We start from the raw sequence: 72,089 nt of genomic DNA, 5'->3' as shown, positions 1-72,089 counted from the left end.
AACCTGCAACCATTCAAAATCTATTGAGTAGTCAGTACTGTTAATAAATGGAAAGCACAATGTTCAGGGCCATACAATTTGTCCATTGTACAGTATACAGCCTACAATGCACTGTACTACAGCATACGATACTAAAAGGGACAAAAATCTAAGGAGTAAACGTGATCAATTTGCTTCTTCTTGTCTTTGGGCTGGGTCAGGCCAGAGCACTTCGTCGACATCACAAGCAATATTGTCCCTCCTGAGGCAACGGGGGGAAGAAGCCTCTTGTGTGCCGTATCCAGCCCTGACATGATTCCTCACCTATATCACCACAGGCTAAATCCATGGTTTGCAGCAGATTTACTCTGGTGTAGGGTTGTCTATCATACACTTTCCATCTCCAAGAGGAGAAAAACTCCTCAATCGGATTCAGGAAAGACGAGTGTGGAGGGAGGTACAAGTTCATAAACTGCCCATTGATGTTAAACCATTCCCTTACCTGAGAAGCTCGGTGGAAACTGACATTGTCCCACACTATCACATAGGTGGGAATGGGATTCTCATGTAGCTTTTGACCCTGCTGCTCTTGAACTTGCTGCTCAAATAAAATATCTCTTAGATTGGCAATAAATCTTAGAAGGTGCTGGGTGTTATGTGGCCTCGTTGACCAGGTACTTCAACAATGGCCCGTTGTCCAATCTTGTTTCGCCTCTCCTTCTCCTCTTTGTTAGATTGAAGCCTGCTTCAACGACAAATATTAACTCATGGGGTCTGTCCAAGGATTCCAAGTCAAATATTGTCTGTGTAGAAATACAATATACTGTATGTAGGATTTTGTAAGTCGTACAGAGACAGTGCTATACTGTAGAGTACAATTAGGCTTCTGATTCACATACATAGTGAATGACACATTCACATAGTATGTGTTAGTACTGTCGACAATCTGGATTACAGTAAATGTTTCTGAATGTACACTTACTTGCACATACTGAGCTCGCAGTTCTTTCACCCTTGGTGAGTTGCACTCAAAAGATACTCTGTATACTTGTTTCATTCGCATCCTGTTACGATGGAGGACACGGGCAATTGTGGAAATGCTCACACTGTCGATTCCCTGGAAGTGTGTGTTGTCTTGTATCACTCGTTCCTGGATTTCTCTGAGTCTTATTGCATTATCTTGAAGGACCATGCCAACTATAACGGCCTCTTGCTCCCGAGTGAATATAGCTGTCCTTCCACCTGCATGTGGCAGCCTTGCAATTCTACAAAAAGTAGTTGTGCAGTTACAAAACATATTCATGCAGTAAAATACATACAGTGATTAACTTTACAAATGTCTATTGAAACAGCTGCATATAGTGTAGTACAGTAAATTTGCAATTACAAAAATACAGTAGTATACTGTACCTGTTCACTTCTCTGAATGTCCTTACTATGGTGGACACAGAAAATCGGCTCAAATTGGGTTGCACTCTAAGTCCTGCTTCCCTCATTGTCAGTCCATGAACAAGAACATGGTCTATAACTGTTGCTCAAATTTCATCAGATATTTCCACTCTTTGTCTTCCTCTTCCTCTTCGTCCTCCTCTTCCTCTTTCTTGCCCTCCTCCTCCTCTTCATCACCCACCTCGCATACGCACTCGTCCTCATCCTCTCACATTGTTTCTTCTATCCATTCTCAGACTGTCTCCTTCCCACCTTCAACAACCTGTTCGCTCTCTGAACTGACTTATATTGGTTGTGTCGCATCATTTGAAACAGGTTAAATCAATTTTGAGTGGTTGTGTTCAATCAACGACATATGTTCTCTATTTGTATTTGATTGTTGCCACTTGTGTTTACCAGTATGGATGACATGTGCATTAGAGTGCAGAATGTGTTTTGAGGATGAGAATGTGTTTAGAGTTTTGCTGAAAAGTCTATGTGAGATCTGCAAATTGTGTTTTACCATTTGAAATGGTTTAAGATATTGACAACAGACTGCATAATTAGCTAAATGTTCAGCCAATGTGTTATAGTGTTTTAGCAATTGAGAAAAACTGTAATAAAACAATGATATATGTTGCCTAAATAAGTATTCAACCCCCCATGTTAGACTCACCTCTGGCAGAGATTACAGCTGTAAATCTTCCTGGGTAAGTCTCTAAGAGATTTGCACACCAGGATTGTACAATATTTGCACATTATTCTTGTAAAAATTATTCAAGCTGTGTAAAGTTGGCTGTTGATGATTGCTAGACAGCCATATTCAAGGCTTGGCATAGACTTTCAAGCCAGTTTAAGTCTAAACTGTAACTAGGCCACTCAAGAACATTCCATGTTGTCTTGGTAAACAACTCCAGTGTATATTTGGCCTTGTGTTTTAGGTTATTGTCCTGCTGAAAGGTGAATGTCTCCCAGTGTCTGTTGGAAAGCAGATTAAAACAGGTTTTCCTCTAAGATTATGCCTGTACTTAGCTCTATTCCGTTTCTTTTTATGATAAAAAAACTCCCTCGTCCTTCCCGATGAGAGGCATACCCATTACATGAGGCAGTCACCACTATGCTTGAAAATATGAAGAGCGATGTGTTTTTTTGTGTTGGACTTGCCCGAAACATAATTCAGGACATAAAGTGTATTTCTTTGCCAATTCTTTGGCAGTTTTTACTTTAGTGCCTTATTGCAAACCATATTGTCATTTGTATTCTGTACAGCCTTCCTTATTTTCACTCCATCAATTAGGTTAGTATTGGTGCCAGAGGGAATGGCTGCCGTCTTATCGGCTCTTAACCAACCAAGCAAATTTTTTGTTGTTGCGTTGTTTGTACATGATCTTGCTGCTTCTGTCGCTTATGACCGAAAAGAGCTTCTGGATATTAGAACTGTGATTACTCACTTCAAATTAGAGTTTTCTTCAATGAGTCGGAGGGGAAGGATATACTACAGCCACCCGACCAGGCCCAGATCCCTGTCATTCGCTGGAGAAGTGTCATGTTTGTCATTTATTGTCATGTCTTGTCCCTGTGCTCCCCATGCTATTCGTTTCCCTCTGCTGGTCTTGTTTGGTTCTATCCCTCTCTCTCCCCCTCCCCCTTTCACTCTCTCGCTCTCTCTTCTCTCTGTCGTTCCGTTCCTGCTCCCAGCTGTTCCTATTCCCCTAATCATCATTTAGTCTTCCCACACCTGTTCCCGATCCTTTCCCCTGATTAGACTCCCTATTTATTCCTTTGTGATCCGTTCCTGTTCCATCGGTTCCTTGTTTTGTATTCCATGCTGTAATTGCGTTTCGCCCTGTCCTGTCGTGTTTTTTGCCGTGATTGTGTATCACCCTGTCCTGTCGTGTTTTGTGCCTTCTTCAGACGCTGCGTGTGAGCAGGTGTCTCAGTTGACTACGGCCTGCGCCTACCCGAAGCGACCTGCAGTCTGTGGCCGCTTCTCCAGTCGTTTTCCCCTCTACTATCTAGAGGATTTCAGTTATTCGGTTTTGAGCATTAATAAACTCTGTTTCTGTTAAGTCGCGTTTGGGTCCTCCTTCACCTGCATAACAGAAGGAACCGATCAAAGAATGGACCCAGCGACTTCAGACGCTCGTTACACTGCCGTCGAGATCCAAGGAGCCATGCTCGGCAGACACGAGCAGGAATTGTCTGCTGCTCGCCATGCCGTGGAGAACCTGGCCGCTCAGGTTTCCGACCTCTCTGGACAGTTCCAGAGTCTACGTCTCGTGCCACCTGTTACTCCCTGGCCTGCCGAGCCTCCTGAACCCAGGGTTAATAACCCACCTTGCTACTCCGGGCAGCCCACTGAGTGCCGCTCCTTTCTCACGCAGTGTGAGATTGTGTTCTCTCTCCAACCCCACACATACTCTAGAGAGAGAGCTCGGGTTGCTTTCGTCATTTCACTCCTTACTGGCCGGGCTCGAGAATGGGGCACAGCTATCTGGGAGGCAAGGGCTGATTGCTCTAACAGATTCCAGAACTTTAAAGAAGAGATGATTCGGGTTTTTGACCGTTCAGTTTTTGGTGAGGAGGCTTCTAGGGCCCTGGCTTCCTTATGCCAAGGTGAACGGTCCATAACGGATTATTCCATTGAGTTTCGCACTCTTGCTGCCTCTAGTGAGTGGAACGAGCCGGCGCTGCTCGCTCGTTTTCTGGAGGGACTCCACGCAGTGGTTAAGGATGAGATTCTCTCCCGGGAGGTTCCTTCAGATGTGGACTCCTTGATTGCTCTCGCCATCCGCATAGAACGACGGGTAGATCTTCGTCACCGGGCTCGTGGAAGAGAGCTCGCATCAACGGTGTTTCCCTGCTCCGCATCGCAACCATCTCCCTCTGGCTTTGAGACTGAGCCCATGCAGCTGGGAGGGATTCGCATCTCGAATAAGGAGAGGGAACAGAGGATCACCAACCGCCTGTGCCTCTATTGCGGAGTTGCTGGACATTTTGTTATTTCATGTCCAGTAAGAGGCCAGAGCCCATCAGTAAGCGGAGGGCTACTGGTGAGCGCTACTACTCAGGTCCCTTCATCTAGATCTTGTACTACTATGTCGGTCCATCTACGCTGGACCGGTTCGGGTGCTACATGCAGTGCTTTGATTGACTCTGGGGCTGAGGGTTGTTTCATGGACGAAGCATGGGCTCGGAAACATAACATTCCTTTCAGACCGTTAGACAGGCCTACGCCCATGTTTGCCTTAGATGGTAGTCATCTTCCCAGTATCAAATTTGAGACACTACCTTTAACTCTCACAGTATCTGGTAACCACAGTGAGACTATATCTTTTTTGATTTTCCGTTCACCGTTTACACCTGTTGTTTTGGGTCACCCCTGGCTTGTATGTCATAATCCTTCTATTAATTGGTCTAGTAATTCTATCCTATCCTGGAACGTTTCTTGTCATGTGAAGTGTTTAATGTCTGCCATCCCTCCCATTTCTTCTGTCCCTACTTCTCAGGAGGAACCTGGCGATTTGACAGGAGTGCCGGAGGAATATCATGATCTGCGCACGGTCTTCAGTCGGTCCCGAGCCGGCTCCCTTCCTCCTCACCGGTCGTATGATTGTAGTATTGATCTCCTTCCGGGGACCACTCCTCCTCGAGGTAGACTATACTCTCTGTCGGCTCCCGAACGTAAGGCACTCGAGGATTATTTGTCTGTGTCTCTTGACGCCGGTACCATAGTGCCTTCTTCCTCTCCGGCCGGGGCGGGGTTCTTTTTTGTTAAGAAGAAGGAGGGTACTCTGCGCCCCTGCGTGGATTATCGAGGGCTGAATGACATAACGGTTAAGAATCGTTATCCGCTTCCCCTTATGTCATCAGCCTTCGAGATTCTGCAGGGAGCCAGGTGCTTTACTAAGTTGGACCTTCGTAACGCTTACCATCTCGTGCGCATCAGAGAGGGGGACGAGTGGAAAACGGCGTTTAATACTCCGTTAGGGCATTTTGAGTACCGGGTTCTGCCGTTCGGTCTCGCCAATGCGCCAGCTGTTTTTCAGGCATTAGTTAATGATGTTCTGAGAGACATGCTGAACATTTTTGTTTTTGTCTATCTTGACGATATCCTGATTTTTTCTCCGTCACTCGAGATTCATGTTCAGCACGTTCGACGTGTTCTACAGCGCCTTTTAGAGAATTGTCTCTACGTAAAGGCTGAGAAGTGCTCTTTTCATGTCTCCTCCGTTACTTTTCTCGGTTCCGTTATTTCCGCTGAAGGCATTCAGATGGATTCCGCTAAGGTCCAAGCTGTCAGTGATTGGCCCGTTCCAAGGTCACGTGTCGAGTTGCAGCGCTTCTTAGGTTTCGCTAATTTCTATCGGCGTTTCATTCGTAATTTCGGTCAAGTTGCTGCCCCTCTCACAGCTCTTACTTCTGTCAAGACGTGTTTTAAGTGGTCCGGTTCCGCCCAGGGAGCTTTTGATCTTCTAAAAGAACGTTTTACGTCCGCTCCTATCCTCGTTACTCCTGACGTCACCAGACAATTCATTGTCGAGGTTGACGCTTCAGAGGTAGGCGTGGGAGCCATTCTATCCCAGCGCTCCCAGTCTGACGATAAGGTTCATCCTTGCGCTTATTTTTCTCATCGCCTGTCGCCATCTGAGCGCAACTATGATGTGGGTAACCGTGAACTGCTCGCCATCCGCTTAGCCCTAGGCGAATGGCGACAGTGGTTGGAGGGGGCGACCGTTCCTTTTGTCGTTTGGACAGACCATAAGAACCTTGAGTACATCCGTTCTGCCAAACGACTTAATGCCCGTCAAGCTCGTTGGGCGTTGTTTTTCGCTCGTTTCGAGTTTGTGATTTCTTACCGTCCGGGTAGCAAGAACACCAAGCCTGATGCCTTATCCCGTCTGTTTAGTTCTTCTGTGGCTTCTACTGATCCCGAGGGGATTCTTCCTTATGGGCGTGTTGTCGGGTTAACAGTCTGGGGAATTGAAAGACAGGTTAAGCAAGCACTCACGCACACTGCGTCGCCGCGCGCTTGTCCTAGTAACCTCCTTTTCGTCCCTGTTTCCACTCGTCTGGCTGTTCTTCAGTGGGCTCACTCTGCCAAGTTAGCGGGTCATCCCGGTGTTCGAGGCACTCTTGCGTCTATTCGCCAGCGCTTTTGGTGGCCGACTCAGGAGCGTGACACGCGCCGTTTCGTGGCTGCCTGTTCGGACTGCGCGCAGACTAAGTCGGGTAACTCTCCTCCTGCCGGTCGTCTCAGACCGCTCCCCATTCCTTCTCGACCATGGTCTCACATTGCCTTAGACTTCATTACCGGTCTGCCTTTGTCTGCGGGGAAGACTGTGATTCTGACGGTTGTCGATAGGTTCTCTAAGGCGGCACATTTCATTCCCCTCGCTAAACTTCCTTCCGCTAAGGAGACGGCACAAATCATTATTGAGAATGTATTCAGAATTCATGGCCTCCCGTTAGACGCCGTTTCAGACAGAGGTCCGCAATTCACGTCACAGTTTTGGAGGGAGTTCTGTCGTTTGATTGGTGCGTCCGTCAGTCTCTCTTCCGGGTTTCATCCCCAGTCTAACGGTCAAGCAGAGAGGGCCAATCAGACGATTGGTCGCATACTACGCAGCCTTTCTTTCAGGAACCCTGCGTCTTGGGCAGAACAGCTCCCCTGGGCAGAATACGCTCACAATTCGCTTCCTTCGTCTGCTACCGGGTTATCTCCGTTTCAGAGTAGTCTGGGTTACCAGCCTCCTCTGTTCTCATCCCAGCTTGCCGAGTCCAGCGTTCCCTCCGCTCAAGCGTTTGTCCAACGTTGTGAGCGCACCTGGAGGAGGGTGAGGTCTGCACTTTGCCGTTACAGGGCACAGACGGTGAGAGCCGCCAATAAACGCAGGATTAAGAGTCCAAGGTATTGTTGCGGCCAGAGAGTGTGGCTTTCCACTCGCAACCTTCCTCTTACGACAGCTTCTCGTAAGTTGACTCCGCGGTTCATTGGTCCGTTCCGTGTCTCCCAGGTCGTCAATCCTGTCGCTGTGCGACTGCTTCTTCCGCGACATCTTCGTCGCGTCCATCCTGTCTTCCATGTCTCCTGTGTTAAGCCTTTTCTTCGCACCCCCGTTCGTCTTCCCTCCCCCCCTCCCGTCCTTGTCGAGAGCGCACCTATTTACAAGGTACATAAAATTATGGACATGCGTTCTCGGGGACGGGGTCACCAATACCTAGTGGATTGGGAGGGTTACGGTCCTGAGGAGAGGAGTTGGGTTCCGTCTCGGGACGTGCTGGACCGTTCGCTCATCGATGATTTCCTCCGTTGCCGCCAGGATTCCTCCTCGAGTGCGCCAGGAGGCGCTCGGTGAGTGGGGGGTACTGTCATGTTTGTCATTTATTGTCATGTCTTGTCCCTGTGCTCCCCATGCTATTCGTTTCCCTCTGCTGGTCTTGTTTGGTTCTATCCCTCTCTCTCCCCCTCCCCTTTCACTCTCTCGCTCTCTCTTCTCTCTGTCGTTCCGTTCCTGCTCCCAGCTGTTCCTATTCCCCTAATCATCATTTAGTCTTCCCACACCTGTTCCCGATCCTTTCCCCTGATTAGACTCCCTATTTATTCCTTTGTGATCCGTTCCTGTTCCATCGGTTCCTTGTTTTGTATTCCATGCTGTAATTGCGTTTCGCCCTGTCCTGTCGTGTTTTTTGCCGTGATTGTGTATCACCCTGTCCTGTCGTGTTTTGTGCCTTCTTCAGACGCTGCGTGTGAGCAGGTGTCTCAGTTGACTACGGCCTGCGCCTACCCGAAGCGACCTGCAGTCTGTGGCCGCTTCTCCAGTCGTTTTCCCCTCTACTATCTAGAGGATTTCAGTTATTCGGTTTTGAGCATTAATAAACTCTGTTTCTGTTAAGTCGCGTTTGGGTCCTCCTTCACCTGCATAACAAGAAGGAAATAGAGATTTCGCGGAAAAAGATCAGGGTGCCTTGTGAGGATCAGCTGGCGAGTGGCCTTTGCCTTCCATCCTGCTTGCTAACATTCAATTGCTGGAAAATAAATGGGACGAACTGAAAGCATGTATATCCTACCAACGCGACATTAAAAACTGTAGTATCTTATGTTTCACCGAGTCGTGGCTGAACGACGACATTAAGAACATACATCTGGCGGGTTATACACTATCGGCAAGATAGAACAGCAGCTTCTGATAAGACATGGGGCGGGGGCCTATGCATATACGTAAACAACAGCTGGTGCACAATATCTACCTCGTCGGATGTAGAGTATCTCATGATAATCTGTAGACCACACAATCTGGAGAATTTTCATCTGTTTTTCGTAGCTGTCTACGTACCACCACAGACTGATGCTGGCACTTAAACCGCACTCAATGATCTGTATACCGCCATAAGCAAACAGGAATCACTCATCCAGAGGCGGCGCTCCTAGTGGCCGGTGACGTTAATGCAGGGAAACCTAAATCAGTTTGAACTAATATCTATCAGCATGTTAAAATGTGCAACCAGAGGGAAAAAACCCTGGACCATCTTTACTCCATACACAGAGACGCATACAAATCTCTCCCTCACCCTCCATTTGGAAAATCTGACCCAAAATCTTAACCTCTTGATTCTAGCCATCCCGGATCCGGGATCGTGAATACAGCCTCAAGCTCATTATCATAACGCAACGTTAACTATTCATGAAAATTGCAAATGAAATTAAATAAATATATTTGTTCTCAAGCTTTGTTTTTGCTATTGTTAACAACACTGTCGTCTTAGATTTTCAAAATATGCTTTTGAACCATAGCTAAACAAGCATTTGTGTAAGAGTATTGATAGCCTAGCATAGCATTTAGCCTAGCATTCAGCATGCAACATTTTCACAAAAACAAGAAAAGCATTCAAATAAAATAATTTACCTTTGAAGAACTTCAGATGTTTTCAATGAGGAGACTCTCAGTTAGATAGCAAATGTTCAGTTTTTACAAAAATATTATTTGTGTAGGACAAATCGCTCCTTTTTGTTTGGCTATGAAAAAAACCTGTATCCAGGAGTGTAATTCTCTCCGTAAGCTCATTAGCATAACACAATGTTAACTATTCATGAAAATCGCAAATGAAATTAAATAAATATATTAGCTCTCAAGCTTAGCCTTTTGTTAACAACACTGTCATCTCAGATTTTCAAAATATGCTTTTGAACCATAGATGTTTTCAATGAGGAGACTCTCAGTTAGATAGCAAATGTTCAGTTTAAAAAAAAAGAAGATTATTTGTGTAGACAAATCGCTCCGTTTTCTTCATCACGTTTGGGTAAGAAAAACCCCGAAAATTAAGTCATTAAAACGCGAACTTTTTTCTAAATTAACTCCATAATATCGACAGAAACATGGCAAACGTTGTTTAGAATCAATCCTCAAGGTGTTTTTCACATATCTATCGATGATAAATCATTCGTGGCAGTTGACTTTCTCCTCTGAAGAAATGGAACGCGCATGGACCTAGAGATTACGCAATAATTGTGACGCAGGACACCGGGCGGACACCTGGTAAATGTAGTCTCTTATGGTCAATCTTCCAATGATATGCCTACAAATACGTCACAATGCTGCAGACACCTTGGAGAAACGACAGAAAGGGCAGGCTCATTCCTGGCGCATTCACAGCCATATAAGGAGACATTGGAACACAGCGCCTTCAGAATCTGGGGCATTTCCTGTATGAAATTTCATCTTGGTTTCGCCTGTAGCATTAGTTCTGGGGCACTCACAGATAATATCTTTGCAGTTTTGGAAACGTCAGAGTTTTGTCTTTCCAAAGCTGTCAATTACATGAATAGTCGAGCATCTTTTCATGACAAAATATCTTGTTTAATACGGGAACGTTTTTTATCCAAAAATTAAAAGAGCGCCCCCTATCTCGAAGAAGTAAATCCACCTGGCGTGTCAGATTTCAAAAAGTCTTTACAGTGAAAGCAAACCATGTGATTATGTGAGGACAGCTCTGAGCAGACAAAACATTACAAACAGCTAGCAGCAAAGTAGATCGCTTTTCTGACTTTCGTGATCAATCAAATTAATTGCTTACCTTTGATGATCTTTGTATGTTTGCACTCACGAGACTCCCAGTTACACAATAAATGTTTGTTTTGTTCGATAAACATTCTCTTTATATCCAAAAACCTCCAGTTGGTTGTCGCGTTTTGTTTAGTAATCCACATGCTCGTGCGGTCATGACCGAAAATTCCAAATAGTATCCGTAAAGTTCGTAGAAACATGTCAAACGTTTTTATAATCAATCCTCAGGTTGTTTTTACAATAAATAATAATTCAATCGGACGGTAGCCTTTTCAATAGAAGAGAGAAAGAAAAGGTCTCTCTCCAGTGGCGCGCGCATGCACAAATCTGAGGACACCTAGCTATCCACTGACACGATGTGATCATTCTCGCTAATTTTTCAGAATAAAAGCCTGAAACTATGTCTAAAGATGGTTCACACCTTGTGGAAGCCATAGAGAAACGAATCTGGTTGATAACCCTTTAAATGGAGGATAGGCTTGCAATGGAAAAGAGAAGTTTCAGAAAGGTTTTCGCCTGCAATATCAGTTATGTTATACCCACAGACAATATTTTGTGGGTATAGTGTTTTCTATCCTAATATGCCAATTATATGCATATTCTAGCTTCTGGGCCTGAGAAATAGGCAGTTTAATTTGGGCATGTTTTTCATCCAAACATCAAAATACTGCCCCATAGCCACAGGCTTGTAAGTAAGCATTTCACTTTAAGGTCTACACCTGTTGTATTCGGCGCATGTGACAAATAACATTTGATTTTATTTGATTTGAGTGTTGTTGATCCATCCTCAGTTTTTCACAGCCATTAACCTCTGTTATAGTCACCATTGGTCTCTTTGTGAAATACCTGAGCAGTTTCCTACTTCTCCGGCAACTGAGTTAGGAAGGACGCCTGTATTTTTGTAGTGACTGGGCGTATTGATACACCATCCAAAGTGTACATAATAACATCATGCTCAAAGGAAAATTCAATGTCTGCTTTTTTATTTTTATCCATCTACCAATAGGTGCCCTTTGCGAGGCATTGGAAAACCTCCCTGGTTTTTGTGGTTGAAATTCACTGCTCGACTGAGGGACCTTACAGATAATTGTATGTGTGGGGTATAGAGATAAGGTAGTTATTCAGAAATCATGTTAAATACTATTATTGCACACAATGTGTTTGCACATGCAACATGTTATGTGACTTGTTATACACATTTTTACTCCTGAACTTACTTAGGTTTGCCACAACAAAGTGGTTCAATACTTATTGACTCAAGACATTTCAGCTTTTAATTCCACTGACATTATGGGGTATTGTGTGTAAGTCAGTGTAAAATAATTTCAATTTAATTCATTATAAATTCAAGGGCTGTGAATACTTTCTGAAGATACTGTAGGCCTACCTGTAGTGCATAATCCATTTGGCTTATATCCATCCCTATTTGCAAAGAGCTTTTCTTGTCCTGTTACCAAAGACGCACTCCTGCAAACATAGGCTATTCAAAAATGCTAGTCCTATAACACCATATCAATGTTAGGCCTTGTTTATTGAGACTGTGAGCCGAGAGGTGCGATGTGTGAAGGCCTATCCCACTGGACAAGAACTGGTTGAATCAACGTTGTTCCGACATCATTTTAAACCAATTTCTTTTTACAAGATGACGTTAAATCAATGTAAGGGAATTTAGTACCTTTCCATCCAACTTTGAACCTAAATCCAATAACAAGGTGACATTTTTGGTTGAATTCAAATTAGTTGAACTGACCTCTACGCCCAGTGGGAAACTCGTTGAAGCCAATTAAAACATTGTTTACTGTCAACAATCCAAACATATTGAGCAAAGACTGGATGTTTTTTTTTTACTGTTGCTATCACTTGCGACTGTAGCCTACTCTATTTAATAAACTGTAGTATCAATCCACAATGGAATAGGACAAGAACAGTCCGTGCCCCCAGACGAATTAGAGTTGAAGACCTACAGAACTTGAGACACATTTTAAGCCATGGGATGCCTTAAGAGGTCTACACGTTGTGTAGCTAATAGTCTTGTCAGTATACGGTGGTAATTTCAATACATTTTTATATCTGTAGCTACTTTTTCATTAAATATCTGCAGTCAACTTGTGCGATACGTTAGACGAAAAAGCAGATCACGTTCTTCATTTTACCTGACACATTATTTTACATTATGAAGCTTTCCTTACTTCCCCAGAACAGTCAAGTCAAGTGTTTGTTTGCAAACAGCACAATAGCACAGGTGAATCCAGCTGTGTATTGACATGGGTTGCGTTTTATATTGAAAGTAAAGTTGTTTTTGCTTCAATAGAGTGATCAGGGACGTGCAACAATAGTTTTCCTTCACAGAAAATACATAAGTGCAACACATTTGGCAGTAAATAACTTCATTTTCATCCGATGACAACAGAAGTGCCACTCTATTTGACTGGCAGCCACACAAGTAAATCCACTTACAATGAAAAAGCAGTAGAGGTTTATGGGTAAAATCACCGGGGAAGCCAATCCAGAAAAAGAGATTAAAACCTCTGTGTTGTTATATTTGCATTAAATTCAACCACGCATTTGCTTCATTACAAAATCTGAGAGCAACATCTGTCCGGTGAACTCCACAAAACATATTGCATGTAACAAACAGTTACATGACAGTTACATGACCTAGAGCATTGTCAAGCAAGGTAATGTTTCAGACATTTTCAGACTACTAAACAACTATTGATTTAGAACCACGGAGTTACCGCAAAGAAAACCAGAGCTGCCTCCACCATTTCAACTTCAACGTTTCTACATCATCTAATCACCTATGCTTAGTCTAAGACAGTGACCACTAAAATATGTTTTACAACTATTCAGCCCAATCAATGTAAGCTAAATAGGATGTGGCAGTCCATGATACTGATGTGTGTGTGCATGCGTGTGTGCAAGTAGAAAAAAAACAGGTTGACTCAACTTAACTTGTAGAGAAACGCCAATGCCATCCTCCTCTTTCATGTTGCATTTGCCTAAACAGTCTATGACTCTGTGATACAGTACATGCTTTACATTTTAGTTGCCTTAGGCTACCTGGCCAAAATACTTGCTGGCTAGCCTAACTTCCTTTCATGGGCAAAGACGCCAATGTAATGAATTAATGGTTGGATCAGAATTGCCATTATAATCATTGGCCAGTATGGAGATTTATGTAAAACCACAAGTCCTTTCTAATCGACCTGGCCCGGGTATCCTGGAAGGACATTGACCTCATCCCGTCAGTTGAGGATGCCTGGTCATTCTTTAAAAGTAACTTCCTCACCATTTTAGATAAGCATGCTCCGTTCAAAAAATGCAGAACTAAGAACAGATACAGCCCTTGGTTCACTCCAGACCTGACTGCCCTCGACCAGCACAAAACCATCCTGTGGTGGACTGCAATAGCATCGAATAGTCCCCGCGATATGCAACTGTTCAGGGAAGTCAGGAACCAATACACGCAGTCAGTCAGGAAAGCTAAGGCCAGCTTCTTCAGGCAGAAGTTTGCATCCTGTAGCTCCAACTCCAAAAGATTCTGGGACACTGAAGTCCATGGAGAACAAGAGCACCTCCTCCCAGCTGCCCACTGCACTGAGGCCAGGTAACACAGTCACCACCGATAAATACATGATTATCGAAAACTTCAACAAGCATTTCTCAACGGCTGGCCATGCCTTCCGCCTGGCTACTCCAACCTCGGCCAACAGCTCCGCCCCCCCCCCCCCCCCCCCCCCCCCCCCGCGCAGCTACTCGCCCAAGCCTCTTCAGGTTCTCCTTTACCCAAATCCAGATAGCAGATGTTCCGAAAGAGCTGCAAAACCTGGACCCGCACAAATTAGCTGGGCTTGACAATCTGGACACTATTTCTGAAACTATCCGCCGCCATTGTCGCAACCCCTATTACCAGCCTGTTCAACCTCTCATATCGTCTGAGATCCCCAAGGATTGGAAAGCTGCCGCAGTCATCCCCCTCTTCAAAGGGGGAGACACCCTGGACCCAAACTGTTACAGACCTATATCCATCCTGCACTGCCTATCTAAGGTCTTCGAAAGCCACGTCAACAAACAGGTCACTGACCATCTCGAATCCCACCATACCTTCTCCACTGTGCAATCTGGTTTCCGGCTCGGTCACAGGTGCACCCCAGCCACGCTCAAGGTACTAAACGATATCATAACCGCCATCGATAAAAGACAGTACTGTGCAGCCATCTTCATCAACCTTGCCAAGGCTTTCGACTCTGTCAATCACCATATTCTTATCGGCAGACTCAGTAGCCTCGGTTTTTCGGATGACTGCCTTGCCTGGTTCACCAATTACTTTGCAGACAGAGTTCAGTGTGTCAAATCGGAGGGCATGCTGTCCGGTCCTCTGGCAGTCTCTATGGGGGTGCCACAGGGTTAAATTCTCGGGCCGACTCTTTTCTCTGTATATATCAATGATGTTGCTCTTGCTGCGGGCAAGTCCCTCATCCACCTCTACGCAGACGACACCATTCTATATACTTTCGGCCCGTCATTGGACACTGTGCTATCTAACCTCCAAACGAGCTTCAATGCCATACAACACTCCTTCCGTGGCCTCCAACTGCTCTTAAACGCTAGTAAAACCAAATGCAAGCTTTTCAACTGTTCGCTGCCTGCACCCGCACGCCTGACCAGCATCACCACCCTGGATGGTTCCGACCTTGAATATGTGGACATCTATAAGTACCTAGGTGTCTGGCTAGACTGTAAACTCTCCTTCCAGACTCATATCAAACATCTCCAATCGAAAATCAAATCAAGAGTCGGCTTTCTATTCCGCAACAAAGCCTCCTTCACTCACGCCACCAAACTTACCCTAGTAAAACTGACTATCCTACCGATCCTCGACTTTGGCGATGTCATCTACAGAATTGCTTCCAACACTCTACTCAGCAAACTGGATGCAGTTTATCACAGTGCCATCCGTTTTGTCACTAAAGCACCTTATACCACCCACCACTGCGACTTGTATGCTCTAGTCGGCTGGCCCTTGCTACATATTCGTCGCCAGACCCACTGGCTCCAGGTCATCTACAAGTCCATGCTAGGTAAAGCTCCGCCTTATCTCAGTTCACTGGTCACGATGGCAACACCCATCCGTAGCACGCGCTCCAGCAGGTGTATCTCACTGATCATCCCTAAAGCCAATACCTCATTTGGCCGCCTTTCGTTCCAGTACTCTGCTGCCTGTGACTGGAACGAATTGCAAAAATCGCTGAAGTTGGAGACTTTTATCTCCCTCACCAACTTCAAACATCTGCTATCTGAGCAGCTAACCGATCGCTGCAGCTGTACTTAGTCTATTGGTAAATAGCCCACCCATTTTCACCTACCTCATCCCCATACTGTTTTTATTTATTTACTTTTCTTCTCTTTTTCACACCAATATCTCTACCTGTACATGACCATTTGATCATTTATCACTCCAGTGTTAATCTGCAAAATTGTAATTATTCGCCTACCTCCTCATGCCTTTTGCACACAATGTATATAGACTCCCCCTTTTTCTACTGTGTTATTGACTTGTTAATTGTTTCCTCCATGTGTAACTCTGTGTTGTCTGTTCACACTGCTATGCTTTATCTTGGCCAGGTCGCAGTTGCAAATGAGAACTTGTTCTCAACTAGCCTACCTGGTTAAATAAAGGTCAAAAAATCACTATCTCCATCGATGGCTAATTTAGGAAAGGGACAATTTTAGCAAGCTAGCCCCTGGAGGAAAACAACACAATGAGATGCAACAATTCAATTTTTGTTCTGTCAATAATAAAACTACATGGGCTTGTAACGTGATTGGTCTGAAGCCAAATCCAAACTGGCTTCCCTCAACACTTTTTTTTGGTGCGCCAGGACCATTCACAGCTGAGCTCACTCAGTTTAGCTCAATGCTGATTGGCTATTATTTTTTGAAGGGAGGCCAAATACTCGCAGGCTTCCTTATATTCAATGCTACTGGCGGCAAAAATGTCATACCCTACACATACAAAGCCAGAAGGGCTCTGTTTCGTTTTCTCTGATGCTTTCTCAGGTGAGATACATTTAGCCTCTTGTGAATTGAAGGACATTTTTGGGGGAAGCCTGTGAAAAAGAAAAAACAACGCATGGTCATTATTGCTCCCGAGGGGCACAGCATCTCAGTGCTAGAGGCATTGCTACAGGCACCATGGTTTGAAATACAGGCTGTATCACAACCGGCTGTGATTGGGAGTCCCATAGGGTGGTGCACAATTGGCTCAGCGTCGTCCGGGTTTGGCTGGTGTATGCTTCATTGTAAATAAGAATTTGTTCTTAACTGACGTACCTAATTAAATAAATGAAAAAAAGCAGAAAGCAGAAAATTCAATAAGAAGCATTTTAGATCTGCATTTACAAAACACAGCAAGAGATTTTACATGTTATATTTTCTCTGCATAAAAAATGAAGACTTCTGCGTTAACATGACGCCTAAGATTAACTTCCTAGTTATCTAAGTAAGTTACTGAATTAATAAGGTGATGGGGCATCATATTTTGTAAGCTTTCTGCCCTGTTTGAGAAGTAAAAACGCCCTTTGGATGAATTCTGTACAGCTGCCATTGCTATCTTGATTTCCTTGCGCTTTTCTCCTCCATTCTCAACCCCTCTGCTCATCCCCCATCTTCTCCAAGCAGAGCAGGCTGAATTAATAAGGTGTCCTAGACAGACACACTTCAGACAGACACAGCGTGTACACGTCCTGCTTCAGAGCAGTTAAGTGTGCATCAAAACTTTGTTAATTTGAACAATGTCTCTTGTTCACAGTAGTTTGGTAGCTCCTACCTGTATAACTTAATGGGCTGAATTGCCTATCTTTCCACACTTTAGCATATATAGCTAGCAGCCTCCATGGAAATGTGCTAATTCTCTTAGCATTCTGGTAAGATTCTCAACAGTCTGCGTTTTGGCACCTTCTTGTGTACTAAACCGGTATTACAGTAAATCCTAGAATGAGAGAAGGACTGTATCAAAATGTGAAAATCTGGGAACTTTGCAACCCTAGTCGCTAACAAGAACTGTGTAGTTTTTTAAATTTGTAATTTCATCAATTCATAGTTCAAGAACAAGTTCTGAAGATGAAGTGCTCTGCATGTTGATTGCGTTGTTTTGTAATGTTCTATATGACCTTCCACAGACTAACTACACAACAAAAAATAACTACAACGCTCAGCCGAACATTCCAATAAACTTGACAGAGCTCAGGCTCAAATGTGGAAACAAATGTGTACACTAAAACTAATGCGAGAGTCATACTCTACAGTTTCAGCAATTACTCAGCTGGAGGAAAAACATGAGGGAAGAGGAGAGACTGAGATGAGATCATCTGCATTACAAGGGAGGTAAACACAAACCTGAGACTCAATAAAGTCTGAAGTTTCCAGTGCTGCCTGTAGAGTGTGGTGTGTGTGTGTGCGTGCGCTCATTAGTTTATCCATGTTCTGAAATATTTTTTTTATACACAATTGTTTGTTCACATGATCTTTCGAAGTAAGATAGTATCATTCATTCATCCCATATGTGAGGGGCGACTTCAGAAAGAGCACTAAGAAAAGAAAGAGCACTAAGAAAAGAGCACTAAGAAAAGAGCACTAAGAAAAGAAAGAGCACTAGGGAAAGAAAGAGCACTAGGGAAAGAAAGAGCACTAGGGAAAGAAAGAGCACTAGGAAAAAGAAAGAGCACTAGGAAAAAGAAAGAGCACTAGGAAAAAGAAAGAGCACTAGGAAAAAGAAAGAGCACTAGGAAAAAGAAAGAGCACTAGGAAAAAGAAAGAGCACTAGGAAAAAGAATGAGCACTAGGAAAAAGAATGAGCACTAAGGAAAGAATGAGCACTAAGGAAAGAATGAGCACTAAGGAAAGAATGAGCACTAAGGAAAGAAAGAGCACTAACGAAATGTGCCTTTTTTTGTCCCTGCTGCTGGCAGTGCTTTAAAGGGCACATTACGTATTCAACCCTAGAAACAGCAATTACTCAGTCACCATATTTCATTAAATCAGCACAAAATTGTTGCCTCACACTAATTAGATCATAATAATCATAGCAATTGTTACAGTAAATGACAAATGAATTAACTGTATCAAATCTTGGGAGATATTTGGATGGAAGGATGGAGTTGGAGCAAGGATGGAGTTGAGACTCCTGGGGATTCAGCTTTGGTCTGCTGGACAACTTAAATGGAATCAATATGCAGTGGAAACTTTTGATGTCCCTACCTAGGTGCTGGGAACTGCTGTGGAAGCCTGGCACACTGAATAAATTGCAGCATAAATCAAGGACAAAGTAAGCAAAGCTGTCCCACTATAAGATTCATTCTACACCTTCCTCACTGCTAAATGGCAATAAAATTCCACTCTGAGATAAATGCTTGCTTGCACATGCTCAGCTCGGCTCTGAGTCAAACCTTGATGGCTCTGCATTTTTAGAGTTTATACACATGGAGTACCGGTAATCCACTCCATGACAGATTAAGGTAAATTAGATTTAAAATGAATAAGAATAATAATGGGAATTAAATGCGATGGCATCAGGTTGACATATATCCAAGACCATATAACACACCATACATGTTTTCATTTCAATAATAAACAATACCATCTACAGCTGATCCATGCGCAATTAATTATTTAAGTACTTTGGTACTGAAGAACTGGTAGCCTAGTGATTACATGTGCTCCAATCTGAGTGAATGCTTGCTCTCCAGTGTGACATAAGTGTTACACAGCTGGATAAGGGCTTGGATGCACCTGCAGTATCCTCTCTGTGTGCAGTGAAAGCTAATTTAAAGGTAATACATACACTGAATTCAGAAAAACTCTCTTGACTCTACAAGCACTGCATGGGGAAAAATCACCTATTTTCATCTCTTTCAAAGAATCCTCACTGTGGTGAACTGTGTCTTCTCCTTAGAAACGGCTGACCCCGTTTCTATGGTTATGGTGCACTCTCTGTGCTTCAGTCAGGACAGCGATGGCACAAAGGGACATGACTATGTGGGCGACATTAACTCAAGAACAGCTGACAATTAATCACTGCTGCCTACAATGAATATGAGGGAGAGCAACATGATACAAACAGATAAGTCGTGACTGGAAAACAGTGGGCTGTTAATTATAGCTTTCAGAAACTTTGATTGAAGTCAATCAACTTTAACAGAGGCAATTCTATACTGAACAAAAATATAAACCCAACATGTAAAGTGTTGGTCCCATGTTTCATGAGCTGAAATAGAAGATACCACAAATGTTCCATATATGCACCAAAAGCTTATTTCAGCTTATTTGGGCTTTATTGTGTTTTTATCCTTGATAAATTGTAATGTATGTCATGTTCTCTCTGGCTGGAGCTGCCTACTACTTTATACATGCAATCAATAAGATATGGCTGTACATTAGGTGCTATATTCACACTTCTTCCTTGTCTCAGTAAAAACATCTCCTTTGTCACTTCTTCCCTGGTCTTCCTTTACTCAGCCGGTCGTTGCTATGCAACAAACACTGGGTAATGAGAATCATTATCGAATAAGCTATTAACTAAGGTTATGAATCCGAAAGGAATTTTAAAATTGCAGTAATAACCTCACTGCCAACTCATTAAGCAAAAATGCATTTTGAACACTTTCCCTTCACATGCTATGACAGTTGATGATAACTAGATGCCACATCGGATAAGATACATTGGCTATGTCTCAATTTCACCCTGACACTACTTCCTATATAGTGCACTACTTTTGACCAGGGCCCATAGTGAATATGGTGCCATTTGAGCCACAGCCATTACCACCGCATGCGTCTTCACTTCCTGATCCCCAGGGGCCACAACTGCCACAACCCAGCTCTTGACCCCATGTGATCCCTGCAGCACTCCAATTCCATTTCCTGCTGCCAGCTGGCCTGAAGGATTACTCCGTTCAGGGGAGGGGGGGCTTGCGTGTGTGTGAGAGTGAGTGGGTGAGTGAGTGAGAGAAAGACAGTGGGTGGTTGTCAGCTGTAGTGCCCAGCCCCCACTCCAGATATGCCTAAGATCTGCTTATTTAAAATAAATAGCCTCCCTTTGAAGCCTTTTCAACTTTGCTTAAATGACACAATATACATATCCTCTCACATTTGAAGCACCCCTACTTATACCCTCAGTGAACAACACTAAATGAGGACGGATTACAAGTCCACTTAACATGTCGGTAATACATACAGGCAAGTCATACATTAAATTACGGCACTAAGAGGTCAAATAAGTGTGCATCTTGGCAATGGTTAGTGCTACATGCTTACAAAGGCTGGTGAGTATAATCTGATCCTGCATACTGTAAACATTCTATTACTGAACCTGCACTGCACAGCATTATGCTCACCATAAGCAAGGGACACAATGTCTGCATCCCAGATGGCACCTTAGGAGTAGGTCAAAAGTAGTGCACTAAATAAGGAATACGGTGCAATTTTAGACACCGGCAACAGTTTGTTCAGAGCACCTTAACCAGCTAACCCTCCTAAGGCTCGTGTGTGTCGTGTATCACTTGTGTTTTTGAATATCTGCTGTCCAATACCCTAGTGTATTGAGTATTTACTGAGCTACTCACAAACATAACCCTTGTATTATTATTTGTCTTAGCTAAGTATTTGCATTTTGTATGCATAGCAAAAAGCAAATATGGACACAATGTGTGTTTGTATTTCCAGTGTTGATCATGCAATTGTCTTTTAAATCTGATACAACATGATATCCAATTTAAACTTTTAAGACACTATATACACAGAATAAACCATTGCTGTGACAAAATGACAAATCTCATGCTAATAAGATGTTATGGTCTGCACAACACAAACCTATGTCGGAGGGTAAATTCAGCCAATATTTCAAATAATACCCATCCATTTTAGGCAAGGAGCATTCTACATGGGGAATGGAATATTCCCAGTAGGCTACGTGAATGAAATGCACAAATCAAAGCAGCATTATCTTAAGACACCATTGGTAAGAGTTGCAGAGGGACTTTCTGTCATAGAGATTAGTCAGTGTCTTTACAATTGTACATCATGTCAATTTAGGACCTCTTCCAAATCTTCCACAGACAATTGGGAGGGGACATTAGGTGGGTTTGAGCCCCCTCTTAAATTGATAGAGCCATATAATTGTGCAGACTGTTTGGAGTAGGTGAAGGCCCTTCTCCTCAACATCTCCCCTTTCCACAAAGACACCATAAGCAGGGTGGAGAGGACCACACCCCCGAGGGTGAGCAGGCACAGCCCTGCTATAACCCACCGGTCCAGGTGAACCCCTACCAGGGCGTTCTCCCTCTCCAGTCTCTCCATCTCCCGGGCTGACACACTGTCCGGGTTCACTTTAACTTCCCGGGGAACAGTGTAGGAGATGGCTACTAACGAGATGCCTGTCACCAGGCAAGTGACAGCACTTATGAAACCGTAATCCGCTGATTTCCCCAAGGCTTCGGATGTAAACTCATTGTCTGACAACATGGACAGTTCCGGGACACCGTCGTGGAGTTCGTCGAAGGAGCTGTGACTCGGGCTTCCGTTGATCCTTGCGGACTGCTGCTGACTGTTCTCCTGTTGTAAATTGAAATCCTCGTATTTGCGTGTGAAAGATGTCTCCAATTCCTCTAGGCAACATACGGTTCTCTCAGCTTCTGCTCCCCGCTGGCTGATTGCGCCGGGCTGCCCGTCTCCGGAGGCAGTTGGCCATTGTCCTGAATCCGCGCAGGCAGTCTCCCAATTCCCCGACTCGCAACGATGCTCGTTGGAAAGTGACTTTTTGATGCGTTGGTAGTTTGAAGCCCATGGGAGGCTTTTTGTGGGATCTGACCGACTGTCCTCTTGATCAAAGCAGAGGGGTTCTAAATCAGATATTTGAACATTTTCCATTTCCAGCTCGCTGTAAATACAGATAATGAACATGCAGGCATATTAGTTCACAACTGCCAGCAGCAGCACACATGTGTAGAATATTGCTAAAAAAGTAGATGTCCCGGTTCATTAATTCAAATGAATGTTCATTTAAATCGCACACACTTACCAGACAATTAATAGCACACAAAATTACATTTAATTACTCGAGCATGGTGGATTATTTTCGACCAATAGGTACCCTTGTCGCACCGGTATCCAATTACAAAATGTAAACATCCCCCTAAAATCGATATATAACATCTCTAAATCTGGTTTAAGTGCAGTGCAAGCATATATTTGACTTTTGAATTTAGGCAATTGCAACATCGAAAAAAAGCATAAGACTGAGACAAATTAATCTAATGATTTCTTGGTAAAAATGTTCCTAATCCTATCATGTATCCAGGATAAACAAACGTTGCATTTTGCACAACGATCTCTACAAGGAGAGTTGCTTTACCAAAACACGTTAGCGGTTCATAGTTCTCGCTCTCGGTATAGCCTACACAACCACAACATAAGTGAATGGCAAAGCCTACGCATCCTCATTCACAATCTCATTATTAACAGGAGAGGGAAATAATGTCTACTCAAATGGTCATTTCTAATTATCAGTTCTATTGCATATACCTTTTGTTTTCCCAGAATATGTCTGCTGGTCACCTCCCCGTCCCTGGTTTCTTCTATTGCTTGGATAATTAGAGAGCGACGGCTTTGACAGACCCCTCCCACGCACAGGGCTCATGCAGGCTGCCTGACGCGGGGACTGAATTAACTTCTGTAGGCTATTTCTCAGCACATTTATAACATTTTCACAGAACAGAACAGAGCACCGACGAGTCAGATGAGGGAAACCTCGCACAGCATTATGAGAAACGAAGTGCAGATTGTTATAACATAGCTCCATCACACTCCTTGGTCAAATAGTCCTTACACAGCCTGGTGGTGTGTTTTGGGTCATCTTCCTGTTGAAAAACAAATTATAGTCCCACTAAGCGCAAACCAGATGGGATGGCGTATCATTGCAGAATGCTGTGGTCGCCATGCTGGTTATGTGTGTCTTGAAGTCTAAATATATCACCGATAGTGTCACCAGCAAAGCGACCCTACACCATCACACATCCTCCTCCATGCTTCACGGTGGGAATCACACCTGCAGAGATCATCCGTTCCCTTACTCTGTTGTCTCACAAAGACACAGCGGTTGGAACTTGATAGCCAGTTTCATCATAGTGCTTGATGGCTTTTGCAACTGCACTTGAAGGAACTTTAAAAGTACTTGACATTTTCCAGATTGACTCAAATTCATTAAGAAGGAAATTCCACAAATTAACTTTTAACAAGGAACAACTGTTCATTTAAAAGCATTCCAGGTGACTCTACCTCATGAAGCTGGTTGAGAGAAAGCCAGGAGTGTGCAAAGCTGATATCAAGGCAAATATCAAATATATTTTGATTTGTTTAACACTTTTTTGCTTACTAGATGATTCCATGTGTCATTTCATAGTAATGATGTCTTCACTATTATTCTACATTGTAGAAAATAGTAAAAATAAATAAAAAACCCTGGAATGAGTAGGCGTCCAAACCTTTGACTGGTACTATATATATATATATATATATTAGTGCCTTGCGAAAGTATTCGGCCCCCTTGAACTTTGCAACATTTTGCCACATTTCAGGCTTCAAACATAAAGATATAAAACTGTATTTTTTGTGAAGAATCAACAAGTGGGACACAATCATGAAGTGGAACGACATTTATTGGATATTTCAAACTTTTTTAACAAATAAAAAACTGAAAAATTGGGCGTGCAAAATTATTCAGCCCCCTTAAGTTAATACTTTGTAGAGTCACCTTTTGCTGCGATTACAGCTATAAGTCGCTTGGGGTATGTCTCTATCAGTTTTGCACATCGAGAGACTGAACTTTTTCCCATTCCTCCTTGCAAAACAGCTCGAGCTCAGTGAGGTTGGATGGAGAGCATTTGTGAACAGCAGTTTTTAGTTCTTTCCACAGATTCTCGATTGGATTCAGGTCTGGACTTTGACTTGGCCATTCTAACACCTGGATATGTTTATTTTTTGAACCATTCCATTGTACATTTTGCTTTATGTTTTGGATCATTGTCTTGTTGGAAGACAAATCTCCGTCCCAGTCTCAGGTCTTTTGCAGACTCCATCAGGTTCTTCCAGAATGGTCCTGTATTTGGCTCCATCCATCTTCCCATCAATTTTAACCATCTTCCCTGTCCCTGCTGAAGAAAAGCAGGCCCAAACCATGATGCTGCCACCACCATGTTTGACAGTGGGGATGGGGTGTTCAGGGTGATGAGCTGTGTTGCTTTTACGCCAAACATAACGTTTTGCATTGTTGCCAAAAAGTTCAATTTTGGTTTCATCTGACCAGAGCACCTTCTTCCACATGTTTGATGTGTCTCCCAGGTGGCTTGTGGCAAACTTTAAACGACACTTTTTACTAAACGATTATCTTTAAGAAATGGCTTTCTTCTTGCCACTCTTCCATAAAGGCCAGATTTGTGCAATATACGACTGATTGTTGTCCTATGGACAGAGTCTCCCACCTCAGCTGTAGATCTCTGCAGTTCATCCAGAGTGATCATGGGCCTCTTGGCTGCATCTCTGATCAGTCTTCTCCTTGTATGATCTGAAAGTTTAGAGGGACGGCCAGGTCTTGGTAGATTTGCAATGGTCTGATACTCCTTCCATTTCAATATTATCGCTTGCACAGTGCTCCTTGGGATGTTTAAAGCTTGGGAAATCTTTTTGTATCCAAATCCGGCTTTAAACTTCTTCACAACAGTATCTCGGACCTGCCTGGTGTGTTCCTTGTTCTTCATGATGCTCTCTGCGCTTTTAACGGACCTCTGAGACTATCACAGTGCAGGTTAATTTATACGGAGACTTGATTACACCCAGGTGGATTGTATTTATCATCATTAGTCATGTAGGTCAACATTGGATCATTCAGAGATCCTCACTGAACTTCTGGAGAGAGTTTGCTGCACTGAAAGTAAAGGGGCTGAATCATTTTGCACGCCCAATTTTTCAGTTTTTGATTTGTTATAAAAATTTGAAATATCCAATAAATGTCGTTCCACTTCATGATTGTGTCCCACTTGTTGTTGATTCCTCACAAAAAAATACAGTTTTATATCTTTATGTTTGAAGCCTGAAATGTGGCAAAAGGTCGCAAAGTTCAAGGGGGCCGAATACTTTCGCAAGGCACTGTATATAGACTGTATATACAGTATATCACAAAAGTGAGTACACCCCTCACATTTTTGTAAATATTTGAGTATATCTTTTCATGTGACAACACTGAAGAAAGGACACTTTGCTACAATGTAAAGTAGTGAGTGTACAGCTTGCATAACAGTGTAAATTTGCTGTCCCCTCAAAATATCTCAACACACAGCCATTAATGTCTAAACCGCTGGCACCAAAAGTGAGCACACCCCTAAGTGAAAATGTCAAAATTGGGCCCAAAGTGTCAATATTTTGTGTGGCCACCATCATTTTCCAGCACTGCCTTAACCCTCTTGGGCATGGAGTTCACCAGAGCTTCACAGGATCCCAGCATCTCTCCTCCGGACCATACCCCTCCCAGTCCACGAGGTACTGAAGGTCCCTCGCCCGACGTCTCGAATCCAAAATGGATCGAACGGAATACGCCGGGACCCCCTCGATGTCCAGAGGGGGCGGAGGAACATCCCGCACTCCAGCCAGAGCCTGTCCTCTGGTGCAAACCCCGGGGCCTCACTGCGGTTACGGTCTGCGGCAACTTTCTGGCACAGTATGGCGCAAGGGAGAAAGGTTAGTGGAGGAGTGGCCTAGTGAGTTCTGGGCCATCTCTGCCCAGGGCACGAATTTTGCCCACTCCTCCGGCCGGTCCTGGCAATAAGACAGCAGAAACCTACCCATATCTTGGTTAACTCTTTCCACCTGCCCATTACTCTCGGGGTGAAAACCTGAGGTAAGGCTGACCGAGACCCCCAGACGTTCCATGAACGCCTTCCAGACCCTTGACGTGAACTGGGGACCCCGATCAGACACTATATCCTCAGGCACCCCATAGTGCTGGAAGACGTGTGTAAACAGACCCCCCGCAGATTGTAAGGCCGTAGGGAGACTGGGTAGGGTGTTAGGGTAGGGAGGAGACAACAGGACTTACAAAATTATCCACAACGACCAGGATCGTGGTGTTACCCTGTGAAGGTGGAAGATCAGTTAAGAAATCCACCGACAGGTGTGACTACAGCCGTTGTGGAACAGGTAAGGGTTGTAACTTACCTCGGGGCAGGTGTCTAGGAGCCTTGCACTGGGCACACACTGAGCAGGAGGAAACATAAATTCTCATGTCCTTAGCTAAAGGACATGAGTACCTCCCAGTACCTCCCATCAAGACAGCGCACCGTCCGACCTATCCCAGGATGACCAGAGGAGGGAGACGTGTGGGCCCAATAGATCATTCGGTCACGAACAGCAGACGGAATGTACAGACGCCCAGCTGGACACTGAGGGGGAGAGGGCTCTGCACATGACGCCCGCTCAATGTCCGCGTCCAGCTCCCACACTAACGGCGCCACCAAACAAGAGGCTGGGAGTATGGGAGTGGGATCCATGGACCGCCTTGCCTGACGAGGATTCAGTCTCCTCGCTTCCCGGATGTACTCCAGATTGTGATGGTCAGGCCAGATGAGCAAAGGGTGTTCAGCCCCCTCAAGCCAATGTCTCCACGCCTTCAAGGCCTTGATGACAGCCAACAGCTCCTGGAACCCTACATCATAGTTTCACTCCGCCAGGCTGAGCCTCTTCGAAAAGAAGGCGCAGGGGCGAAGCATCAGTGGCGAACCCGAGCGCTGAGTTAACACTGCTCCTATCCCAGCTTCGGATGCGTCCACCTCCACTATGAACAGCAAAGAGGAATCCGGATGAGCCAACACAGGAACAGAGGTAAACAGAGCCTTCAGGTGCCTAAAAGCCCTTTTCGCCTCAGCTGACCACTGCAAGCGTACCGGGCCCCCCTTTAGTAGTGAGGTAATGGGAGCAACAACCTGACCCCAGATAAATCTCCGGTAGTAGTTGGCAAACCCTAATAGTCGCTGCACCTCCTTTACCGTGGTGTGAGTCGTCCAATTACGCAAGGCTGCAATGAGATCACTCTCCATCTCCACCCCTGACGTGGAAATCCGATGCCCCAGGAAGGAGACGGACTGTTGGAAGAACAAGCATTTCTCAGCTTTGACATACAGGTCATGCTCCAACAGGCGACCAAGGAACACATGCTCGGCACGTGTAGCGGAGTATATCAGAATGTCATCGATATACACTACTACACCCTGCCCGTGTAGGTCTCTGAAAATCTCGTCCACAAATGATTGGAAGACTGATGGAGCATTCATCAAACAATACGGCATGACTAGGTACTCATAATGCCCTGAGGTGGTGCTAAATGCTGTCTTCCACAAGTCTCCCTTCTTAATACGCACCAGATTGTACGCACTCCTGAGATGCAGTTTAGTGAAGAAGCGCAGGCCGTGCATTGACTCAATCGCCACAGTGTTAAGAGTTAGCAGGTGACTATACCTCACTGTGATTTTATTGAGACCTCGATAATCAATGCACTGGCGCAAACCTCCATCCTTCTTCTTCACAAAAAAGAAACTCGAGGAGACGGTTGAAATGGAGGGCTGAATGTACCCTTGATGCAGGGATTCAGAGACATATGTCTCCATAGCCACCGTCTCCACTTGTGACAGGCGATACACGTGACTCCTGTGAAGTGCAGCGTCTACCAGGAGATCTGTCGCACAATCCCCCGTCGATGGGGTGGTAATTGAGTCGCCTTCTTTTTACAGAAGGCGATAGCCAAAACGGCATATTCTGGGGGAATGCGCACGGTGGAGAACTGTTCTGGACTTTCCATCGTAGTAGCACCAATGGAAACCCCTAAACACCTACCTGAGCACTCTCGTGACTACCCCGTGAAAGCACTCTGTGGCCACGAAACAGTGGGGTTATGACAAGCTAACCAGGGTATCCCCAGCACCACGGACTATGCAGGAGAATCAATAAGTAAAAGACTAATCTTTTCCCTGTGTGTTACCATACTCAAAGGAGTGGTGGCCTCCCTGATAAACCCTGACCCTAATGGTCGACTATCTAAAGCATGAACGAGGAAAGGCATATTCACAGGAACAATGGGGATCCCAAAACTATGAGCTAATCCTTTATTAATGAAATTCCCAGCCGCGCCTGAATCTAAAGGTAACAGAGACAAACATATGTGCAACAGAGGGCTCTGGATGAGAATGGTGCCTACTCATCTGGGATGACGCCAGATTGCCCTGCCTGCCGCCTTGATACCCAGAGGAACCAACCCGGCACCGACCAGCAGTGTGACCTCTGTGGCCACATATGGTGCACAAGCGGGAACCCCCTCCATTCTCCCTGTGCACCGCACCTCCCAGCTCCATGGGTATCGGAGAGGATGGAACAACCAGACCTGGTAAGCGTGGTAAGTGTCCATGGTTCTTTTAATAAGAAATACTTAACATGAACACAACGGAAACAAAAACAATAAACGTGAAACGAACGAAAACCAAAACAGTACTGTGTAGTGAAAAGACACGGTACGGAAACAAACACCCACAAACAAACAGTGAAACCCAGGCTACCTAAGTATGATTTTCAATCAGAGACAACTAATGACACCTGCCTCTGATTGAGAACCATACTAGGCTGAACCATAGAAATCTCAAAATCATAGAAAAACAAACATAGACTGCCCACCCCAACTCACGCCCTGACCATACTAAATAATGACAAAACAAAGGAAATAAAGGTCAGAAGGTGACACATGATGGGAATCAGAGGGTTAAATACACAACAGGTAATGAATGGGATTGAAACCAGGTGTGTAGGAAGACATATTGTGATATTTATCACAGACTACTTTGTGTCAAAGTTTAACAAGGACTCTCTCCTCACCAGTGTCATGATCAAAGATATGATCAAGAGCCTCACATACAGTATATCGTTTCGTCATTGTGTTTCCACAGAATGAATTGTGATCAAGGCCTCAATAAAGCTTTATATAGCAGAGCTGCGAGAAAAGTTCTAGATATTATTGAAACAATGTTGTTTCCGAAGGCCCTGTAGAGAAAAAGCTTACCAAACTGGAGGTGTATGTGTATGGGTAAAATGTGTCTATCCATATAGCTGACAGGAGCTGAAAGGTAGGTGATAATACCTATTGAAAAGTAATATTGAGAAAGTGAAGGGATTCATAGGGATTTGCTATCTGCTCCAGACAAAGGCCGATTTTCCCATCTTTCATTTTCAAGGGACAATCTGCAGTTCCTTCTTCCATTTTTGGACTTCTGAATAAATTAAATGTACCCACTTATTCTTGAAGAATATAACTTATAAATGACCCATGAGCATAGTTCAACTGCCGTACCCCATCAGAACCCAACATATAATCTTTATCACGCCTATGTTTGTAAACAAATAAATGTAAACAAACATTTTAGCCTCAAAACATGGTTAAAAATATAATGTTGGTATCATAGATGGTCAGTCCCTACAACCATAGATCTGTGTATGAATTTGAGAGTGGTTACATTTCTCCAGACCTATCCCTCAGCTTTTTAATCAAAATGGGTGGAGGAGTCACTTTGATTTTGTTTCAGCTGCTGATTGACACTTTTAAAGCTTGGGATTTAGGCTTTGACAGGGGAAATGATATACAGTGAAATTAATAAAAAAAAGGGATTATATTGATGTTCTGTTGTCTCATATTAAAGATTATATCTATTGTAAGAGGCTAGAAACAAGCATTTAACTGCAACAACATCTGCAAATCTGTGTGCTCGAGCAATAAACTTTGATTTGATATAAAGTGATTTTATGAGACATCAAAATGTTCTCTTTTGTATTTTTATGTTCTCCCATTTTATGGAAGAACAAAGAGAAAAATGAAAACGAAGCGTTGTTTGTGTGTTTATTTGCACCTCTCCCCACAAGGGGCCCTCTCCTCTTCCACCACCTCCCCACCTCACACCCCCCATTTTACGCATCAGCCCTTCTTAAATCGCTACCCTGCATGCTGGGAAATATCCTGACCTTTTAGAAAAGCACCTGGCCTCAAATTGCCTTAACCTTCTCTTGTCACCAAGGCTCCTCGACAATCTCCTCTCATAGAAATAGAACAATTAGATGTCCGCTCCCGTTATACCCACTCCTGAGTCCTAAGTGGTGAGATGGAGCTTCCGTCTGTCAGAAGGAGGGTCTGAGTCAGACTCTTACGGCATGGATGCAGGATGTTGTTCCTTAAAAAAATACTTGTGTGTATATATTATAGTCTGTATTACGATATTGGCCTCTGTAATCAGTTTGATACAATCATTTTGTAAAATTAAATTGGACCCTTATCATTTCTGTCACGTTCTGACCATAGTTCTTTTGTGTTTTCCTTGTTTTAGTGTTGGTCAGGACGCGAGCTGTGTGGGCTTTCTATGTTTGTCTGTTTCTATGTATGGCCTGATATGGTTCTCAATCAGAGGCAGGTGTTAGTCATTGTCTCTGATTGGGAACCATATTTAGGTAGCTTGTTTTGTGTTGGGGTTTGTGGGTAGTTGTTTCCTGTCATTGCACCAGATAGGACTGTTTTGGGTTTTTGCCAAATTTGTTATTTTGTAATTGTGTTCATGTTTAGTTTCACTTTTTAAACACCATGAACTCTAACCACGCTGCATTTTGGTCCTCCTCTCCTTTGACGGAAGAAAGCCGTTACAATTTCTCTGAACTATTATTATCAAACTGCATTTACGCAACTGTTCCTTGTATATTTTCACATCACTTTGTATTTCATGCTTTTATGAAAAACTATTGAAATCATGATTCAATTTAATGAAAGGATGAGGATTGATTAAGGTTACTTTGCAATCAAGCAAATACATTACATCCAGTAATGAAATAAACATTGAATGGTGAAATTCAGGAACACCAACAACCTGAGGGAACTGATGACTCGGGCAGGAAAAGGAGCTGGCATTTAGAATCATGCTAGTGACATCTGGCATTTCTGAGCCAGGGCATCTGTGTTTGCTCCTCTGTCTTTGTTTCCATCTGCAGTGGAACCACTGTGCTCAATAAGATAGGATGCCTAGGTTAATAAGTTTGTGTCCCAAATCGCACACTATTCCCTTTATTGTGCACTACTTTTGGCCAGAGCCCAAAGTAGTGCAATATGTAGGTAATAAGGGTGACATTTGGGACGCAGACTAAGACTTGAATTCAGTTCGCTGTAGTTCCCTGTCAACACTAATGGAAGACTGCAAAACAAACGCCAATGACCTTACATAGGTCAGAAGTGGGATGGCAACTGTGAGGCCCTCAGAACACACGGGTAGACGTGTGAAGGGGCTTGAAAGAAAGTCTAATCACAGGGACGTGCCTTCCCGTTCGTAGGGTGCAGTGTAGCCATCCTTGTTGTATGAGCCACGTTACAATTCCCTCTAAGTGGGTTAACCCTATTGATGTGATGTGCAAGGTGTTTTCCTTTCAAGCCGGAGACATGGTGTCACGGTCGTCATAAAGAGGAGACCAAGGGGACTCCCGGGTGGCGCAGTGGGTAAGGGCGCTGTACTGCAGCGCCAGCTGTGCCATCAGAGACTCTGGGTTCGTGCCCAGGCTCTGTCGTAACCGGGAGGTCCGTGGGGCGACACACAATTGGCCTAGCATCGTCCAGGTTAGGGAGGGATATCCTTGTCTCATCGCGCACCAGAGACTCCTGTGGCGGGCCGGGCGCAGTGCACACTACCCAAGGTTGCCAGGTGCACGGTGTTTCCTCCGACACATTGGTGCTTCTGGGTTGGATGCGCGCTGTGTTAAGAAGCAGTGCGGCTTGGTTGGGTTGTGTATCGGAGGACGCATGGCTTTCAACCTTTGTCTCTCCCGAGCCCGTACAGGAGTTGTAGTGATGAGATGAGATAGTAGCTACTAAATAAAAATTGGATACCACAAAATTGTGGAGAAAAAGGAGTAAAATTCACCCCCAAAAAAGAGGAAGGCGCAGCATGGAATGCTTCTTTTAATAAAGGAGAGAACACTAAACAAACCATCAAAACAAACCATGACGCTAATGTGCAGACAGGCAACTAAACAGGCCAACAACCCACAAACAATCCAAGGAATATGGCTACCTAAATCTGGTCCCCAATCAGAGACAACGATAAACAGCTGCCTCTGATTGAGAACCAATCATATAAACACCTAGACTAGAAAACCATAAACATAGAAAAAACCCTAGACAATGCAAAAACTACACAAACCACCCTTGTCACACCCTGACCTAACCAAAATAATAAAGAAAACAAATATAACTAAGGTCAGGGTGTGACACCTGGGTTTGTTTCCCACTCCCTGAATCCAGAAAGATAATTGAGGACCTTATTACTAACAAATGTGTTTGTTTTTATGACCATGTTTTTCTTTCTGCTTGCATTTCTATTTTTATATGTGTATTTTCTGTCATTTCTGTAATCTGTAAAAGAGACCTTGGTCTCAATAAAGGTTCAATAAAACAATTTAAAACAGTCTCATTTTCAGGGAAGTCACTTCTGGCACCCTGCCTACTGTATGTACTGTTGTACAGGTCAGTCAGTCCAGTGAACGAACAACATATAGCGATGATGCACAACCACTGCTGTATAAAGGTGTACACATCCTAGATCCGTAGAGTCAATGCAGTTACTGTATGTAGAATTGAATAGATAGGAAGTTATGATAATGCTAATTCACTCCTGTGGAAGGATTCATACACTCGTCCAGTGTTTCCCAACTCCAGTCTTCGAGTACATTTTTGTTGTTGTCCTGGACAAACTCACCATGGCAGGAATAAGTTAGTCCTAAATATTTCAGAAACTAAAAGCATTGTATTTGGGACAAATAATCCACTAAAACCTAAACCTCAACTAAATCCTGTAATGAATAATGTGGAAAATGAGCAAATTGAGGAGACTAAACCGCTTGGAGTAACCCTGGATTTAAATTGTCCTGGTCAAAACATATTAATACAACAGGAGCTAGAATGGAGAGATGTCTTTCTATAATAAAGAGATTCTCTACCTTCTTAACAGCACTATCAACAAGGTAGGTCTTACAGGCCCTAGTTGTCACACCTGGACTACTGTTCAGTCGTGTAGTCAAGTGCCACAATGAGGGACTTAGGAAAATTGCAATTGGCTCATAACAAAGCAGCACGGCTGGCACTTGGATATACACAGAGAGCTAACATGAATAATATGCATGACAATCTCTCTTGGCTCAAAGTGGAGGAGAGATTCACTTCATCACTACTTGTTTCGTAAGAAGTGTTGACATGCTGAATGCACCGAGTTGTCTGTTTAGCACACAGCTCAGACACCGATGCATACCCCAGAAGACATGACACCAGAGGTTTCTTCACAGACTGGTTACCTTACTCTACGCTCCAAACTTTTAATCCATGAGTCTGGGAGAGAACATATAGGCCTAGGTGATGCTGTTGGTTCATTGACTGTGCAGGGCGGCCTACAGAGTTAGCCTAAAATTATTGTGAATTTGTATTTGATTTTCAATAGCCTAGTAGTAGGATTTTTCTTCTTCTCAGAATTAATAGGCTGACACATTACATTTAGCTACAGAATATCTCACCACTGTTAATTTCCATCTCCTCCTCTCTCTCCTTAATTCCTTTCTCGAGTGCGCAGAGAGAGGGGCTGTCAACCATTTAACGAGTATGTTTTGTAGTGAAAACATGTTACTATCGATGTTGCAAATTAAGCACGGGGTAGCTGCAAGAACAGGGTTGGAGAGCCCATTTCATACAGAGTTTGAGTGTCACCTGTCACGCAGCTCCTCAAACACTGGTTGATGCGTGGAGTGAAATAAGTCTTCTTATAAGCCCCGACATTTCTTTATGCAATCCCATGTGAAAGCAGTTTGATGGTTGCCACTAAAAAGAGAAGGATCCCAGCTGTTACTATATTTATTTCTCAGCTGCTCATATTAAGCACATGCTATAAAACCGGAGTAGCCTACCCAGTATGATTGAAAAACAGAACCAGCGGGAAAGCGGCCACCATTCGCTATTTCAGTGCATGCAGATGTCTTTTTTACCCTGCACTTGTTCTTGCCCATTTAAATACATTTAATAATGGGAAGGAATTCCAAATACAATTCTAAATCGAAGCAAATTTGATACACTACATGACGAAAAGTATGTGGACACCTGCTCATCGAACATCTCATTCTAAAATCATTAGCATTAATATCGAGTTGGTCCCCCCTTTGCTGCTATAACAGCCTCCACTCTTTTGGGAAGGCTTTCCATTAAATGTTGGAACATTGCTGCGTGGACTTGCTTACATTCAGCCACTAGAGCATTAGTGAGGTCAGGCACTGATGTTGGGTGAAAAGGCCTGGCTCACAGTCAGCGTTCCAATCATTTCCAAAGGTGTTCGATGGGGTTGAGGTCAGGGCTCTGTGCAGGCCAGTCAAGTTCTTCCACGCCGATCTCGACAAACCATTTCTGTATGGACCTCGCTTTGTGCACGGGGGCATTGTCATGCTGAAACAGGAAAGGGCCTTCCCCAAACTGTTGCCACAAAGTTGGAATCACAGAATCGTTCAGAATGTCATTATGCTGTAGCGTTAAGATTTCCCTTCCCTGAATCGAAGGGGCCTCGCCCTAACCATGAAAAACAGCACCATTATTCCTCCTCCACCAAACTTTACAGTTGGCACTATGCATTCGGGCAGGTAGTGTTCTCCTTGCACCTGCCAAACCCAGATTTGTCTGTCGGACTGTCAGATAGTGATGCTTGATTCATCACTCCAGAGAACGCGCGTCCACTGCTCCAGAGTCCAATGGCGGCGAGCTTTACACCACTCCAGCCGACGCTTGGTATTGGTGATCTTAGCTCCTGATGAACAGTTATTGTGCTGACGTTGCTTCCAGAGGCAGTTTGGAACTCAGTAGTGAGTGTTGCAACCGAGGACAGACTTTTATTACGTGCTACACGCGTCAGCACTCAGCAGTCCCCTTCTGTGAGCTTGTCTAGCCTACCACTTCATGTCTGAGCCGTTGTTGCTCCTAAATGTTTCCATTTCACAATAACAGCACTTCCAGTTAACCAAGGCAGCTCTAGCAGGGCAGAAATTTGATAAACTGACTTGTTGGAAAGGTGGCATCCTATGTTGGTGGCATATTGAAAGTCACTGAGCTCTTCAGTAAGGCCATTCTATTGCGAAATGGTTTCTTTGGAGATTGCATGGCTTATGTGTTTGATTCTATACATCTGTCAGCAATGGTGTGGCTGATGTAGCTGAATCCACTAATTTGAATGGGTGTCCACATACTTTTCTGTATGTCGTGTATTAGTAAAGACATGATTAAATTGAGAATATTCTGATGGGTCAAATATGATCACTTGATGAGAGAACAGACTGTGCAGCTAGAGGCAAGGAACAGAGCACAAACTTTCCTGTGACTTTCTCAAATCATCAGTAGCCTATAATCACGTGATGCAGCCCATATATGTTTCGATTTCTAACACGTTCTATGATATGCATCAATCACAGCTAAAGTTGTCAATTAACTCTAAATCTAGCGTGTAGGATCCGTTTCAAATGATCACTTTTACGCTCAACATAGCCACTTCATATGCATATTCACTCCGGAATGGAAATAACAAAGTGCAATTACATTTGTATTACTATAAATCATTCTTTTTAACATTTTGGGACAAAGTAACGCCCCTATTTACACAAATTGGTCAGGGCATGAGATGAGGTGGGCAGTCTATGTGTGTTTTTTTTTCTATGTTGTATTTTGCATTTGGCCTGGTATGGTTCTCAATCAGAGGCAGGTGTCGTTAGTTGTCTCTGATTGAGAATCATACTTAGGTAGACTTTTTCACCTGTGTTTCGTGGGTGATTGTTTTCTGTTTTGTGTGTCGTCACTAGACAGGACTGTTTCGTTTGTTTGTTCTTCCTAGTTGTATTTAGTTTAGTGTTCAGTTTTGATTAAATTAAAAATCATGAACACTTACCACGCTGCGCATTGGTCCGACCTCTCTTACTCCTCATCAGAGGAAGACAAATCCCGTGACATTTAATCAGATATCACTTCATAAATAGTTTTTGTCAAGACACTGATGCAGTTAATATTTAATTGTCGGAGATTTCCGCCACCATATTAAAATTCCCACATATAAAAATGGAATATCCCACACATAAATAAATAGGCCTTAGTTTCATAAATTATAACTTTATAAACTATTTGCATCAGGTGCTGTACATACATTTATCACTCGTATTTTCGTTCCTCTAAAGAAGCAGCCCAATATTAAATCATCAATGTTTCCAAAGTCTGTTACTGTAAGCTCTTTATACTTACCTACTACTTTTCCTTGCCATTATCATTCTTCACCTGATGATAAGACAAGATGCCATTTTTTTTACGGGGGTCCCTAGGTCGCCGGTTTGCCTGGGAGGGAATCCCAGGGCAAAAAAAGGTTGATGAGGCCATAAAAATCTTATGAATGATCGTATGAATCATTAATCAAATTTAAAAGTTGTTTATAAATGTGTGAATAATTTGCTTACTAACATTGACAAATGTGGGAGTAAAGATAAAAAAATGGTGAGCAAACTGTTGGTAAATAGCTTAAAATAGTGTATTACTGAATATTATAAAGTGTTACCGTTGAGTACTCTACTCTTATATAATGTATTGTGCTCCAACGTCGTTGCGGACTGTTAATTACTGCCAAAGTTGTTATTGACAACGTGCGTTGTCACTCCATTTACACAAACAAGTCTTATGAAAGCCTAATAGGCTGATGTGACGTAGCATGCGGGACGTAGCCACAAAAGGGTGACAGAAAAGTGGGAGGAAAGTAAACTGTAGCTTTGAGGAGTTTGTACGTCCTAAGTGTGTGAAACTGTCACCAACCACCAACTAGCAATCACATATGGGCCAGTTAATGATACAAATTTTCAATGGCTGTCAAGTGAGCATGGAAATTGGAGGGGAGAGCTGTCTACCTATAAAACAAGTTGGCAAAGAGATTTACATGCTGTGCCAGGTGTGAAACACTGGATGTATGAGGATGTCACTGATGAGACCTGCAGGCATTTTTATTCTTAGTATCTAAAATGTCTGAAGCATTAATACAATAATATCACAAGGATGTGTAAAAAGAGAACAATGTCAATGTTGTAGGCTACAAAATGGGACTCTCTCTGGCTTTGTCTCTCAATCTCAATCTCTTTCTTTCTAGCTCTCTCCCTCTCTCTCTCTCTCTCTCTCTCTCTCTCTCTCTCTCTCTCTCTCTCTCTCTCTCTCTCTCTCTCTCTCTCTCTCTGTCACTCTTTCTCTCTCCCTTTGTCTCTCTTCCTCCCTCCACTATGGGAGGAATAATGAAAACTGATGCCTTTTGGGAAACTGATCACATGTACTGGTTCCTTGTCCTCTCCTGATTGGAACACTTAGATTTTCTGTCTGTTGATTAAGATTGTGTTATGTGTTTTATGGATGTTGCTGTTTACGCAATAAATTGATTGGAGGGAGCCATTTTACATTTTTTTTCTCTGAGCCACTCAAGAGTCGAGATTCACTGGGCTAAAAATGCTATAATGGGAGAGAGACCTGAAGGGATGACACCTTACATCAAAGACAAACTTCTTCAACACTCAATGGCAGATGTAGAACTGCGTATGTTTAGGATAAGGGTTAAGGTTAGTTGACATGATTGACAGTTATATCTACAAACCATCTATTTGGGACTAATAAAATGTTATCTCTTTCTCCAGGTGAACTTGGGGAGCCATCAGTACCTGTTCAAGGTGGAACCCATCTGAGATGCCCAGCCCAGCGACATGTGGGAACACAGTGTCACCTTCAACGACCTCGGTATGTGAAGAACCTTTTTACGTTAGTAATTACTAGTACTGGCAGTTCTGTCAACACCTCAGAGACACCTCTTAAAACGTTAAGGGAAAGAAATGTGTTTTCAGATGGCATCTTTGTGCTAGTCTCAGGACATTGCCCCAGTATGAGTCTTTTTAACATGCTCAAAACACAGACAAAACCCTCATGAAAATCTACCCCCCAAAAAGTGGGCTGATGGCTTACTTTTGGTATTACAGCCCACTATCTCTTTCTGAGGGTCTTCAAAAACGTAAAGAACACAGGTACGGTCATGAAGTATAGTCATATGTTAGATACAAGGACATTGCAATAGATGAGTCTATTTAGCTGTCTGAAAACGACCATTGAAATCACCATTAACGTCAAGCTTTGTTTAGGAGTAATATTTGCTGCATGTGTCCGGAGTGATTGCTAGATGCCATTATTGTAATGTCCTCTTTGCGTGAAGAGGAGTGAATGTAGATGGACACCATTAAACTACTAGAGAAATGGCAACATAGTACTTGTATGCTAGTTTCCTTGTGGCTATTTGTATTTGTATTTATTATGATGCCCAATAATAAAGGCAGCAGCTACTCTTCCTGGGGTCTAGCTAAATTTAGGCAGTAACACAACATTACAATACATTCACATCAGATTTCACAACACATTAAGTGTGCCCTCACGCCACTACTCTACTACCACATATCTAGAACACAAAATACATATGTACGTGTGTGTATAGTGCGTATGTTATCGTGTGTTGCGTCACAGTCCCCGATGTTCCATAAGGTGTATATTTATCTGTGTTTTAAATCCAATTTTACGGCTTGCATGAGTTACTTGATGTGGTATAGAGTTCCATGTAGTCATGGCTCTGTGTAGTACTGTGCACCTCCTATAGTCTGTTCTGGGCTTGGGGACTGTGAAGAGAACTAGGGTGGCATGTCGTGGGGTATGCATGAATGTGTACCAGTAGTTGTGTACCAGTAGTTCGAACAGACAGCTCGGTGCATTCAACATGTCAATAGCTCTCATGAATACAAGTGGTGATGAAATCAAGCTCTCCTCCACTTCGAGTCAGGAGAGACTGACATGCATATTATTAATGTTAGCTCTCTGTGTACATCTAAGAGCCAACCAAGTTGGCTTTACTCGAAGCCAGTAGCATGTCATTAGAAAGATTGGAAAAAGTAAGGGGCCTAGACAGCTGCCATGCGGAATTCCTGATTCTACCTGGATTATGTTGGAGAGGCTTCCATTAAATAACAACCTCTGTGTTCTGTTAGACATGTAACACTTTATCCATAATATAGCAGGGGGTGTAAAGCCATTACAAATGTGCTTGTTGATTGTCCTTCCCCATAAGCATGCTGAAAGTCTGTTTGTTTATAGCATTGTATTTGGTCAAACACAATTTTTTCCAAAAGTTTACTAAGGGTTGGTAACAGGCTGATTGGTCAGGTATTTGAGCCAGTAAAGGGGCTTTACTATTCTTGGGCAGCGGAATAACTTTAGCTTCCCTCCAGGCCTTTCTAGTAGGCTTAAATTTTTTATTAATCTCAGAAATTTTCCATTCAGATTGCCAGACGCCGTTGGCTTCTCATTGGTGATAGACAACAATCATTTTTTCACCTCTTCTTTACGGATTTCAAAATACAATTCTTGTCTTTTATAATTTGGTTCGATATACTTGGATGTGTATTGTTGCTGGCATGTCATCCCTAAGTTTGCTTATCTTGCCAATGAAAAAGTTATTGGCAAGAAACACTAAAAACCCTAAAAGCACTAAGGTGTTGAACGCTGTCAATGACCAGCATTCTCACAAAGGTGTTCCTATTGTCCAGGTGGGAAAGGGCAGTGTGGAGTGCGATTGTGTCATCTGTGGATCTGTTGGGGTGGTATGCGAATTGGAGTGGGTCTAGGGTTTACGGGATGATGGTGTTGATGAGCACTTCATGCTTACCGGTGTGAGTGCTATAGGGCAGTAGTAATTTAATCAGGTTGCTTTCTTGGGCACAAAGACTATGGTGGTCTGCTTGGAACATGTAGGTATTATAGACAGAGAGCGGTTGAAAATGTCAGTGACGACACTTACCAGTTGGTCCGCGCAAGCTTTGAGGTCATGTCCTGGTAATCCATCTGGACACCCGGCCTTGTGAATGTTGCCCTGTTTAAAGGTCTTGATCACATCAGCTATGGAGAGCGCAAACACACAGTCATCCGGAATACAGCTGGTGCTCTCATGCATGCTTCAGTGTTGCTTGCCTCGTAGCAAGCATAACAGGCATTTTTCTCATCTGGTAGGTTCACGTCATTGGGCAGCTCGCAGCTGGGTTTCCCTTAGTAGTCCGTAATAGTTTTTAAGCCCTATTACATCCGACGAGGGTCAGAACCGGTGTTGTAGGATTCAATCTTAATCTAAGTTCGACACTTGTTTGATGGTTTTCTGAGGGCATAGCGGGATTTCTTCTAAGTGTCCGGAATAATGTCCCGCTCCTTGAAAGCGGCAGCTCTAGCCTTTAGCTGGGGGCAGATGTTGCCTGTAATCCATAGTTTATGGTAGGGATATGTACGTATGGTCACTGTGGGGATGATTTTGTTGATGCACTTATTGATGAAGCTGGTGACTGAGGTGGTATACTCTTCAATGCCATTGCATGAATCCCAGAACATATTCCAGTCTGTGCTACCAAAACAGTCCTGTAGCATAGCATCCGCGTCATCTGACCACTTCCGTATTGAGCGAGTCACTGGTACTTCCTGCTTTAGTTTTTGCTTGTAAGCAGGAATCAGTAAAATAGAATTATGGGTGGATTTTCCAAATAGATGTTGAGGGAGAGCTTTGTATGCGTCTCTGTGTGTAGAGTAAACGTGGTCTAAAGTTTTTTTCCCTCTGGTTGCACACGTGACATGCTGTTAGAAAAAGTTCAAACGGATTAAAGTTTGCCTGCAATAATGTCACTGGCCACTAGGAGCTCCACCTCCGGATGAGCATTTTCTTTTTTGGTTATGGCCTTGTACAGCTCATTGAGTGCGGTCTTAGTGCCAGAATCAGTTTGTGGTGGTAAATAGATGGCTAAAAAAACATAGATGAAAACTCTCTTTGTAGAGGTGTGGTGTACAGCTTATTATGAGGCACTCTACCTCAGGCGAGCAATACCTTCAGACTACCTTAATATTAGACATCGCGCACCAGCTGTTATTGACAAATAGACATACACCCCCACCCCTCATCTTAGCGGATGTGGATATTTTGTCCTGCCAATGCATGGATAACCCAGCCAACTGAATATTATCCGTGTCGTCGTTCAGCCAGGACTCGGTGAAACATAAGATATTACAGTTTTTAATGTCCTGCTGGTAGGATAGTCTCGAATGGCGCTCATCCAGTTTGTTCTCCAGTGATTGCACGTTGGCCAATAGAACGGGTGTTAGAGGCGGGTTACCTACTCACTGACAAATTCTCACAAGGCACCCTGATATCCGCATCCTGTATTGCCTTATTTTCTTCATGTGAATGACAGGGATTTGGACCTTGTCTAGGAGCAACATTATATCCTTTGCGTCAGACACGTTAAAGAAAATATATTTGTCCAATTTGAGGTGAGTAATCGCTGTTCTAATATCCAGAAACTCTTTTTGGTTATAAGAGACGGTAGAGTCAACATTATGTACAAAATCATTTACAAACAATGTGAAAAAAACAAAATAGTACATTTGGTTAGGAGCCCGTAAAGCGGCAGCCATCCCCTCCAGCGCCATTCACTATCAATATCACATACATTATCAAGCATTTCACACATACAGTTGAAGTCGGAAGTTTACATACACTTACGTTGGAGTCATTAAAATGAAAGTAATTTTTCCAACAATTGTTTACAAATAGATTATTTCACATATAATTCACTGTATCACAATTCCAGTGGGTCAGAAGTTTACATACACTAAATTGACTGTGCCTTTAAACAGCTTGGAAAATTCCAGAAAATTATGTCATGACTATAGAAGCTTCTGATAGGCTTATTGACATTATTCAGCTGAATGTAGTTGATAATCCCTGTTTTAATGGGGTTGCAGGGTAGCCTAGTGGTTAAAGTGTTCGACTAGTAACGCAAAGGTTGCAAGTTCAAATCCCCTAGCTGACAAGGTACAAATCTGTCATTCTACCCTTGAACAGGCATCCCTCCCTGTGATGGCTTGCCTAGTTAAATAAATGTGAAGCAAAAAATAATGTATGCCATTTTCAGACTGAACAGTAGTGACATTTACATACTAAATGCCACATGATCCATAACTGAAAAGGGTATGCTAGTGATCTGTTTAGTCTGTAATATGTTTAAAGTACTCAATTAAATGTATTTTATACAGCCCTTTTTACATCAGCAGTATGTTACAATATGTTATATACATAATCATCATTCTCTCTGGTCAAATTATCCCAGTCAAATGTCTTTAAAGTTGTTTATTTGAATCATTATCATTACAAAACAAAACAGCCGACAAATGCAATCGTATTCCTTTAAAAGGAAAGATGTCCACCATATGTTACCGCACAATATACTTAATGATATCTGTTTATCTTATTGATATCTAAATATTGATGTCTATTTCAGCACTAAGGAAAAAAAGTACTTTTACTGTATATGTAGCTGATAATTCACAGAAAAATCGCACGTCAATCCACATACAGCGATCCTCACCCCAAGCAAACAGGATTTGAAATAACAAGAACGATTACTTTACAAATAGTTTCAAAATATATTTTGATAAGTTTCCACAAAGTGATGCATGATTTCATTAATAATCAAGGTGAAATATTTGTACATTCATGGAAGGTAAAATGTATCAATCACTCTACATTCAAATAATCATTGAACTCTCGGCAGTGTACAGCTGGCTAAGAAATAGAGATTTATGTTATGACAGTTATGGCATCGTGCCAAATTGTGTTGCCTTTGTGTCGCCGGGCACACTCATAGATTCCTCAGTTCCAGGATCCAGGGGGAATATGTATCAAGCATCTCAGAGCAGGAGCACCTTTAAAATCCCAATGAATAACTAAGATTAAATGGACTGGGGGACCTCATCCTAGAGGTAGAAAAGTCCTAATATACCACAATATATACAGTAACTGTATCAAAATCAGAATCACTCACTCTTGATCCTCCAAAATGGACTCAAGTTCTGATGTTTACATTTTACTCTCTGTAACAAATAGCCGACAGATTTATCACGTTACACAATAATATGGTGCATAATATAATAAAAATAAAGAAAAATCTAAATGTGGAAATAGGCCTGCATAAAGGACATTGGCCTTAGACTCATAAGTCTGTATTCCTTGTTTGAGAAAGAGAGAAAGAGAGAGGCTTGTCTCTGACCCTGCCAGTGAGGTCTCATTAAGAGTGGAAAATGTGCAATTTGAGTCACACCAGGGCAGTTCACATTGTCTGTGTCCCAAGAGCACACACTTGAAATGTGTGTCTGCTCTTGGGACTTGTGTCTGATGAGCAAACACAACACAGTAATGTGTCACCACATAGCCTTCACATTGTACTGTACATGGGGCCTTACAATTACTCACCGAAGGTCAAGCTTGGGTCTCTTGATAGTCAACTTCAGTGTGAGTGAAAATGGCTGTGACACAGGACAGTTGAAAGCAAGTCAAATTCCTGTGGCCTCAGCACATCCCTCAAGGCTTAGAGGAGCTGTCATCTTCAGTGACTGAACCCTGAACCTCGAACCTTACAACATCAGTCATTGCATAAAGTCACCTTGTCGTGCACACAGGTGTCCTGAAACACCATCTTCTTGTCAGGCAACTCATAGGTTACCATGATCTCGTCCAGCTCTGTGTTGAATTGGTCCGTAGTCTCCACCATAGATGTGTCCTTGACCACGCTGTAGGTCAGCGCCACGCTGTACGTGCCGCCGGTAGGCTTCTCAGAGCCTTTCCGTCCACAGAGGCAGAGCTTGCGGAAGGCGGCACGGAACTTCTGCGACATAGCATTGTAGATGATGGGGTTGATTGCGCTGTTGATGTAGACACAGCTCCGACAGAAGAGGATAAACCAGGTATTCATGTAGGCCTGTTCCAGGAAGGAGTTTACCACCACCAGGGTGCGGTACGGCATCCACAGCACAGCGAACAGGATCACCACCACAGCCAGCATCTTGGTCACCTACGACATGGAAGAGACGGTGACTATTGGCCACTTTTCAATCAAACAACGCTACTGGGTTTATTTCCCTTACACTGCAGTCTGCAATATTCTCAGCAATACAATAATTACAGAGCGAGACAGAAATGCCATCTGTTGTGTAGATCCAGCTTTACTGTTTATGCCTCAAGGTTCCATATAATTTCAGATGGTGCCTATTTCCCATTCATTTGGAATTGAAGTATATTGGATCGACAGATTGTGCTATACAATCATCTGAAAAACTTTGATTTTGAAGTGAACTGTCACTTTAAACGTGTAATAAACATGTAACATTAGTTGTTTGGATTAGTTAGTTCATAAAAACGGATCATTATTTCAAATGATTATAATATTAGTCACTTTGTCTCTACATATGTACAGGACATACTGTATCTACTGTACCTCAAACACCCCTGCACATCGACTAGCTACTGGTTCCCCGTGTATCACCCCTGCACATCGACTAGCTACTGGTTCCCCATGTATATAGTCATCATTACCCATTGTGTATTTATTCCTTGTGTTATTATTATTGGATGATTTCTCTATTTTCCCTCTGCGTTGTTTGGAATTAAGCATTGCACTGTTAGTCTACACCTGTTGTTTACAAGCATATGACAAATAAAATAGGATTTTATTTGGTATCCCTCAGTAGGCCTGGATGTTATGTCCCAAAGCTAGGGGTCAGTTTGATGCTTCGTAAACAACAGGTGTAGACTAACAGTGCAATGCTTAATTCCAAACAATGCATTGACTATAGCTCAGCATTCAACACCATAGTACCCTCCAAGCTCATCAATAAGCTTGAGGCCCTGGGTCTCAACCCCTCCCTGTGCAATTGGGTCCTGGACTTCCTTACGGGCCACCCCAGGTGGTGAAGGTAGGAAACAATATCTCCACTTCGCTGATCCTCAACACTGGGGGCCCACACGGGTTCGTGCTCAGCCCCCTCCTGCACTCCCTGTTCACCCATGACTGCGTGGCCATGCACACCTCAAACTCAATCATTAAGTTTGCAGATGACACAACAGTAGTAGGCTTGATTACCAACAATGATGAGGCAGCCTACAGGGAGGAGGCCAGGGCTCTTGGAGTGTGGTGTCAGGAAATAGCCTCTCTCTCAACATCAACAAAACAAAGGAGATGATCGTGGAATTCGGGAAACAGCAGAGGGACCACGCCCTATCCACATCGATGGGAGAGCAGTGGAGAAGGTGGAAAGCTTTAAGTTCCTTGGCGTACAGATCACTGACCAACTGAAATGGTCTACCCACAGAGAAAGTATGGTGAAGAAGGTGCAACCGCGCCTCTTCAACCTCAGGAGGCTGAAGGAATGTGGCTTGTCACCTAAAAATCTCACAAACTTTTACAGATGCACAATTGAGAGCATCCTGTCGGGCTGTATCACCGCCTGGTACGCAATGGCACCGCGCACAACCGTAAGGCTCTCCAGAGGGTGGTGCGGTATGCACAACGCATCACCAGAGGCAAACTACCTGCCCTCCAGGACACCTAGAGCACCCAATGTCACAGTAAGGCCAAAAGGAGCATCAAGGACAACAACCACCCGAGCCACTGCCTGGTCACCCCGCTACCATCCAGAAGGCAAGGTCAGTACAGGTGCATCAAAGCTGGGACCGGGAGACTGAAAAACAGCTTTTATCTCAAGGCCATCAGACTATTAAACAGCCATCACTAGTACATTAGAGGCCTCTGCCTATAGGCATAGACTAGAAATCACTGGCCACTTTAATAAATACAACACTAGTCACTTTAATAATGCCACTTTAATAATGTTTACATATATTGCATTACTCAGATCATATGTATATACTGTATTCTATACTATCTATTGCATCTTAGCCTATGTCACTCTGTCATTCCTCATCCTTATATTTATAGATTCTTATTCCATTCCATATTCCGTTAGGTATTTGTTGTGGAATTGTTAGATATTTCTTGTTTGATATGGCTGCACTGTCGGAACTAGAAGCACAATTATTTCGCTACATTCGCAATAACATCTGCTAAACACGTGTATGTGACCAATACTATTTGATTGGATTTTGATTGGATTGGAACAGTTGAAATGCTTAATGCCCAACAATGCAGAGAGGAAATAATACGAAATGAGACCAGGCTGCACACAGACTCCCGATGTTGTGTCAAAAAGCTAACTCGCCGCTTATGCTGGCTGTTCCAATGTATTACCAATACCTAATAAATAGGAGCGCACTTGTAGTTTAGGAACCAGACTCCCGATGTTGTGTCAAAAAGCTAACTCACCCGTGTGCATTCCAATTTATTATCATATGCTAATGAATAGGGGAGCACTTGTTTTTTTAGCAACCGCAAATCACCTGTCTCCGAGAAGTAGCGGTAGTGCTGGTGTGGAGGGAGTTTTTACATCTCCTCGTTGTGTTGCTTTGTTCATTTTTACTTTTATCCTTGCGTTCAGAATGTAACGGATTCATGATCAGGATTCTGGCGATGAGACCATACAGAATGGTTGCCAGCATAAGCGGCACAACAAAAAATATCCCGAAATCCAAAAAGTAAATGGGCAAATAGAGTTGTCTTGAAACTTTGTAGCTGCATGTCACGATGGTCACGTCGTTCTCATATGTTTCTTCTTTGATATCTGACAGGTAGAACCACATGACGGAGTAAAGTAAAGTGAAAACCCAGACAAACAATATTATCTTCTTGGCTCTGGACAGTGTGCACAGCAACTGGGCTTTTATCGGGTGGCAAATAGCGATGTACCTTTCGATGGTAAAGGCGGTGATAGAGCAGGACGATGCATTGATTCCCAGGTACTGGAGGTAGGTGATTCCGAGACATCCTGAGCGGCCGAACACCCAAGACCCGAAGATGCTGTCAGTGATATTCGGTAAGCCCGCCGCAGTTAGTACGATGAGATCTGCAACGGCCAAGCTCACCAGGTAGCAGTTAGTGGGTGTCCTCATGTGTTTAGTGGTAAGCACCACTAAGATCACCATAACATTACCAACGATCCCAAAGGCGCATATCACGAAAACTAACAAAGTGCTCACCACTTTGTATTCGATGATTTGGTCCGTCCAAGTCCCCCAAGTCTGATTTTCTTGAGCTTCAGTAACATTTTCCATTTTCAGTTCTCTGAATATGTCGAGTAGAGAGAAAACAATTAATTTATAAAATAACCTACCCACTACATGTAGGCCTACAACCGAATCAGTAGGCTATTACACGGCAGTAGGCTAGTATATAATACTATGGGAAGTAAGCCTGTCAACCTACTAGTTGAAAAATACATCCATGCCAAAAGGTTAAAAGGTATTGTGCTTCAATTCCAAAACATATTTTTCCACTTTCTCTCACACTTGCAAAATAAGCATTGAGTTTTCCTTGTCATATCGTGCGTAAATGTGAGAGCACGCCGTTGTGTCCAGTGTTTCTTTCATCCAAAGTTGTAGCAAGTGAAACAGGGAGTCAGTGCGCGCATCGAAGTCACAGTGGTGTCACTATAAATAAGGAGAGTGGGCCTGACTGAAAGGGAAGAGAGGAGGGATGTTGGTTTTTGGTCATTTTCTCTGCATCATCAGACTTTACGCAAAGCGCTCTCTGAGATTTGACGATTTGGGGGAAATAATCTGTCACCAGTTGCTTTATGCCATCGTGAAAACGTATTTTGTTTAGTAATTGAGTAAACAATTGAATCAATTTAAGTGTATTGTTGGTTCATAACCGTTGGTAAGAATGGTGAAAATAATTTGAATGGTGATGTGACTAGCCCACAATATTTACACATTTGGGTCCCTTTTTTATGATATCATTGTAAAAGTAAAAAATATATATATTCTAACCATAATAGTATACTTTATCATTTGGAGACACTTTTTGTGGATGTGACATTCACAAATGGTGGTAACAAAAAGCATTCATCTGAATGATCAGAATGTCTGCCAGAGCAAGCTGCATTTCTCTCTCTTTCTATCAATAGGTATACACTGAGAGAGAGCGAGAGAGAGAGAGAAAGAGAGCGAGATCAAGATGAATCCCAATTAAATCTGTTTTTTAGAAAATAGAATATTCCACTGTGACTAGGTCTGAACATAGGTCTATTTGCTTTGCTTTTGTTGGGATGATGGCAGCGGTGGTGTGGTAATCTATATTTTGTTTCATGATAAGATAAGCCAAACATTTCTCAGGCCTCCCACTGATTGGCAGGATAGGCAATTGGGATTTCTAATTTTCAACACAACCATCAGGCACTGGGCTCTTCACCATCGGGAACAATGAACAAAAGGCACTCAGTGTGATAAAGAAAATAACTTTTGTCACAAAGACTTGACGGAAGTGTTGTTTACGTGGATGTCAGCCATTTAAATACTGAACAGAAGAATAGAAGTGTAAAGGAAGCTTCCCATGCCTCTTACACAAAGCTGCAGTATATAGGAACATGCATATTTTTGTAATACTTCATGCTCGCCTATAGCTCAGTCCATTTGAAATTCTCAGCCCCGTGGAGTACAAAACACATTGGTGCATGAACGCTTGGCAGTAAGGCAAGGGCAAGCAGGGCATTTCAGTTGGGTTAATTTAGAGTGAAGTTAGGGGGACATGGGGTTTGAATAGACTCTACCCATAGGGACTTTTTTTAATGATGTAGTACGAAGGGACAGGGAGATCTTGATCTAATTGAGATAAGGGGGTTGAGTTGGTATGAGGAAAATCAAATGTTTCCCAAGTCAGGATTACATCATCAGAATAGCGCTGAGATGTTAAAGGGGCAACCTGCAGTTCGAACAATAACAAAGCTGTGGCACCGCCAGTGATTTAGTAAACAGCTGAAGGATGGGGCTGGAGAAATGTAACCACTCTCAAACTCATGGACAGAGTGATGAATACATGAACTGACCATCCATTATATACACATTCTAGTTTTAACCACTCGTTCTAAGGCTACACAGTGTTTGTTTACATTTACATTGGTTACAGACAAAGGAGTAAACCAAGCTTATATTTTGGGCTCCGGTGGGGTAGAACAGTTGAATTAAGATCGCGAGACATCTACAATTTATATTCTTGAAGAATCAAAAGGTATACATTGAGTGTACAAAACATTAGGAACACCTTCCTAATATTGTGTTGCGTCCCCTTTTTCCCTCAGAACAGCCTCAATTTATTTGGGCATGGACTACAAGGTGTCGAATATATTTCACAGAGATGCTGGCCCATGTTGACTCCAATGTTTCCCATAGTTGTGTCAAGTTGTCTGGATGTCCTTTGGGTGATGGACCATTCTTGATACACACAGGAATCTGTTGAGCGTGAAAAGCCCAGCAGCGTTGCAGTTCTTGACACACTCAAACCGGTGCACCTGGCCCCTAGGCTAGCATACCCCATTCAAAGGCACTTAAATATTTTGCCTTGCTCATTAACCCTGTGAATGGCACAGATTCACCCTTTTAATGGTACAGCTACGCAATTTGGGGCGGCAGGTAGCCTAGAGGTTAGAGCATTGAATTTGTAACCGAAAGGTTGCAAGATCAAATCCCCGAGCTGACAAGGTAAAAATCTGTCTTTCTGCCCCTGAACAAGGCAGTTAACCCACTGTTCCTAGGCCGCCATTGAAAACAAGAATTTGTTCTTAACTGACTTGCCCAGTTAAATAAAGGTCAAATTAAAACGACTGTCTCAATTGTCTCAAGGCTTAAAAATCCTTCTTTAACCTGTCTCCTCCCCTTCATCTACACTGATTGGTGGATGTAACAAGTGACATCAATAAAACATCATAACTGGGTTAACCTGGTCAGTCTATGGCATGGGAGGGGCAGGTGTTCCTAATGTTTTGTACACTCAATGTATTTAATTCATTTAAAAATAGATGTAGCAAATGCAGCCCCTGGGAGTTTTTTTTATATCTTGCTTTGTTTCTGGATACATTATGTTTATGTAAATGAGGGAGGTATAGCAATGATACTGTATGTAAACATTAGGCTTGCATTGTACCACAACATTTAGCTTAATGCCTATTTATTACTGTATATGTAGGCCTATAAAACCCTGTCATACCCTACCATTTCTCTCACTATACAGTAACAACTACGGTAGAGCATTGTGGTGGTACTGAAGCTTCTCTGAGAGAAAACAGATTCAAATGTTTACATGCCTGTGATTTCATTGCAGATTCATCTGGGATTCCAGTGCTTATTCTACTCAACACTGAACGTGAGAATTATCTCTCCCCCACACCAACTGTGCTGTTGGTAGTGGTAAAGGAACAGTGCCGAGTATCATGCCAAACCTGGATTATTTATGTAATTTTGTTCTGAACAGGCAAGAATGCTACCAGCAGCCCATTCTGAGCCACAGGTGGTCAAGAACTGCTGGGAGTCATACCACAGTTGTCCCTATTCTCTCTCTTTTCTCATTTAGCTTGAAATAATGAGGGGTATTAAAATATTTCATTTCTTTGTGTCTGAAAGAAAATAACATATTGGTTTTGCTTAAAAATGGCTGTACAGGCAACACAGTTTATATTCCATTCTGCTTTGACTGTGATTAAATGCTTGAGATCAAGTACGGTATTAATACTGAGGGTCAATGGCCATTGGCCTGTCTAAGCAAACACATTCTAGTCTAGACAGACAACATGCACAATGGCAGCAATCACAATACAAACTGGATATGCTTCCCAAAGTGCACATATCTTGCTGTTCAAAGTAAATACAAGGCTCTGGTCAAGGTGAAATGGTCTCAAATGGTACTTGAACTTTATTACAAGAATACCATTTATTTTCTGATTAAAGCTTTGGGGGCCGAAACACCCTCCTTTTAATCTTTAACGAATAATACCGTTATCAGCTATTAGTTGTGGGTTAGAATAATAACAATTGTTCTATTGGAATATGGATTTTTGGAATATAACTTATCATCTTACTTTGACCAATCTTTGAGGGTTGCAAACAAGTTATGTGGACCGCTTATACTGCTTATTATTCAAGATGTTTTGCTGTCAACTGACGGACACGCTGACTGGGATATTCTGGGTAGCCTCGGATAATGACATCGATGTATACACGAACACGGTGACTAAGTTCATCAGGAAGTGTATTTATACATCCTTTTCAGTACTCTAAATGCCCTGCTCCTACTCCCCACCATTGCTCCACACTCCTCCGTCCACCATCGGACTGCTTTCCTCCTCCTCCCTGAACTCTTAGGTATAACCTCAGTAGCTGCCCCCAAATCACCCAGTTATTCATAGTATCTACATCCCCTCTCATATCCATCCAAGCCATCGTCTGCTCATTAAAATTCCCACACCACATGACCTTACTTCTAACCTGCCCCCCCACATCTCTGTCCCTATGAACCACTACATATCCCTGTATGATAAACTCCAAAGTTGTTTTGAACTATGTTTCCTGTACACAAATCACATCAGGTTTAGCTGGCAAATGTGCATTTAACTGTTTGAACTTCTGCCCATTAGCCAACAGGCTTCGAGCATTCCATTGTAGTACTACCACCATAACTAAAATCCAGTAATACAGGACTCCACCGTCGGCTGATTGAGGTCATGTCGAACCTCTTCCTATGTCAACCCTGTTATACTGTCTCCCAGCCGCTTTCACTATTAGCTGAATCCCCTCTGTTTTAGACTCTACTTTAGCAGTGCTATTGACATTGCCTTTAAATTGTTTAACTTGGGTCAAACATTTTGGGTAGCCTTCCAAAAGCTTCCCACAATAAGTTGGGTGAATTTTGTCCCATTCCTCCTGACAGAGCTGGTGTGACTGAATCAGGTTTGTAGGCCTCCTTGCTCGCACACACTTTTCCAGTTCTGCCCACACATTTTCTATGGGATTGAGGTCAGGGCTTGTGATGGCCACTCCAATACCTTGACTTTGTTGTCCTTTAACCATTTTGCCACAACTTTGGAAGTATGCTTGGGGTCACTGTCCATTTGGAAGACCCATTTGCAACCAAGCTTTAACTGATGTCTTGAGATGTTGCTTCAATATATCCACATAATTTTCCACCCTCATGATGTCATCTATTTTGTGAAGTGCACCAGTCCCCCCTGCAGCAAAGCACCCCCACAACATGATGCTGCCACCCTCATGATTCACTTTTGGGATGGTGATCTTCGGCTTGCAAGCCTACCCCTTTTTCCTCCAAACATAACGATGGTCATTATGGCCAAACAGTTCTATTTTTGTTTAATCAGACCAGAGGACATTTCTCAAAAAAGTATGATCTTTGTCCCCATGTGCAGTTGCAAACCGTAGTCTAGCTTTTTTTATGGCGGTTTTGGAGCAGTGGCTTCTTCCTTGCTGAGCGGCCTTTCAGGTTATGTGGATATAGAACTCGTTTAACTGTGGATATAGATACTTTTGCACCTGTTTCTTCCAGCATTTTCACAAGGTCCTTTGCTGTTGTTCTGGGATTGCACTTTTTGCACCAAAGTACGTTCATCTCTAGGAGACAGAACGCGTCTCCTTCCTGAGCTGTATGACGGCTGTGTGGTCCCATGGTGTTTATACTTGCGTACAATTGTTTGTACAGATGAACGTTGTACCTTCAGGCGTTTGGAAATTGCTTTCCAAGGATGAACCTGTCATGTTTTGTCATAGATTGTCATGTCTTGTCCCTGTGCTTTCTCTTCTATTCGTTTCCCCCTGCTGGTCTTATTAGGTTCTTTCCCTCTCTCTATCTCTCTCCCTCTCTCTCTCTCTCTCTATCGTTCCGTTCCTGCTCCCAGCTGTTCCTCATTCTCCTAACTACCTCGTTTACTCTTTCACACCTGTCCCCTATTTTGCCCTCTGATTAGAGTCCCTATTTCTCCCTCTGTTTCCGCTTCTGTCCTTGTCGGATCCTTGTTTGCTGTACTGTGTTCTTGTTCCGTCCTGTCGTGTTTTTGCCTTCTTCAGATGCTGCGTGTGAGCAGGTGTCTCTATCAGCTACTACCTGCGCCAACCCGAAGCAACCTGCAGTTTGTGGCAGTTTCTCCTGTTGTTCCCCTCTACTGACTAGAGGATTTCAGTTATTCCTGTTTGGACATTTCCTGTGAAAGAATTCAGGATTTATCGTTTTTGTTAAGACTGGAATAAACTCTGTTTCTGTTAAGTCGCTTTTGGGTCCTCATTCACCTGCATAACAGAAGGATCCGACCAAGAATGGACCCAGCGACTACGGATCCTCGCAACTCAGCCGTCGAGATCCAGGGAGCGATGTTCGGCAGACACGAGCAGGAATTGTCTGCTGCTCGTCATGCCGTTGAGACCCTGGCCGCTCAGGTCTCCGACCTCTCAAGACAGTTTCAGAATCTCTGTCTCGAGCCACCAGCTACTTCCTGGTCTTCCAAGTCTCCGGAACCAAGAGTTAATAACCCACCGTGTTACTCTGGGCAGCCCACTGAGTGCCGCTCCTTTCTCACCCAGTGTGATATTGTGTTCTCTCTCCAGCCCAACACATACTCAAGAGAGAGAGCTCGGATCGCCTACGTCATATCACTCCTTACTGGACGGGCTCGGGAGTGGGGCACAGCTATCTGGGAGGCAAGGGCTGAGTGTACTAACGAGTATCAGAACTTTAAAGAGGAGATGATACGGGTTTTTGATCGTTCAGTTTTTGGGAAGGAGGCTTCCAGGGCCCTGGCTTCCCTATGTCAAGGTGATCGATCCATAACGGATTACTCTATAGAGTTTCGCACTCTTGCTGCCTCCAGTGCCTGGAACGAGCCGGCGTTGCTCGCTCGTTTTCTGGAGGGACTCCACGCTGAGGTTAAGGATGAGATTCTCTTCCGGGAGGTTCCTTCCAGCGTGGATTCTTTGATTGCACTCGCCATCCGCATAGAACGACGGGTAGATCTTCGTCACCGAGCTCGTGGAAGAGAGCTCGCGTTAACGGTGTTCCCCCTCTCCGCATCTCAACCATCTCCTCCCACTGGCTCAGGTATTGAGCCCATGCAGCTGGGAGGTATTCGCATCTCGACTAAGGAGAGGGAACGGAGAATCACCAACCACCTCTGCTTCTATTGCGGTTCTGCTGGACATTTTGTCATTTCATGTCCAGTAAAAGCCAGAGCTCATCAGTAAGCGGAGGGCTACTGGTGAGCGCTACTACTCAGGTCTCTCCATCAAGATCCTGTACTACCTTGTCGGTCCATCTACGCTGGACCGGTTCGGCAGCTTCCTGCAGTGCCTTGATAGACTCTGGGTCTGAGGGTTGTTTTATGGACGAAGCATGGGCTCGGAAACATGACATTCCTCTCAGACAGTTAGGGGAGCCCACGCCCATTTTCGCCTTGGATGGTAGTCTCCTCCCCAGTATCATATGTGAGACACTACCGTTAACCCTCACAGTATCTGGTAACCACAGTGAGACCATTTCCTTTTTGATTTTTCGTTCACCTTTTACACCTGTTGTTTTGGGTCATCCCTGGCTAGTATGTCATAATCCTTCTATTAATTGGTCTAGTAATTCTATCCTATCCTGGAACGTTTCTTGTCATGTGAAGTGTTTGATGTCTGCTATCCCTCCTGTTTCTTCTGTCCCCTCTTCTCAGGAGGAACCTGGTGATTTGACAGGAGTGCCGGAGGAATATCATGATCTGCGCACGGTCTTCAGTCGGTCCAGAGCCACCTCGCTTCCTCCTCACCGGTCGTATGATTGTTGTATTGATCTCCTTCCGGGGACCACTCCCCCCCGGGGTAGACTATACTCTCTGTCGGCTCCCGAACGTAAGGCTCTCAAAGATTATCTGTCTGTTTCTCTCGACGCCGGTACCGTTGTGCCTTCTTCCTCTCCCGCCGGAGCAGGGTTTTTTTTTGTTAAGAAGAAGGACGGTACCCTGCGCCCCTGCGTGGATTATCGAGGGCTTAATGACATAACGGTTAAGAATCGTTATCCGCTTCCCCTTATGTCGTCAGCCTTCGAGATTCTGCAGGGAGCCAGGTTCTTTACTAAGTTGGACCTTCGTAACGCTTACCATCTCGTGCGCATCAGGGAGGGGGACGAGTGGAAAACGGCGTTTAACATTCCGTTAAGGCATTTTGAATACCGGGTTCTGCCGTTCGGTCTCGCTAATGCTCCAGCTGTCTTTCAGGCATTAGTGAATGATGTACTGAGAGACATGCTGAACATCTTTGTTTTCGTTTACCTTGACGATATCCTGATTTTTTTCACCGTCACTCCAGATTCATGTTCAGCACGTTCGACGTGTCCTCCAGCGCCTTTTAGAGAATTGTCTCTATGTGAAGGCTGAGAAGTGCGCCTTTCATGTCTCCTCCGTCACATTTCTCGGTTCTGTTATTTCCGCTGAAGGCATTCAGATGGATCCCGCTAAGGTCCATGCTGTCAGCGATTGGCCCGTCCCTAAGTCACGTGTTGAGTTGCAGCGCTTTCTCGGGTTCGCGAATTTCTATCGGCGTTTCATTCGTAATTTCGGTCAAGTGGCAGCCCCTCTCACAGCCCTTACTTCTGTCAAGACGTGCTTTAAGTGGTCCGGTTCCGCCCAGGGAGCTTTTGATCTCCTCAAGAAGCGTTTTACATCCGCTCCTATCCTTGTTACTCCTGACGTCACTAAACAATTCATTGTCGAGGTTGACGCTTCAGAGGTGGGCGTGGGAGCCATTCTGTCCCAGCGCTCCCATTCTGACGATAAGGTCCATCCTTGCGCGTATTTTTCTCATCGCCTATCGCCGTCGGAACGCAACTATGATGTGGGTAACCGCGAACTGCTCGCCATCCGCTTAGCCCTAGGCGAATGGCGACAGTGTTTGGAGCAGTGGTTCTTAACCTTGTTGGAAGTACTGAACCCCACCAGTTTCATATGCGCTTTCACCGAACCCTTGTTAATTGGAAAAATAAAATGTGATTTTTTTTTTCAAATTCAAAACATAGGTATATATTTTACTGGTGAACAGTGCATCAACATCACTGTGTTCAAAGAACAAAATCATCAAAACATGATTTTCAAACAAAAACATAATAATGAATATTTACTGAAAATCAGTGTGACTTCTGCTGTTGCCTTTCAGAGACCAGTTCAGAAATGCGCGGCTTCACCTTGGCAAGTGCCACTCTCATGTCCTTTTCGCAACAAAGTCTGTTCCTTTTCTTCGTTTTTATGTCCAGCATCCTCAAAGGATTGCTCGCAAAGATATGTTTTAACAAACGGTATCAAAAAATCTCCAGAGCTTTCTCAGCAATAACAGGGTACGTTACCATTTGTTGACACCAAAACGTTGAAAGCGTTGTTGTTCTGAAGAGTTGCTGTTGAACCTGGCTCTGCTGAATTTCAGAGATTTCATCGAGGTATTCATCATTGACATCTGTTTTAACACTAAACGTGAACGGCTGTCTCACCCTCTCTTGTAGAGAAGTATCCATTGAGACTTTGCAAGCTCATCAAAGTGCGTGGCAATTGCTTGCTTCAGTTCCGCGGGTACAGAAATTTCTCAGATTCCAGATACATCTTCGATCTTACTTACACAGTCGTCCTGCAGGGGAAAGTTTGCAAAGTTATCGTTCTCTGTTCGTCGTTTCCATAACGGTAGGTTTTTTTGAAAAGCCTTCAGGTTTTCCTCCGCTTCGATGATGTTGACTCCACCGCCCTGCATCTTTTGATTGAGAGCTGTGAAGATACCAGCCATGTACGCTAAAATGAGAATGAACTCATGCATGACAACGTTGGTGCTCTTGCAAAAACAGGGCTAATTCCACACGCACGACAAAAACACGATTCAGCGCCTGTCCCCGGGATAACCACCGAACGATAGAATGGTACAGAAGTACCTCGAATTCAGAGCCCATTTCTTTACACAGCTCACTGAAGATGCAGTGCCTCAGAGCACTAGTTCGCACATAGTTCACGCATTCCACTACAATTTTTAATACTTCTGCCAGTTTTGGAGGAAAGGTTTTTGTTGCCAACGCATGCCTGTGCAGAATACAATGCGTAACAATGATGTGTGGTGCATCGGCTTTCACTAGCGCACCAAAACCAGACTTTCTTCCCAGCATGACTGGAGCTCCATCCGAAACAAACTGCAGAAACCATACCCACGAAAGATTGTTGTCTTTGAAGAAGTCATCCACAAGTTTCTTTACATCGGCTGCCTTAGTTGTTGTTGTCTTTCACATAGCGCACGAATACAGCAAGCTGGCTTATATTGGAAACGTCTGTGGTCTCGTCGAGTTGAAAGCTGAATTTTGCCGGGCTTGAAATCAGATCTGCAACTACTTGAGCCAAGATTTCTTTGCTCATGTCCTCTATTCTGTCGCTGATGGTGTCATTTGGAAGAGGAATTTGGGATAACTTCAGCCTCTTTTCCCAGCATGGTATTCGCCATCTTCAACACAGCTGGTTTTATGAGTGTTTCACCAATGGTGTGTGGTTTGCCCTGCTTTGCGATCAGGTAAGCAACTTCGTACGATGCTGTGAGGATCGGTTTGTTGATGGGTACAAAGCCGAGAACAGGCAGTGTAGCCTTTTCATCTAATCTGGCTGGCTATCTTCACCTTGACTACAGCGAGCGTTGTGTTGTATCTCCATGCAGCTTAAGGAAGTGTTCTCTTAGTTTTGCCAGTGCTAGACTAGAATTGCTCAACTTGACATTGCAAATCATGCAGTTAGGACGCTGACAACCATCACGTTCCGTTATACATGTGAATCCATATTGTACATATTCGTCCGACCACTTTCTTTTTTTCCTCAACATAGTAAGTATGAAGGGATAAAAATATTAAGAAAGAAATCACAAGACGTACCATCACAAGTCGACTTCTGAGCGCACCAAATTCCCTGCAGCACAGATAGGCCAAGCGATGTAGCGTGATCACCTACAGCAAATGATGGCCAAGCGGGGCGTGTCATCATGAATCATATGAGTCAGATGTGTGTCTTGACCTCCGCCGAACCCCTGAGACTGACTCACCAAACCCCTGGGGTTCGATCGAACCCAGGTTAAGAACCACTGGTTTGGAGGGAGTTCTGTCGTTTGATTGGTGCTTCCGTCAGTCTCTCTTCCGGTTTTCATCCCCAGTCTAACGGTCAAGCAGAACGGGCCAATCAGACGATTGGTCGCATATTACGCAGTCTTTCTTTTCGAAACCCTGCGTCTTGGGCAGAACAGCTCCCCTGGGCAGAATACGCTCACAACTCGCTTCCTTCGTCTGCTACCGGGCTATCTCCTTTTCAGAGTAGTCTTGGGTACCAGCCTCCTCTGTTCTCGTCCCAGCTCGCCGAGTCCAGCGTTCCCTCCGCTCAGGCTTTTGTCCAACGTTGTGAGCGCACCTGGAGGAGGGTCAGGTCTGCACTTTGCCGTTATAGGGCGCAGACTGTGAAAGCCGCCAATAAACGTAGGATTAAGAGTCCTAGGTATTGTCGCGGTCAGAGAGTGTGGCTTTCCACTCGTAACCTTCCCCTTACGACAGCTTCTCGCAAGTTGACTCCGCGGTTCATTGGTCCGTTCCGTATTTCTCAGGTCGTTAATCCTGTCGCAGTGCGACTTCTTCTTCCGCGACATCTTCGTCGCGTCCACCCAGTCTTCCATGTCTCCTGTGTCAAGCCTTTTCTTCGCGCCCCCGTTCGTCTTCCCTCCCCCCCCGTCCTTGTCGAGGGCGCACCTATTTACAGGGTACGGAAGATCATGGACATGCGTTCTCGGGACGTGGTCACCAGTACTTAGTGGATTGGGAGGGGTACGGTCCTGAGGAGAGGAGTTGGGTTCCATCTCGGGACGTGCTGGACCGTTCGTTGATCGATGATTTCCTCCGTTGCCGCCAGGGTTCCTCCTCGAGTGCGCCAGGAGGCGCTCGGTGAGTGGGGGGGTACTGTCATGTTTTGTCATAGATTGTCATGTCTTGTCCCTGTGCTTTCTCTTCTATTCGTTTCCCCCTGCTGGTCTTATTAGGTTCTTTCCCTCTCTCTATCTCTCTCCCTCTCTCTCTCTCTCTCTATCATTCCGTTCCTGCTCCCAGCTGTTCCTCATTCTCCTAACTACCTCGTTTACTCTTTCACACCTGTCCCCTATTTTGCCCTCTGATTAGAGTCCCTATTTCTCCCTCTGTTTCCGCTTCTGTCCTTGTCGGATCCTTGTTTGCTGTACTGTGTCCTTGTTCCGTCCTGTCGTGTTTTTGCCTTCTTCAGATGCTGCGTGTGAGCAGGTGTCTCTATCAGCTACTACCTGCGCCAACCCGAAGCGACCTGCAGTTTGTGGCCGTTTCTCCTGTTGTTCCCCTCTACTGACTAGAGGATTTCAGTTATTCCTGTTTGGACATTTCCTGTGAAAGAATTCAGGATTTATCGTTTTTGTTAAGACTGGAATAAACTCTGTTTCTGTTAAGTCGCTTTTGGGTCCTCATTCACCTGCATAACAGAACCAGACTTGTGGAGGTCTACAATTTCTTTTCTGACGTCTTGGCTGATTTCTTGATTTTCCATCGATGTCAAGCAAAGAGAAACTGAATTTGAAGGTAGGCCTTGAAATACATCTACAGGTGCACCTCAAATTGACTCAAATGATGTCAATTAGCCTGTAAGAAGCTTCTAAAGCCATGAGGACATTTTCTGGAATTTTCCAATCTGTTTAAAGGCACAGTCAACTTAGTGTATGTAAACTTCTGACCCACTGGAATTGTGATACAATGAATTGTAAGTGAAATAATCTGTCTGTAAACAATTGTTGGAAAAATTACTTGTGTCATGCACAAAGTAGATCTCCTAACGGACTTGCCCAACTATAGTTTGTTAACAAGAAATTTGCAGATTGGTTGAAAAACAAGTTTTAATTACTAAAACGTAAGTATATGTAAACTTCTGACTTTAACTGTGAGATGAGTAAAGCAGTATGTAAACATTATTAACTAGACTAGTGTTCCATTATTAAAGTGGCCAGTGATTCCAAGTCTATGTGTATAGAGGAGCAGCCTCTAAGGTGCAGGGTTGAGTAACCGGGTGGAAGCTGGCTAGTGATGGCTTTTTGATGTCCTTGAGATAGCGAAGCTGTTTTTCATTCTCTCGGTATCAGCTTTGATGCACCTGTACTGACCTCGCCTTCTGGATGAGCGGGGTGAACAGGCCGTGGCTCAGGTGGTTGATGTCCTTAATTAACTTTTGTCCTTCCTGTGACATTGGGTGCTGTGGGTGTCCTGGAGGGAAGGTAGTTATTCCCCGTATAATGCTTTGGGCAGACCCCACCACCCTCTGAAGAGACCTTCACTTGCGGGCAGTGCACTTGCCATACCAGGTGGGGATAAAGCCCGACAGGATGCTCTCAATTGTGCATCTTTAAAGGTTTGTGAGGGTTTTAGGTGCGAAGCCAAATTTCTTCAGCCTCCTGTTGCGCCTTCTTCACCACACTGTCTGTGTGGGTGGACCATTTCAAATTTTCAGTCATGTGTAGGCCGAGGAACTTCAAGCTTTCCACCATCTCCACTGTGATCCAGTCGATGTGGATAGGGGCATGCTCCCTCTGCTGTTTTCTGATGTCCACAATCAGCTCCTTTGTTTTGTTGACGTTTAGTGGGAGGTTATTTTCCTGACACCACTCTCCCAGGGCCCTCACCTCCTCCCTGTAGACTGTCTCATCATTATTGATAATCAGGCATACTACTGTTTTGTCGTCTGCAAACTTGATGATTGAGTTGGAGGCGTGCATTGCCATGCAATCATGAGTGAACAGGGAGTACAGGAGAGTGCTGAGCACGCACCCTTGTGGGGACCCTGTGTCTACCTTCACCCCCTGGGGGCTGCCCATCAGAAAGTTCAGGACCCAGTTGCACAGGGCGGGATTCAGACCCAGTGCCCCAAGCTTAATGATGAGCTTGGAGGGTACTGTGGTGTTGAATGCTGAGCTATAGTCAATGAACAGCATTCTCATATAGGTATTCCTCTTGTCCAGATGGGATAGGGCAGTGTGCAGTGTGATGGCGATTGCATCGTCTGTGGATCAATTGGTTGCGGTAAGAAAATTGAAGTGGGTCTAGGGTGTCAGTTAAGGTAGAGGTGATATGATTCTTAACTAGCCTCTCAAAGCACTTCACAATGACAGATGTACATGCTTTGGGGCGATAGTTATTTAGTTCAGTTACCTTTGCTTTCTTGGGTACAGGAACAATGGTGGACATCTTGAAGCAAGTGGGGACAGCAGACTAGAATATGGAGGGATTGAATATGTCCATAAACACTCCAGCCAGCTGGTCTGCGCATGCTCTGAGGACGTGGCTACTGTTGCCGTCTGGGCAAGCAGCCTTGCAAGGGTTAACAAGCTTAAATGTCTTACTCACATCGGCCATGGAGAAGGAGAGCCCACAGTCCTCGTTAGCGGGCCACGTCGGTGGCACTGTGTTATCAAGAAAGCAGGCAAAGAAGTTGTTTATCTTGTCTGCGTCGCAACATTGGTATCATTATTGTGGCGATTGCTGTTTATCGAATAATTAACTGTGTTTATAATTACGTGATTAAATTAATCAGGCAACCATTAACTCAGTAACCTGGGGAACCATGGGAAAAGTTTGTTTAATGAGTTACTATTTCCCAAATTAACACAAAGAATATCAGAATATCAATTTCATAGCAGTTGCCAATGAATTAATTCCCGAATCAGTCTCATCCTGAACGTCGCAATTCTGCACAAACCCGGGTCTCACTAAATCATTCCTTACCACACCAATTGAGTTGATTACTTATTTACTAACAAGCTAAATGATAATATAATATAAAATACACATACACACACAGTCTAGGTTATTGATTAGAACATAGTACAATGAAACAGGTCCCTAGAGGACCAACACAATATGACATGTGTTACACAAAATGGGGATTTAGAGAGAGAGAGAGAGAGAGAGAGAGAGAGAGAGAGAGAGAGAGAGAGAGAGAGAGAGAGAAGCACACTTGGATACACTGGTAAACTATGCTTAGTTTAGCCCAAACACCTTTCCTTGATCTGCTGCTCTTATGGATCATAATTATAATTATGTAATTACTTGTTGAAGGTCTCCATTGAGTATTTCTTCATGGACTGAGTTCCATTTAGGAGGTTAAGCCAATGACCTTCAACTCCGATGATGGCACCTCCTTCGTTACTGGGTGTAAGTCTCTGATTGTCCACATGATGTCAGTGTCCTTTCTCTTAGTGGTTTGGGGTATGAGGGCCGTGGAGACAACCGATGAATTGAAGAGAATAACTGGCTGGCTGGTTCTTCTTGAATTTCCCTTCTTAGGTGTAGTAATCAAACGTAGCCTTGATTGTTAAGAGGTTCCTTTGTCCGGTTCCTCGCGTTGCGTTTGTGGGGTTGTGACTATCTTAGATCATGCTGCAGCTGTGGTCCGTTTTAGTCTATGTGTCACGTCCTGACCTTAGTTCCTTTTTTATGTCTCTGTTTTAGTTTGGTCAGGGCGTGAGTTGGGGTGGGCATTCTATGTTTTTGTCCTATGTTTTGTATTTCTGTGTTTGGCCTGGTATGGCTCCCAATCAGAGACAGCTGTTGATCGTTGTCTCTGATTGAGAACCATACTTAGGTAGCCTGTTTTCCCACTATGATTGGTGGGTAGTTGTTTTTGTGTCTGCACCAGACAGAACTGTTTCAGTTTTGTTCATTCTCTTTGTTGTTTTATTATTCAGTGTTCAGTTCAAAATAAAAAGATGAACACGTACCACGCTGCACCTTGGTCCGATCCTTCTACCACCAACAGCCGTTACACTATGTAAATTCTTACTCACATGTTTTATATACCCGGGTCACAAAGGGGCATTTCCGTCTTTATGGCAAATTCTCTGGGGCATATCTAGTTACGAGGAAAGGTATCACTATGTACTATGATCTCGTTAGGCAACTAAAATCATAGTTCATTGTTACAAAAATATTGTCTTTGATCTAGATATTTTCTAAACACCATGTACATATTAATGAAAACTCTTGAAGTTACAATGTTTTCGTTATAATGTTGTCCTTTAACTTTTAATAACATAACAAAAACAATATTCATTTTAATATTTCATCTATCATTGTTACCATCATTTTGGCTGATGAATAAATATAATGTCCCAAAGTCAATTTATTGCATGTTACCGTTCTGAGTTAGATTCGCCATAGGCCCACCATACATTCCAATCCTCCACACAGAGGAAAAAGGATTTATCTGCTACATTAAGATTTACAATGGGCGTGAGGTGTCATAACCCCCCCATCAATCCCGTGTCTGCGACCTAGCTACTTTTCCTTTGTAGTGCATGATTGTCTGTAGACCCTGCCACATACGTCTCGTGTCTGAGCCATTGAATTGCGACTCCACTTTGTCTATGTTCTGATGTGTTGCCTGTTCGATTGTCTTACGGAGGGAATAACTACACTATTTGTATTCGGCCATATTCCCAGTCACCTTGCCATGGTTAAATGTGGTGGTTCATGCTTTCAGTTTTATACGAATTCTTCCATCTATCCACGGTTTCTGGTTTGGGTAGGTTTTAATAGTCACAGTGGGTACAACATCTACTATACACTTCCTGATGAACTAAGTCACCATATCCATGTATTCGTCGATGTTGTACTCAGAGGCTACACGGAACATATCCCAGTCTGCGTGATCAAAACAATCTTGAAGCATGGATTCCGATTGGTCAGACCAGCGTTGAATAGGCCTTTGCACGGGTACTTCCTGCTTGAGTTTCTGCCTATAGGAAGAGAGGAGCTGTTTTGTGAAGGGAGTAGTACACAGCATTGTATGAGATCTTCAGTTTCTTGGCAATTTCTCACATGGAATAGCCTTCATTTCTCAGAACAAGAATAGACTGACAAGTTTCAGAAGAATGTGATTTGTTTCTTGCCATTTTGAGCCTGCAACCGAATCCACAAATGCTCCAGATACTCAACTAGTCTAAAGAAGGCCAGTTTTATTGCTTCTTTAATCAAGATAACAGTTTTAAGCTGTGCTAACATAATTGGCGGCTCAGGAGAGGAGGAAGGCTCTGGCAGCGCTGGACAGGCGGGAGCACCTGTAGGAAGGAGACAGAGAGACATCTGGCTCCAGATACTCAACTAGTCTAAAGAAGGCCAGTTTTATTGCTTCTTTAATCAAGATAACAGTTTTAAGCTGTGCTAACATAATTGCAAAAGGGTTTTTTAATGATCATCAATTAGCCTTTTAAAATGATAAACTTGGATTAGCTAACACAACATGACATTGCAACACAGGAGTGATGGTTGCTGATTGTAACGGCAATGAGGAGAAGCGAGAACGATCGGAGGACCAATGTGCAGCATGGTAAGTGTCCATAACGTTTATTTTAAGATCTACCATACCAAATAAAGACAAAACAAAGGAAATAAAGGTCAGAACGTGACAGTAACCCCCCCCCCCCAAAGGCCGCAAAACCTGAACCTATAGGGGAGGGTCTGGGTGGGCGGCTGTCCGCGGTGGCGGCTCTGGCGCTGGACGTGGACCCCACTTCACGATAGTTCTTCCTCACCTCTTTATCCGCCTCCGTGGCCTCTTAAACACGGCGATTCTCGCGGCCGACCTCGGACTGGGGACCCTAGAAATGGGTCCCGAATGGACGGGAGACTCCGGTAGTGCCGGACAAGCGGGAGACAGGCGGGAGACTCCGGCAGCTTGACAGGTGGGAGACTCCGGCAGCTCCGGAGTGAAGGGTGATTCTGGCATCGCCTGGCTGACTGATGGCTCTCGCAGCTCTTGGCTGACTGGTGGCTCTGGCGGCTGCTGGCTGGCGGCTCTGGTGGCTCCTGGTTGGCTGGCGGCTCCTGGCTGACTGGCGGCTCTGGTGGCTCCTGGCTGACTGGCGGCTCCGGCGGCTCCTGGCTGACTGGCGGTTCTGGCGGCCCAGGACAGACGGGAGACTCTTGCGGCCCAGGACAGACGGGAGACTCTGGCGGCCCAGGACAGACGGGAGACTCTGGCGGCTCAGGACAGACGGGAGACTCTGGCGGCTCAGGAGAGGAGGAAGGCTCTGGCAGCGCTGGACAGGTGGGAGCACCTGTAGGAAGGAGACAGAGAGACAGCTTGGTGCGGGGGGCTGCCACCAGAGGGCTGTTGTGTGGAGGTGTCACTGGGTAGACCGGACCGTGCAGGCGCACCGGAGCTCTTGAGCACCGAGCCTGCCCAACCTTACCTGGTTGAATGCTCCCCGTAGCCAGGCCAGTGCGGCGAGGTGGAATAGCCCGCACTGGGTTGTGCTGGCGAACCGGGGACACCATGTGAAAGGCTGGTGTCATGTACGCCGGCTCGAGGAAACGCACTGGAGACCAGATGCATAGAGCCGGCTTCATGGCACCTGGCTCGATGCCAGGTGCCATGAAGCTAGAATGTACCGCAACGGTCTATGCACACGCACTGGGGAAACTGTGCGCTCCACCGCATAACACGATGCCTGCCCGGTCCCTCTCTCTCTCCAGTAAGCACAGGAAGTTGTCGCAGGTCTACTACCTGGCTTCGCCACACTCCCCGTGTCCCCCCCCCCAATACATTTTTTGGGCTGCCTCTCGGGCTTCCAGCCGCGCTGCCATGCTGCCTCCTCATACCAGCGCCTCTCTGCCTTCCCTGCCTCCAGCTCTGCTTTGGGGCGGCGATATTACCCTGGCTGTTCCCAAGGTCCTTTGCCGTCAAGAATCTCCTCCCATGTCCAGGAGTCCTGTGTTCTTTGCCACTGCTGCTGTTGCTGCCCTTTACCATGCTGCTTGGTCCTTTGTTGGTGGGTGTTTCTGTAACGGCATTCCTTCTCCTCTGAGGAGGAGAAGCGAGAAGGATCGGAGGACCAATGCGCAGCGTGGTAAGTGTCCATAACGTTTATTTTAAGATATAAGCTGAACACTATGAAAATACAAAACAATAAATGTGAACATGAACGAAACCAAAACAGTACCGTGTGGCAACAAACACACACAGGGAAAAAGTGAAACCCAGGCTACCTAAGTATGATTCTCAATCAGAGACAACTAACGACACCTGCCTGTGATTGAGAACCATACTAGGCTGAACTCAAAACCCCAACATAGACAAACACACATAGACTGCCCACCCCAACTCACGCCCAGACCATACTAAATAAAGACAAAACAAAGGAAATAAAGGTCAGAAGGTGACACTGACAATGGCTCGCATACGCCTATGTAGATATTCCATATAAAAATCAGCCGTTTCCAGCTACAATAGTTATTTACAACATTAACACTGTATTTCTGATCAATTTGATGCCATTTTAATGGGAAAAAAATGTGATTTTCTTTCAAAAAGAAGGACATCTCTAAGTGACCCCAAACTTTGGAACGGTTGTATATATATATATATATATATATATATTGCCTCGTAACTAGATATATTACATTTTTTTTTAACTTTCACTGAATGTTTCAATAAGTATTTGAATAACACTGGGTTAACTTTTTATTAACTCCAAGCACATATAGGACACATAGAATGTCATTTCCTTAGCCATTAACCAAGCAAACACATGTATTTTTTTTTGGTGACAGAATCAGTGAGATTCAAACCTATCCATGGAATTAGTCCACTGCACCACCTGGGTGGAGCTAGCATGCCATGTTTTTTAGTCTATACAAACAGACCCCATTTCAAAGGAAACTAGCACTCATTAAGATCAGGTGTAGCCAATTAGTGTGTGCGGCCAACGTAGGTTGACACTTGTCATGACTCTCGAGCAAGAGGCAGAACTGAGGAATTTTCCCTTTAGGTCAGCTGCAAAGTCAAAATCGGCTATTTAGTAAAAATGAATTAAAAACAAAAACGTTGTTTTTGCTCTTTATTTAAGGTTAGGGTTAACAGTGTGGTTAAGGTTAGAGTTAGGTTTAAAATCAGATTTTATAACTTTGGGGCTGTGCCAGCTAGTGACCACTGCAGAGCTGCCTCCAGAACAATATTCATGACGAAAAATGCTAACCAACACACCTAGAGGATAGAGAGAGTTTTGTAGATGCTGAGAACGGAATGTATGTTTTTAAATAACATTCTTAGAACATTCCCTGAAATGTAACGTTTTCTTTAGGTTTTTATGGAAAGTTTTCTTAATGTTCTCAGAACAATTTGAGAACGTGACTTTAAATAAAACTATGAGGAAACCTGTAGAAAACGTTACGCTGAAGTACTGAAAATCCCACAGAAGATTGTTGTTTCTTAATGTAATCTGAACTATTTGAGAACGTTCCCAATGTCATAACAGTTGGAGAATGTTTCAGAAACTTTACCAAAATTGAAATGTAACCATGTTTACATTTTCAGGAAATGTTCTGTTTAAAGTAATGAAATAGAAAGAAATTTGAGTTTTTTGTCAAGTTCCTTAAATGTGCTGAGGAGGTTCCATAGCTAATCAACTATCCTGCACCATTCCCAGAAAGTTGTGGGAAGGTTGTGTGCAAAATAACCATAGGACAACCAAGCTATAAAAAACATATGGTTCTCAGAACGTTATGTGCTAGCTGGGATTACTGAACATGGCTCATCGTTAGTCCATAACAGCTGGCATAGCTGTAGACTTTATCCATCCCATTTGGAAAGTACGATGTGGCACGACACCCAAGAGAGAAAAACACTCTCCCACCTAAACTATTCAGCCTTGACCACGATAAGGGCTGATTCTTGATATCACACCATTCTCTGTCTGAGCAGAGGCAAATTATAGTAATCAAATCCATGCTCCTCATCGTTGCCATTTTTGGCTTGAGTTACAATTATTATAATTATCTTTCCTTGCTAGGCTTTGTGTATGTTTGAAGGGAAGTTGGGGGGTATTGTGCCTGGACCGATTTACAAATTGAACAGGGCATTAAGAGGTTGCCAGAGAAAATGATCTTAAATGTGTATAATATGATACATAATATGTGCTTCCATCAAGCACCATGGCAACAAAAGGGTCGTCGCTGCCCAGTCCTTTTGAATATCGGCTACATTGTGCTGGATTTAATTGATGCTCATTTGTATCTTATCATCCTTTTCTAATAAGCTTCCGAGAACAACTGTCTGTCTGTAATGTTCAGTTCAATCACATGGAGACTTGGGGCAGAAAGAGCCAAGAAGTGTGTTTCTCTCACATCGATAGACAAGTCCTAGGTTACGTCCTGAATGGCACCCTATTCCCTATATAGAGCACTACTTTTACCACCGCCCATGGGGCTCTGGTCAAAAGTAGTGAACTATCTAGGGAATAGAGTTGCATTTGGGACGCAGTCTTATTCTGCACCACTCAGCTTTAATAACAATCTTTCCGTTAAGGCCTCAGGATTGGGGTAATGAGTACAGCATGCATATGATGTCATTGGCTGTGTTTGCACTTCAATCATCCGCACCTGAATGTCCTCCACTCTTCTGAATGGCTTAACTCAATACTGGATCATTAGCTTTGTCCTTTGCTCAATTCCATCAAATTCCTTGCTCAGTAAAGGGCCTGATGTGATGACTCTACATGGTGTGCTTGGACTGCAAAGAGCTTTGCTTCCCCAACCACCTTTTGACAGATTCTAGGTCAACAGTGAATGGTTCAGGGTGCCTTGTAATGTATCAGTCTCCAGCTGTCAATAGAGATTCTCTACGGAACCTCAGCTCTTTTCTAATTTGGTTTATCAATGAAAGATATCGTATAGGAGGGATCATCAACTCCATTCAGCCACGAGAGCATTCGTGAGGTCGGGCACTAATGTTGGGCTATTAGGCCTGGCTTGCAGTCGGCGTTCCAATTCATCCCAAAGGTGTTCGATGGGGTTGAGGTCAGGGCTCTGTGCATGCCACACCGATCTCAACAAAACCTATTTTCTTAATTGTCATGCTGAAATAGCAAAGGGCCTTCCCCAAACCTTTGCCACAAAGTTGGAAGCACAGAATCGTCTAGAATGTCATTGTATGCTGTAGCGTTAAGACTTCCCTTCGATGGAATTAAGCCATGGAATTAAACCATGAAAAACAGCCTCAGACCATTATTCCTCCTCCACCAAACTTTACAGATGGCACTATGTATTGAGGCAGGAAGCGTTCTCCTGGCATCCGCCAAACCCAGATTTGTCCGTTGGACTGCCAGATGGTGAAGCGTGAGTCATCACTCCAGAGAACGAGTTTCCACTGCTCTAGAGACTAATGGAGATATGCTTTACACCACTCCAGCCGATGCTAGGCATTGCGCATGATCTTAGGCTTGTGTGCGGCTTCTCGGCCATGGAGCTGGTAGAGAGCTTCAAGTTCCTCGGTGTCCAAATAGTGACAACGCCTCTTTCCCCTCAGGCAGTGCTTCATTTGTAAATTGGGATGTGCCGGAACAAAAAGTGAGCCCAAGAGGGGGGTGACCTGGTGAGCTCTGAGGTACCAGAACAACTGAAAAAAAACTGTTTATAATAAAGCATTGAATGCAATATCACTGTTTTGGGAGCTGGTATAGAGCAGAAACATCAGAAACTTTTTTGTGGCCTATGGTCCGGCAATTTGGCCTTTATAAACACATTTCATGCAATTCTAAATCAATTTAGATGACTGGAGACGTTAGCAGGATTTATTTTACACTGAACAAATGTCACACCCTGACCTTAGTGTGTCTATGTGTAACAGTACAACTTTAGACCGTCCCCTCGCACATACCCGGGTGCAAACCAGGGACCCTCTGCACACATCAACAACAGTCACCCACGAAGCATCATTACCCATCGCTGCACAAAAGCCACGGCCCTTGCAGAGCAAGGGGAACTACTACTTCAAGGTCTCAGAGTAAGTGACGTCACCGATTGAAACGCTATTTAGCGCACACCACCGCTCACTAAGCTAGCCGTTTCACATCCGTTACATATGTTTTATGTATTATTTTGGTCAGGTCAGGGTGTGACGAGAGTGAGTATGTGTTTTTTTGTCCTGTCTAGGGTTTTTGTATATCCATGGGGTTTTGTATGTCTAGGTAATGTAGGTTAATGGTGGCCTGAATTGGTTCCCAGTCAGAGGCAGCTGTTTATTGTTGTCTCTGATTGGGGATCCTATTTAGGTTGCCATTTCCCATTTTGGTTTTGTGGGTTATTGTCTATGTGTAGTTGCCTGTCAGCACTCGGTTTCTATAGCGGCACTGTCTTTTGGTATTTTGTTTAGTGTTTCTTCTTTATTAAAAGAAGAATGTATTCATATCACACTGCGCCTTGGTCTCCTCCATACGACGAACGTGACAACAAAAATATAAAGACAACATGCAACAATTTAATTGATTTTACTGAGTTACAGTTCAAATGAGGAAATCAGTTGACTGAAATAAATCAAATCAAATTTTATTTGTCACATACACATGGTTAGCAGATGTTAATGCAAGTGTAACGAAATGCTTGTGCTTCTAGTTCTGACAATGCAGTAATAACCAACAAGTAATCTAACTAACAATTCCAAAACTACTGTCTTATACACAGTGTAAGGGGATAAAGAATATGTACATAAAGATATATGAATGAGTGATGGTACAGAGCAGCATAGGCAAGATACAGTAGATGGTATCGAGTACAGTATATACATATGAGATGAGTATGTAAACAAAGTGGCATAGTTAAAGTGGCTAGTGATACATGTATTACATAAGGATGCAGTAGATGATATAGAGTACAGTATATACGTATGCATATGAGATGAATAATGTAGGGTATGTAACATTATATTAGGTAGCATTGTTTAAAGTGGCTAGTGATACATTTTACATAATTTCCCATCAATTCCCATTATTAAAGTGGCTGGAGTTGAGTCAGTGTCAGTGTGTTGGCAGCAGCCACTCAATGTTAGTGGTGGCTGTTCAACAGTCTGATGGCCTTGAGGCCTTGAAATAAATTCACTAGTCTATGGATTTCACATGACTGGGAATACAGATATGCATCTGTTGGTCACAGATATCTTAATGGGCCTCACAATGGGCATCAGGATCTTGTTATTGTATTATTGTGTGTTCAAATTTCCATCGATAAAATGCAATTGTGTTCGTTGTCCGTAGTTTATGCCTGCCCATACCACAACCCCACCGCCACTGTGGGGCGCTCTGTTCACAATGGTGACATCAGCAAACCGCTTGCCGACACGATACCATACACGTGGTCTGCGGTTGTGAGGCCAGTTGGACGTACTGCCAAATTCTCTAAAACGACGTTGGCATATGGTAGAGAAATTAACATTCAATTCTCTGGCAACAGCTCTGGTGGACTATCCTGCCGTCAACATGCCAATTGCACGCTCCCTCAAAACTTGAGACATCTGTGGCATTGTGTTGTGTGACAAAACTGCACATTTTGGAGTGAACTTTTAACTTTTCAAGACCTTTGGAAAAGCATTCCAGATGAAACTGGTTGAGAGAATGCCAGGAGTGTGCAAAGCTGTAATCTAGGCAAAGGATGGCTATTTGAAGAATCTAAAATCTAAAATATACTTTTTGTTACTACATGATTCCATATGTGTTATTTCATAGTGTTGATGTCTTCACTATTATTCTACAATGTAGAAAATAG

At 43.7% G+C, this 72,089-nt stretch overlaps 2 protein-coding genes across 3 annotated transcripts; both read right to left on the bottom strand.

The window, feature by feature from the left end:
* Positions 1 to 19,565: 19,565 nt before the first annotated feature.
* LOC124013118 (transmembrane protein 74) lies at positions 19,566 to 23,218 on the bottom strand. Of its 2 annotated transcripts, none has more exons than XM_046327290.1 (2): positions 23,055 to 23,218; positions 19,566 to 22,410 (listed from the first exon to the last, which is right to left on the bottom strand). In XM_046327290.1, the coding sequence occupies exon 2, from the start codon at positions 22,398 to 22,400 to the stop codon at positions 21,558 to 21,560; it is 843 nt and encodes a 280-aa protein (XP_046183246.1). In that variant the 5' UTR covers positions 22,401 to 22,410; positions 23,055 to 23,218; the 3' UTR covers positions 19,566 to 21,557. The 2 variants fall into 2 exon arrangements, with proteins under 2 accessions (XP_046183246.1, XP_046183247.1); XM_046327291.1 differs by lacking the exon at positions 23,055 to 23,218 and adding an exon at positions 22,552 to 23,045.
* A 19,641-nt stretch (positions 23,219 to 42,859) lies between these two features.
* Positions 42,860 to 47,746, bottom strand: trhrb (thyrotropin-releasing hormone receptor b). Its single transcript, XM_046327472.1, has 2 exons — positions 46,976 to 47,746; positions 42,860 to 44,594 (listed from the first exon to the last, which is right to left on the bottom strand). The coding sequence occupies exons 1-2, from the start codon at positions 47,744 to 47,746 to the stop codon at positions 44,166 to 44,168; spliced, it is 1,200 nt and encodes a 399-aa protein (XP_046183428.1). The 3' UTR covers positions 42,860 to 44,165.
* Positions 47,747 to 72,089: the final 24,343 nt, after the last annotated feature.

Source organism: Oncorhynchus gorbuscha, linkage group LG24 (genome assembly GCF_021184085.1).
Source record: "Oncorhynchus gorbuscha isolate QuinsamMale2020 ecotype Even-year linkage group LG24, OgorEven_v1.0, whole genome shotgun sequence".
Classification (NCBI taxonomy): Eukaryota; Metazoa; Chordata; class Actinopteri; order Salmoniformes; family Salmonidae; genus Oncorhynchus; species Oncorhynchus gorbuscha.
This window is presented reverse-complemented; position numbering and strand designations above follow the sequence as displayed.

Excerpts from the sequence above, each read along its gene's own strand:
- trhrb (XM_046327472.1), bottom strand. The coding sequence starts at position 47,746 with ATGGAAAATGTTACTGAAGCTCAAGAAAATCAGACTTGGGGGACTTGG. Across the intron at positions 44,595-46,975 it reads CCGCTACTTCTCGGAGACAG|GTGACCAAGATGCTGGCTGT; the intron begins GTGATTTGCGGT and ends TCCATGTCGTAG.
- LOC124013118 (XM_046327290.1), bottom strand. The coding sequence starts at position 22,400 with ATGGAAAATGTTCAAATATCTGATTTAGAACCCCTCTGCTTTGATCAA.